The sequence below is a fragment of the Pinus tabuliformis genome, chromosome 7 (assembly GCF_031772625.1).
Source record: "Pinus tabuliformis cultivar Carrire ecotype Pingquan chromosome 7, CPIR1, whole genome shotgun sequence".
In the NCBI taxonomy this organism is placed as follows: domain Eukaryota; kingdom Viridiplantae; phylum Streptophyta; class Pinopsida; order Pinales; family Pinaceae; genus Pinus; species Pinus tabuliformis.
In genome coordinates, this window is record NC_142293.1 from 65,307,691 (window position 1) to 65,379,779 (window position 72,089).

Consider the following 72,089-nt stretch of genomic DNA (forward strand, 5'->3'; position numbering starts at 1 on the left):
GAAGAAAGGGAAAGCCAAGAATAAATTCGAACAACCCAGATAGGACTCCCCTAAACCTCCACCCGAGGAAGGAGCCAAACGTAAACCTAAGTATCCTTGTCTTATCTGTGACGAGGATCACTATACTAAAGACTGCCCCAGGAGGTCCGAAGTTAGTCGATTGTTGAAAGGTGCTCCTGGGACTCCTACTGTGCTTAAAGAACCTTTCCCTTCATAGCAAACTCAAATGGTGGCAGATCCATCACAACCCTCTTCTTCATTTGGCTCTCAAGTATTTATGGCTGGGACGATTCCCGTCCACATCACTACTTGAGCAAAATAATATCCATCGCATGCCGGGAAAGAGCCTGAGGTCTCCTCCAGCGCTCCTCCGTCCAGTTCTGGTCCACTCCACATCGAGAGACCTAGCACTGAGACGACTATCTGACCCCCTCCAAAAGGTGTACTCTGAAAGTATTCTTACAACCCTAATGCTCGTGCTGCCCAGCACTACAACATCGTTGAGGACTTGGCTCAGGCTCTGTCTGCCATGTCCGCCTTAGAAGTGCTCCAGAGCTGCCCCTCCCAGAGGAAGTCCTTGCTATCGGCCATCGGTGGCATAGACCCGACTGACTCGGATCTGATTTCTTTTGACCTCGAGGGCCATACGCCGAGACTGCCTCACCAAATCGCTTTCCTCATACAGGTCATTATCAACACTAAAATGATTCATTGTATAGTCATTGATGAAGGTGCTTCAACTTGCATCATGTATGTTGCCTGTTGGAAAGCTATTGGTTCTCCGATGCTGAGCCAGTCTCCTACCACATTGGAAGCCTTTGACGGAAGAGAGTCTCGTCCTTATGGTATCCTCCAATGATTGCCCATCTCTTTGGAAGGGAAGACGGTCAAAGTGGAGGTCAAAGTTGTTGATGCTAATCTTACCTAAAACCTCCTCCTCGGACGTAGCTGGACATATGCCATGCAAGCCGTGGCTTCCTCTCTTTTCCGTGTCATTCGTTTCCCTCATCAGGGGAAGATTGTCACCGTGGACCAGCTTTCCTTCTTTGCCTCCTCTTCCGAAGAAAATGTGTCTTTCATGGAGCATACCTCCAAATATTGTGAGAGTGTGGGAGCCGGACTCTTTAAAGATCCCGCCCTGATGGGTGTCTTTTCCCTCCCACCTCCTAATCTCGCCCCTATTAATATGATTTTCGTGCACTTTGATCTGTGGGTCCTCCCTCCCGCTAATCAGATAGAATCTTGGGGCGATATGATGCCGTTGAGTCCTACCGAGCTCAACTACGTTGAAATCGTTGCTACACCGGCTCCCCCTCCCGAACTTGCTCCTCGGAGCAGCATTCCCGACTCGTACGTTCATTCCCCTTGGCTTGGAGATGATGCTACTTTGGATCCATTAAAGGAAATATTTCCTTCCGATGAAGCCATTATAGAGACCATGTCTCTTGAGGAACCTCCTTGGTCTGATCATCACCATCGTCCTCGTTCCTCCCTGCCCATCAGGAAATGATCACCTGTCTCGAACGGTTTGCTTCTTGTATCCGATTTCAGTCCCTTCAAACACCTATTCAAGTTTATCAAGTTTCCTCTGAAGGCAATATGGGAAACATCACGCAGACCCAACCCATCGACATCTCTGCGAAACCAGGGATTGTTGAGCATATTCACATTGGAGTCACTTGTACTCCAGAGGAAATTCAGCTCTACACCGATCTTTTCCGCGAATTTCGGGATGTCTGTTTGTACCATCCTATGACCTCCTTTTTCCTCCTAAAACATATCATTTGCCTACTTCTTTCCATCATATATCTCTTAGAACCCTTGGAAATTGATTAGTTAATAGTCCTATAGTTATTAAAATGCATTGAAATTGATTTAGGAGTTTTATGTTAAAGAATTAGGGATTTTTGGTAAAATGGCTACAGGAAGTTCCAACATCCTGTAATTGGTTCATTGTTTGACATGTGGCATGACAGCTGGGCTAGAACGAAGGGTAGGGATGAAAAGTAGAATGTCCAAGCATGGACGAATACCTATCCTACAACAGAATCGACCTTCCTACATGCGCAGTCAACAGTGGTCAAAGTATAGCATGTTGGCGACAAAGGCAGCAACAGCAAAGCATTCTAAATTGATTTAGTTTTGTTCCTTTTTTAAATCAGTTTAGGATAGAAACATTTTAAAAATCTCGACATGATAAAAGCGGCAACAGCCATATCATGAATGTACATTCGTTTTCGAAATGTAAGGGTTGTAAAAACATATGTAAATACAGTCCTGTGTAATCAATGTTTTGGTAATCGTTGTATCATTTGAAACGGAGTTTGAACTTAATATCAAGAACACAGTTACAGCTACGATCTTTGTCTTGTTGCGTTGATTTGATAATCGGTTGAACACAGTCCAGTATACCTCTGGAACGCGGACGGGCCCTGCGTTAAACTGGTATACTGTTATTTCCTTTTCATTTGCAACTTAGGGTATTACATGACATGCACAGTAATTAGAATTGGTTGTTGATTTCAATCGAATGCGTATGGTTTATGTTTATGAGATCGCTTGAACAGTTCATCACTGGGATCGTGAATCGTATCTTGTAAGGGATTCGATCCTCTGTTGTCCTCTAAAGCAATGTTATGAACTCTGCTTTCATTTCAAAGTATGTTTACAATTTCCAGATGTCTTTAGCTTGCATGAATATTAGTGAATGTTGAGTATTTGTTAAACAGGGGTTTCGTGTATGGTGTCTCTATAAGGAGATTGAGATCTTGGTTTGAAGTGATACACGGTGTTTTAATTTGATAAATGAATTGAGTGACAGTGTGGTAATTAGGTAGATTAACTGAGTGACCTAAGTGTTTGGGTGATAGGTAACATACCTCCGTCTTCCGTAAAGAAGTCCTGTGACCTACCATCATAACCACTTAGCTAATAATCCTTTATGTCTATATACTTTAGACGCATGCCTCTAAGTCTACGCATCCTGGTCGATAATAAATATAGCCTAGTCTAGCACCCTAGATAGGACACTACATTTTGGCGCCGTTGCTGGGGAGGCGTACTTAAAGGATTTAAAAAAAAAAATTCAATAAACAAAAACAAACAAAAACATAGTTAGAAATCATGTTCATTTATGCCTAGATTTAGAGACAGTCAGGGTAGATTCGTAAAAACCCCCACCATCTAAAAACTAACCCATCATCATCAGGAGTAGACTCTTTAGGGAATACAACACCAGCTGAGGAAGTCATCCAAGCATTAGAAGAAAAACAAAAGTCAGGACAGAGACTTACTCTCATTGAAAGGAAAACTTTATTCACACATAAATCGCAGAAGAAGCACTTTCCTAGATCTTCCACACAAGGAGAAAGTAGCACAGTGACCGAACAATCTTTCTTTAATCTCCTCTATCAAACAAGTGACACTGACACAGAGAGACCTATTAGAATGGCTGAGGAAGGAGCTGGATCAGTACCACATCAAGGACAGGGAGATGAAGAGGAGTCAACTTTTAAGTTTCCTATACATGAACCACAAGAAGATGATGAGATCAAAATGAAAAACATACCCCCATCCGTGCTACCAAACTTCTATGGTATGGCTTCGGAAGATCCAGACTCATTCTTGTTCGAGTTTGACATTGTATGTCGAACATATGGCTATACAGATGATGCCCATAGGCTTAGACTATTCCCAGCGACATTAAAGGCATCAGCCTTAAGATGGTTCATGAGGCTTGGTGAGCATGCTATAGTTAATTGGGATGGCATGAGGAGAATATTTCTAAGGAAATATCAGCCTTATTGCAGATCCAAATATTCTAAAGATGATATCTTTAGAATGAGCCAGCAAGAGGATGAAACCTTAGAGGAATACTTAGAACGGTTTGTCTACAACTTACAAAAATCCAAACACCGAATTATGCCTCTTGATCTGATCCGCACAATATTCTTGAAAGGTATCCGAGAGGAATACATGGATGATCTTAACTTGATGGGCAAAGGTGACATTTCTGCCTTACCCTTTGAAGAAATCGCTCAGTTGTGCGAAAAGTATTCAAGGAGTAAAGCTAAAATGGGAAAGAGAACCCTGTCATCCAAAGTCACAAAATCTGCCTCCGGAAGTGTCACAAGGGCTGAAATAGGGAATATTTTAGAAGAGTTTAAAACAGATCTGTTAAGCACCCTAGGGAACCAAATTGACACTTTAAAAGCTAAGAAGAAACAAGAAGATGAAGATCAGATAATGGCTATCTTCTGCCTAAAATGCCGGAAGAAACATGCATTAAAAGACTGCCCACTAGAAAACATCCAAGTTTGTGCTTTCTGTACTGAACATCATGATATGTTTAACTGTCCTAAAGTTAAGGTTTTGCAGAACTGTAATATGGCAGCCAATGCAGAGATGGAAAACGTGTATTACATGGGCACAAAGAGACCATGGCAACCAAGGCCAGCACCTCAAGGTATGTTTCCAAATCAAAATTTGCAATTTCCTATAAATGATCAGATGTATGCACAGAACTCATGGAATGTACCCATGCCATGGCAGCACCAAAACCAACCACAACAACAATGGAGACCGTCTCAACAGTACTCTCAATCTTATCATACATATCCTCAATCATACCCACCATATTCACAACCATATCAACAATACCATCAGCCGTATTCATCACATTCTCAACCATACCAGCAGTATCCTCAGCAAGTTGTTTATCAGCCTCAACCTACTCAACAAGCACTGCCTGCTCCTCCACCAATAAATCCACCACAACTGCAATTTCCAGCTAACTCACAACCTCCCAGACCCACTCAAATTCCTGCTCAAACTGTCCCAAATCCAAATAATAGAGCAGAGAGGCCAGCCTACAATGTAGAAGAGGGAACCTCATATTCCACACTACCCTTGCAAAATATCAACTTGAGGTCTGGTAGGATACTCCACAAAGATTCTCCAATAACATATAAGCAAGAAGAAAACACAGAAAATGAAAATGAAGTGACAAATCAAAGAAAACCAAACAATGATACCAAAGACAAACAGATGCAACCACTGCATCCACCTTTTCCAGACCAATTGGTCCAAATAAAACCTCCACTGTCTATACCACAGTTTGATGTCTTAGATGAACTCAAGAATGTCTACATAAAAATTCCACTGCTGCAAGCTATAAAAGACATTCCCATCTATACTAAAGCCATCAAAGACATATGCCTCAAGAAGCCTGCTAGAAAAAGGATTGATCCTCAAACCATTCATGTTATAGGACATTTAGCAGGCCTTATGACCAATACCATCTCCATGGAAAAGTATGTTGATCCTGGCATTCCCAAAGTGACCACCATCATTAACAACATACAAATTCCAAACACTTTGATAGATCTTGGGGCCGCAATCAATGTCATGACTCTTGAAACCATGAGAACACTCCAGCTCATAAATTTGCAACATACAACGATTGTTCTAGAACTAGCTGATAGGTCTAAAGTGATTCCTGAAGGGATTTTGGAGGACATAATTGTCTCACTGGACTCTTGGGAGTATCCAGTGGATTTCTTAGTTCTTCAACCAAAATCCAATTTAGGAGGGCACCCTATCATCCTTGGTAGACCATGGTTAGCGACTGCTGATGCATTCATAGGATGTCGATCGGGCAACATGATCATTTCAAGAGGGACCGAAAGAAAACAACTCACCCTTTATCCATCGGCACAATCACCAGCAGTAACACACAATTTGTGGCTTGATGATAAATTCAATGATAAAGAAGAAGTACAATCTATTTTTAGCATTGACCAAATCTATGATTTCCAAGAACAAGACAATAATGATTTGGTAGAATTATTCCTTTCTCAACCTGATATGTCCGAAAATTTGAGAAATGACCAATATCATGCTGCAGATGTACTTTTCGCCCAAAATTTTAAGGAAACATGCACCATTCAATCTTTGCAAACCACATTTCACGACATTTTTCTAGTTCAATCCATCACCAACACACAGAGTCAGATCATAGAGATTAGTCCAGGGAAAACTCTGAACATAGGCAATCACCTAGACTCATCTCAGCAAGAGAAATTGATTCGACTATTGAGAAAATACCAGAAAGCCTTTGCTTGGGACTACACCAATATGCATGGGATTCACCCCGACACATGCACTCACCATATTTATACGGATAGCACCATTAAACCAGTGAGGCAACCGCAGAGAAGAATGAACCCCATGCTCCAAGATATTGTCAGAGAAGAATTGCAAAAACTTTTGAGAGTTAATTTCATATATCCTATTTCTGACAGTCAGTGGGTATCCCCATTAGTTATAGTGCCCAAGAAAAATGGTAAGTGGTGCATTTGTGTTGATTACAGATAGTTGAACAAAGCAACGCTCAAAGATTATTTCCCACTACCATTTATTGACCAAGTGTTAGACACCCTAGCTGGGAAATCATCATTTTCTTTTCTTGATGGTTTCAGTGGCTACAACCAGATTAGGATAGCCTCAGAAGACCAGGACAAAACCACATTCACCTGTCCTTGGGGCACTTATGCTTACAATGTTTTGCCATTTGGACTTTGCAACGCTCCAGCTACATTTCAGAGAGCTGTGTTAGCTATTTTCGCTGATTTAATTCATGATTGTGTTGAATTTTACATGGATGATTTTTCAGTATATGGCAATTCATTTGAACATGCATTAGAAAACCTTGAGAGAGTTTTGAAAAGATGTATTGAAGCTAATCTGTCCCTCAGCAATGAAAAGTGCTTCATGATGTTAAACGAAGGGATAGTATTAGGCCACTATATTTCTTTTCAAGGCATCAAAGTTGACCCAGCAAAGATCCAGATCATTGTTGATTTGCCAATTCCACAGAATCAAAGAGAGGTAAGAAGTTTCCTTGGGTATGCAAGCTATTACAGAAGGTTTATTGAACATTTTAGTAAAATAACTTTACCTTTGTTTAAACTTCTAACCAAAGATGTACTTTTCAACTGGAATGAGAACTGCCAACAAGCATTCGAACTACTCAAAAAGAAGTTATCAACCGCACCAGTCTTGAGAGGGCCTAATTGGAGCCTACCATTTCATATCTTTACAGATGCATCTGACACTGCAGTGGGTGCCTCATTAGGCCAAAAAGAGGAATCTTGTAATTATGCCATTTATTTCATTAGCAAAAATCTAACACCTGCAGAGTTAAACTACACAGTCACAGAAAAGGAAACATTTTTCATCATATATGCTGTGAATAAATTCCGACATTATATAACTGGTTATGAGGTCTTTGTACATACTGATCATTCTGCCATTAGACATTTAATGAATAAGCCAATAACTAGTGGCAGAGTTACCAGATGGTTATTATTGTTACAGGAATTTAACATCACAATGTTAGATAGACCAGGCAAAGAGAACCAAGTGGCAGATTTTCTTTCTAGACTGCAAAATTGAGGTGAGGTTGTTCCGGTTGAAGATTCTTTTCCAGATGAAAATTTATTTGCAATTTCCATAGTAAATCCTTGGTATGCTGATTTGGCCAATTATTTGTCTACAGGAAGGACACCTCCACACTTTACTGCAAAGGAAAGAAGAGACTAGTCAAACAAAGTGCTAGATATTCATGGCTTAATGGCGATTTATTTTACACTGGTTATGATATGATCATTAGAAGATGTGTAAGAAATGATGAGGTAATTGATATTTTAAAATCTTGCCATGCTGAACCATGTGGTGAGCATTTTGCAGCTAAGCGGACAGCATTCAAAGTTCTTACTCTTGGATACTACTGGCCATCCATTTTCAAGGATGCCAAGAAGTATGTAAAGAGTTGTGACAACCACCAAAGAATGGGCAGGCCAACAGCTACAGATGAGATGCCCCTTCAGCCCCAAGTTCACCTAGAGCCATTTGAAAAATGGGCTCTAGACATCATAGGACCCATTAACCCAACCTCCAATGGTAAGAAGTACATCTTAGTATGTACTGATTACGTCACAAAGTGGGCTGAAGCAAAAGCACTGGTTAGAGCCACCGAACACACAGTGGTAAATTTCCTTTTTGAAGAGATTTTTGTAAGGTATGGAGTACCAAGGGAAATAGTGACTGATCAAGGTACTCAATTCACCTCAAAGCTAGTGAAGGACATCACAGACAAATATAAAATCAAGCATAGGAAGAGTACCCCTTACCATCCACAGGCCAATGGGCAGGTGGAATCCACAAACAAAACTTTGGAAGGGATCATTACTAAAACTGTGGCAATGAACAGGAAGAATTGGGAAGAGAAGCTCAAAGATGCACTCTGGGCTTACAGAATTATGTGGAAGGATACTACAGGATTTACACCATATCACTTGGTGTACGGCAAAGAGGTAATGCTTCCTATTGAGTTTCAAATACATACTTTTAAACTGGCTATAGATTTGCAAATTGACTTGGACCAAGCACAACAAGAGAGAATTCAGTAGTTAAACCAGCTGGATGAAATGAGGCAGCAAGCAGAGGAAACCACAATCCTCATGCAAAAACAAAGGAAGCAGTGGCATGATGCACATATCAAGAAGAAGCAGTTCAAGGAAGGTGACTGGGCTTTACTTTTTGATTCTAAATTCAGAGATCATAAAGCCAAGTTTACCACCCATTGGATGGGCCCATACCAAATTATTGAGGCTTATGACAATGGTTCAGTCAAGCTCAAAACTATTGATGGAGAAGGTCATTCCTTCACTGTCAATGGTCATCGCCTGAAACTATACACTAAGCCCATCAGCAAGCAAGATTTTCTCCATACAGTATCTCAACAAAGAGAGGTTGAGATATTGCAGCCCTCAGCTGCAGTATCCCTGCCTTAGTTCATTTCCTTTCAATTTAGAAATTCAAAAAGAAAAAAAAAAAAAAAACACAAAACAAAAACTAAAAAAAAATAAAAAATAAAAAAATTAATAACAATGGGTTAGATGTGAAAACCAGCCTCTGGCACACTCTAACCCCGAATTCCTACTTGAAAACCAATTCGTTGGCGGGTAAGAATTCTCTTTCTTTTGTTCACTGTTTCATGTATCAACTGAATCATGACTTGAGGACAAGTCAACTCTTTCGTCGGGGAGAGAAGCATCAGCATTTTGTTCTCTTATCTCTCCATTGTAAATTCTTAAAGATTTCTTATCTCATCTCCTCACTGTACATCTTCAAAGCAGTTTGTTCCAGCATTCCAGATTTCAATAAATAAGTTGTTTTGTCATTGTTTTATCTCAGAGGGACCTGGTTATAAACATTATGCAGGGGGACCTGTTCTGTCCAGAAGACCATGCTACCAACACCAGCAGTAATGGGACCTGTTTAAGACACATAGAAGGGACCTGTTAAGAGATTGATACTTCAGGGCTACTTCAACAAAGTTTCATCAAGTTTCTACAAGGATTCACAGGTTGCTGGGCACCAAGACTCCATCAAATACCCAAGCTCAATGAACCTGTATACATATAAGGAGCTGCATGAACATCTTCAAGATTTCAGAGGGACCTGTTGCATTCGAATCTATTCAGGGGACCTGTGATGAACAACAAGGAATAGTCAGCAATGCCAATGCCAATGCCAATCCTACTCAGCATGTCAATGCAACAATAACCAAAAAAAGTGTAATATGTTCCTTATTCTTAACATTAAATTTCATAGATTAATTTTTAATGTTAATTTTAATGACTGTGACTGTTATGATCAATTTCAAGGGTGCTACATTTTCCATCATCCCTTATCTCACTGTTAATTCTTATCATCTGTCATACCCCAACCTATTTCATACTTCTAAATCCATTACCCCTTTTCATATCAACCTTGTTATGCCAACCGCACCCTACAGTCATACCAACATCTTCCATTTGGCCGAGTACCAATAGAAACAGGACACGTGGTGGATTGTGTTTTTTAAAAAAAAGGGAAGGAAACAAATGTTAAAGCGGGCCTATTCATTGTATTCCACACGGCCGAATTATGATTCCACCACCCGACGTGGTCAAATGATTCAGAGGACTCCCTGAAATCATACCCCAGTATTGCATATATGCTTCCAGCGCTCCTATGATGACATCTATACAAGCGGTAGAGCCATTCCTCTGTTCGAAAGGATGAATATGCTATGAAGTAAGTATAGTGGTTATTTCACGCCAGCATTTGACTCCCGTGACTTCCACAGTAAGGATTGAAAGCAGTGAGCGCCACAAAGAGGGAAATATAACCATTCGGTTTCGACTCCCACCAAAGTCACAAGACAGTCGACCGACCGAGCATCATACTGGATATTAAGGGAGCGACACACCAGGTAACAAATTGAAATTTCTTTGTTGAAATTGCTAGAGCATGACCCTCTGCCAAAATGACCAATAGGGTCGAGCCGAGCATGTTTGACAGTTCTCAATATCATGAAGATTGCATTTCGATTCTTAGAGAGATAAGTGGTTGCCATTTTTATAGAAATTTCATGGAAGTAATGAAGAGGTTACCAAGCAATTCGCCTTCACATTCAATGGAGAGAAAGCCCTGATAGGTAACTTCTCATTTAGGGTTTCAGAGGACACCATAGCCTAGTCAATAGGGATTAGCCCAGAAGGGGAGAAGTACTTTAAAACAAAGCAATTTAAAGAGAAGTCGTGGACTCAATTTATGTCTAGATCCAGAGTCTCATCAGTTAACTAGAAGAAAGGTGTTCCAAGGAGTTGGTTGATGCATCCCTGGGATGAGATGGTCTATATTCTCCAAAAAATTCGTAACCTGCGAAGGCCGTTATAGTATTGTCTATCTATACCATATTAAGTTACTGCTACACTTGAAAAGACAATGCGTTATCAGCCTACAATATTTTCTATTACAAAGCTTAACCAAGATGTCGAAGACCATACAAAAGCAGAAGGGAAATGAGGACAAGAGCCTATATCACTTTGGCTTAATTAAAATTCTTATTGAGCATGAATTGCAGAGAAGAGGGAAACCGTGGAAGGAGTTCTTAGCTGCTAATCAAATTAAAGATGAGGAGGACAAAGAAGAACTGCAGGAGAACTCAGGTTTCATGAAGGATATCGATGAAGAGATCCCAGTATCCAAAGCCAGCAAGGTACCTCCACCTATGAGCAGCATAAGGACTAGGAAAATGAGAAAAGAAGATGCTCAGAAGGCAGAGCAAGATAAAATTTTCACCACTTATTCAAGAAGAACAAGGAGAGCACCAAAAGCCCAGTTACAAGAAGACCAGCTTGAATCCAATGCACCTATACCAATGGATATTGAAAGTAGTGACCACTCACCACCAGGACCAGGAGCTGATATAGAGGTTGAAAGCCATAACAGGCAGGAAAAAGGTTCACCACCTCCCATTAAGAAACAGAAGAAACTGGAGAAATAAATTGAGAAATTGAAGGAAGAACTCATGGAGGCTAATATGTTAGAAAAGGTTATCAAGAAATAAAATGAGATGCTCCGAGCGCAGAGTAAAGAGACCCAGCAGAAGAATGAAAAGTTAAGGGAGCGAATCAGTGAACTTGAGGCTGAGCAAACGGATATTTGTAAATGGGCCACCAAGTGGTACAACCAGAAGAAGACCCTCAAAGAAAAATGCAAAAGATTAAAGCAGGAGCTCCATGGTCAGAAAGATGCCCAGGTGAAAAAGAATGTGGACACATTGCTAAAGGCAGCAGAGATCCAGGCAGGGACAGAGTTCAAGGGAAGCACTTCGGGGTTAGCATGAGGACATGCTAATTCATTAAGTCGGGGAGAGATGTTGGTACCATCCTATGACCTCCTTTTTCCTCCTAAAACATATCATTTGCCTACTTCTTTCCATCATATATCTCTTAGAACCCTTGGAAATTGATTAGTTAATAGTCCTATAGTTATTAAAATGCATTGAAATTGATTTAGGAGTTTTATGTTAAAGAATTAGGGATTTTTGGTAAAATGGCTACAGGAAGTTCCAACATCCTGTAATTGGTTCATTGTTTGACATGTGGCATGACAGCTGGGCTAGAACAAAGGGTAGGGATGAAAAGTAGAATGTCCAAGCATGGACGAATACCTATCCTACAGCAGAATCGACCTTCCTACATGTGTGGTCAACAGTGGTCAAAGTATAGCATGTTGGCGACAAAGGCGGCAACAACAAAGCATTCTAAATTGATTTAGTTTTGTTCCTTTTTGAAATTAGTTTAGGATAGAAACATTTTAAAAATATCGACATGATAAAAGTGGAAACAGCCATATCATGAATGTACATTCGTTTTCGAAATGTAAGGGTTGTAAAAACATATGTAAATACAATCCTGTGTAATCAATGTTTTGGTAATCGTTTTATCGTTTGAAATGGAGTTTGAACTTAATATCAAGAACACAGTTACAGCTACGATCTTTGTCTTGTTGCGTTGATTTGATAATTAGTTGAACACAGTCCAGTATACCTCTGGAACGCGGACGGGCCCTGTGTTAAACTGGTATACTATTATTTCCTTTTCATTTGCAACTTAGGGTATTACATGACATGCACAGTAATTAGAATTGGTTTTTGATTTCAATCGAATGCGTATGGTTTATGTTTATGAGATCGCTTGAACAGTTCATCACTGGGATCATGAATCGTATCCTGTAAGGGATTCGATCCTCTGTTGTCCTCTAAAGCAATGTTATGAACTCTGCTTTCATTTCAAAGTATGTTTACAATTTCCAGATGTCTTTAGCTTGCATGAATATTAGTGAATGCTGAGTATTTGTTAAACAGGGTTTCGTGTATGGTGTCTCTGTAAGGAGATTGAAATCTTGGTTTGAAGTGATACACAGTGTTTTAATTTGATAAATGAATTGAGTGACAGTGTGGTAACTAGGTAGATTAACTGAGTGACCTAAGTGTTTGGGTGATAGGTAGCATACCTCAGTCTTCCGTAAAGAAGTCCTGTGACCTACCATCATAACCACTTAGCTAATAATCCTTTATGTCTATATACTTTAGACGCATGCCTCTAAGTCTACGCATCCTGGTCGATAATAAATATAGCCTAGTCTAGCACCCTAGATAGGACACTACAATGTCTTCGCTTGGTCCTACGAAGAAATGCCCGGCATTGACCCTAACATAGTGGTGCATGAGATACCTACGTATCCAGGTGCTAAGCCTGTTTGTCAACGTCTACGCCCCGTGCACCCCCGAAAGGCTGCAACCATTAAAGCAGAAGTTGAAAAGCTTCTCAAGGCTAGTTTCAGTTACCCCATTCCACTTACGGATTGGGTTTCTAATATTGTCCCTGTGAACAAAAGGTAGGGTACCATTCAAGTCTGTGTTGATTACCGTGACATCAACCGCGCCTGTCTTAAGGATAACTTCCCCACACCCTTCATTGATCAGCTCATTGATGAGTGCGCAAGAAGCGAAATCTATTCGTTTGTGGATGGTTTTTCTGGAGATAACCAGATCAATATTGCGCCCGCTGATCAGCATAATATTTCTTTTATCTGTCCTTGGGGCACTTTTGCTTACAAGAAGCTCCCTTTCGGTTTGAAGAATGTGGTGGTACTTTCCAACGTGCAATGTCCTATGCTTTTCATGACATCTGTCACATTGTACAGCCATATCTGGATGATCTACTAGCTCATTCAGTCAAACGTCAGGACCACCCTTCCCATATTCGTGAAATCTTTCTCTGCTGTCGACACTACCGTATCAGGCTCAATCCTCATAAATGTGTCTTCTGCATTGAATCAGGCCGACTACTTGGGTTTATCGTCTCTCGAGAGGGCATCCGTTTGGATCCCCTCAAAGTCGAAGCTATTCCGAATCTTCCTCCCCCTGCTTCTTTGCAGCAGTTGCAGAGCTTGCAGGGCAAAGCAAATTTCTTAAGACGATTCGTTCCGAACTATGCTGAGGTGGCTAAAGGTTTTACACAGTTATTGAAGCGAGATACACCCTTTCATTGGGATGCTATCGCTCAAGAGTCTTTCGAGCGTCTCAAGGGTCTCCTTGTTTCTGCTCCATTATTGCGACCTCCGAATTACCATCGCGATTATACTTTGTATTTGGCCGCCGTCAACACCACTATCGGCATGGTTCTCGTGCAAGACGATGATGATGACAATGAGCACGTCATATATTACCTCAGCCGCAACCTCTTAGACACGGAAACTCAATACGCTTATGTCGATAATTTGGCATTGGCCGCTGTTTGTGTCGTCCAACGTTTCCGGCATTATATCTTGTTGCGCACCATGACCGTGATTTCTAATTGCAGCCTGGTGACGTACATTTTGTCACGTCAGTTGCTGGGAGGCAAATACTCAAAGTGGATTGCCGTCTTCCAAGAGTTTGACTTGGAATTCACTGCTGCCAAGTCTAAGAAGTCCCTGGTCTTTGCTGAGTTACTTTGCTCTTTGCAATCTCCTTCTGTAACCTCTCACTCAGAGGATCATATCTCGGACGAAACTCTTTTTCTGATCAGCACCCTCGATCCCTGGTACGGGGATATTATTGTATATTTGCAGACATCCTCTTTCCGTCTCGCTATATCCAAGGATGCTTGGCGACGGATCCGTCATCAGTCTCAACCCTACCATATTATCGGGGACACCCTGTACCGTCTCGGCGTTGACTCCGTCCTCTGCCGATGTCTAACCCTCGAGGAAGCTGAGAGAGTCCTGAATGACTGCCACTCTAGCGCTTGTGGTGGTCACATGTCCAGATATGCCACAACTCAAAAAATCCTTCGCGCTGGTTATTTCTAGCCCTCCATTTCCAAGGATTGCATTCTTGTCGTCCGTTCGTGTCATGCATGCCAGATATACCAGCGGAAGATGCGTGTGCCACCAGCTCCGCTGCACCCTGTTGTCACCGTTGGCCCTTTTGCAAAATGGGGCATTGATTATACGACCTGTAAGCCTCGCTCGGTCGGGGGGCATGGGTTTATTATCGTTGCCGTCGATTACTTTATAAAATGGGCCGAGGCGATGCCCACATTAACTGAAGACGGCCACACAGCGGCGCAGTTTTTGTTCAACCATGTTATTACACGGTTCGGGTTCCACGGGCCATCGTCACGGATCACGGGAAGCATTTCTGTAATCACATGATGACTGAACTGACAACCCAACTAGGCTTACGGCATGATAGTTCGACCCCGTACTATCCTCAGTCCAACGGCCAAGTTGAAGCCGTTAACAAAATTTTGGTTACGATGCTTCAACGTACTGTTGACATGCATAAGTCTAATTGGCATCTGATGGTGTTTCCTGCCTTGTGGGCTTACAGAACCTCTGTGAAGGATGCCACTGGTTTCGCTCCATTTCAACTAGTTTATGGACTGGAGGCTACCCTTCCTATAGAATGTGAAATCCCTTCGTTAAAAATAGCCGTCGAGTTGCTTCCCAACACTACTCTAGTAGAGGAACGACTTATTTTCCTAGAATGTTTGGACGAGACCCGTCGCCTAGCCTCTCTAGCTATCGAAGCACAAAAGAAGAGAGTCAAAACTCACTTCGACCATACCATCCATCCTCGTTCCTTTGTTGAGGGAGATCTAGTCCTGCTATACGACCAAGCAAATGACAAGTTGGGGGCAAGCAAACTCAAGCCCATGTGGCGAGGCCCTTATATTGTAAAGAAAGTGTGGCAGAAGGGGGCATATGAGCTAGTTGACTACGAAGGCAATCCTCTTGATAAGCCCCGCAATGGGCTGTACTTGAAAAAGTACTATGCATGATTCCATGCACTTCGATTTATACATGCGTGTGTTTTAGCAAGTGTGTGTGTGTGTGTGTTTTCATGTTTTTGGCTTGGTGTGAAGGCGTGATTGCCCCTTATTGTGCTTTTGCTTCTTGTGCAGATGTCGGGTGCACCTTATGTTGGTTTCGCTGATGGTGCCTGCCGCAGCACTCGCAATTTGTCCTCTGCGGCATGGGTGATCTATGATCCTCACGGTGAGTTGATAGATCTTCAAGGTGTGTGTTTAGGCTATACTACAAACAATGTCGCTGAATATAGTGCTGTTATTGAATTATTAGCCGAGGCGATTAATCTCAATATTCGTACATTGGTTGTTAACCTAGACTCTCAGCTTGTCGTTCATCAACTCAATGGGCGATATTCCGTCAGAGACCGTCACATTTTAAGGTTGTACTTACATGTTAAATTGTTAGAAAGGAATTTTGATTTTATCACATATCAGCATATTCCACGACGATTAAACACATTATCTGATGCATTGGCTAATCATGTATTAGATAGACATTTACGTAATTTATAATCAAAACATCATACAAGCAAGCACATAAAAGCACAATAATAAACCATAGGAATATGTATATATATATATATATATATCGTGTGACACACCAAGGCGCTAAAAAATAAGTGTATATGTCTAGATAAGGCCTGTGTTCTCTGTACATCTGAGACACATGTCTCTCAAAAAACCGCCAGTAGGAAATAAATACCTAGATATCTACTGTGGTGGGTTGTGCTCTCTATAAACCGCAGCCGCTCGTGCCACCTGCCTCAAAAGGTGGTGCATCCTAGGTTCTACTCGCACTGTATGGATCTGAGATGCTATGGGGACCTCCTCTATCCCCTGGTAATCTGGAATCCCTGACAGCAAGCCCTCGAGGTTCCGTATCACGGTCTCCATCGTATCGACTCCCGGAGGAGCCAGGGCCAGAGCTCCAATTCCCTGTGCATCCCTCCGCGCCTCTGGGGCCAAGCCAAGGGGTCTCGTCGGTCCTACATCTGCATACCATAGCATTCGTCGTTAAGACATGTACATAAAAACTCAAAAACATCACAAAAAAAAATCAAAAAATGAGATCAAGTGGCTTACCACCATCGTCCCACTGCTCTCCAGCAGGCAGTGGCATGTCTGGGTCTCCACGGAAGTCTACGCCAGCATATGGCCAATCCTCCACAAAAATAGTCTGCCTATCCAACCACTCTCGGAAGTATACTCCCCATGCCACTGGTCGACCGCCACCTCCTCGTGGCATGACATGGCCCCATCGTGTGGCCCTCGTCTCTCGAGGGCCTCTAGGTGGATCCACGACCATATCCTGCAGCTGCAATGTCGGTACCCGCTCCAGCATGAGCGGGACTAAAATCGACCCGTAGCTGAACTGCTTCGACTCACCATGACGACAGTTGGTCAGCTGTCTTTTCATACCGGTTGTTACTGCCGCTGCCCAGTTGAATATGGTAGGATTCAAGCATTCGAGAGCCAATCGGAGATGGGCCTTCGAGGCCTCGTGAGTGGCCAGGGAGCCTACTGGCCGAGTCACCATGAAGAGTATAGTTCGAAGGACGATGTCCTCCACCGTAGGAATAGCTACTTTCCCGCTCCGCGACTTGCGTGCCTGTGGGCACACCTGGGCCATCAACATGTCCAGAGTATCACCGCCGGGTCGCTGCCCCTCCAAAATAGGAATCTCACCTCGACGTGATAACCCGGTCAAAAAATAGATATCTGTATAGTCAAACTCAATGTCTCGGCCTTAGATCACAAACTTCCCATCAGTGGGATTCTAGGCTCTGATCAAGAATTCAAGAAGGTCAGGTTGTGCTCATAGGCGTGGAGTTAGGAAGAATTTGAGCAACCCGCACGCCCGCATTGCATTTCGGCACCCAGCATCGGCAAATGCCGCTATGTCCTCGTTATCATGAGCTCGCTCCTGCCAAACGAATGCCATTTTACCCTGCATGATCAAAAAAATTCATTAGGGCCCTGTCCATAAAGTTTCATACATTCAATTTGTTAAAAAACTTGTTGCGCGGCGTCAGCGCGACTGTTTTTAAAATAGTCGCGCTGATCATGGCGCCCTTTGATATTTTTTTTGGGTTAGCTCGGAAGTACATCACTCTTTCGCATTGATCCGGGGGTGGTCAGTGTAAGTCTTTTTCAATCAGCACGGACCCGATAAGGAAATCTGCGCAGACCAAGAGCGGAATAAGTTTCAAAAAATCCGCCCAAACCACCACTTCCCACCGTTAAAATGCAGCTAAAACACTTCAAAATGGAGCGTAAAGGAAGATAAACCTACCTGGAACAGATTGCAGGATGGTTGATGCGCGTACAAAGTGGAATTCAGCTCGTCAACCTCACAGCTCCAAGTCGTTCTCCAAAGCTCCAAATGGTAACAATGGTAAAAAATTTTGTTTACCCCCCTATTTATGGTAAAATTTCATAATTAAATATTATTTTTCATAAATGTGGGATTTTTATGATGATTTTTACCATGTGCTTGGTTCCAATATAGTTTTACTATGTTTTTATGCATGTGGTCCATATTATTTCGAACAAGTTTACGCGTGCGGTGTTCCTTGTGCAGATTCTCATGCCGGTGGAATTACGACGGTTCTATACACACTTGGTCTCGAAACGTCGTCTTTAAGCTCTTTTTCGACATGAAATAAGAAAATATAGTTGAGCCTCCCTCTCGACTCGTTAAAGTAAGCAAGAGGCGGTCGCTTTTAAGCTCTTTTTTCGACCGTTTAAACTTAAAAAGATTGCCGAGTTTTTGTCATTTCGAACTCGTTATTGGCTACAAAACGACGTGCTTCTGACCGCTTTTCTACTTTTTCGGGTCGAAGTCACTATTTACGAAAAGTACTCCTCAATCATACTGGTCGGGCGGTTCTTTCGAGCATCGTTTTATACTTTTTCGGGCTCGGGAGACACAACTTTACGAAAAAGGACCCCCCTGGAGTTCACTTTTCTACTGTCTTTTCAGACTCTCTAAACAGGAAAATACGTCGAGTTCTTCCTTTGTCAGACTCGTTAAAACTTAATGACATCGGATTCTGTCGAAATGACGCTTTCCAAGCATATGCTATCCCCGTCAAGCTTGTCATCAAAAAATAACTGGGGTACTCGCCAGAAATGGTGGGGAAAACGGAACCATAATCATTGTTGTGTCGGCAGTATGTCACTCTTGAACATGGCACTTGTCTGCATTTGTGTCTGGGTGCGAACCTCTCATCTTGTTTTACACTAGCCTCCGTGGGTTTGGGTTATCTCGTTTGACCTCTCATCTGCTCATTGCCTTGTCGCCATGACCCTTGATCATTTAATGTCAAATACTACCAAGTCCACTGTCATGCCGCCGATGTGTTCAAGAGAAGTTGACCTCTGCAAGGATACTCAACCTCCCTCTGATACCTCACACATTATATCTATCCTTCTCTGTCTCATGTTGATGATGTGGGAAACACTATGGCCCACCTTCGATCAAGGTCACTTCCTGTCGACTTCAGCTCATTATCCAGGAAGCTGATCTAGAGACTCCCTTCAGGTGCCTTAGAGCCTGCATGCCTCAATGGCAAGTTCTTGGTATTCGACGTGAGGTTTTCATCATTGGCCTCCGATCGAATGATTCTGCGGGTGTTCGACACTAGCTCATTGATTCACACACCGTAGATTGTACCTATAGTACCTTGAGGACCATTGTCATTATTGGTGGTCCCTCTCGTGTCTGTTAGCAGTTTTCATCATTGACTGGTACTCAGACGATGTCCTTGCATGTTCGACTTCAATTCCCATATTCACATGCTTGAACTTGTACTTTGTTCGGGTCGAGATGGAGCGCCAGACCCTGGATTTTGTCTCTTGAGATCCAGGTTGCGATTTTGTGGATTATTATCATTACATGACTCATTGATGGATGGCTGCACCCATACTTGAGTCTTCATGGATGGCTGCGACCATACCTTTACTATCATCATGGTCTCTTTAGCTGGGTGGCTGCGTCCATACCACAGACCTCTTTCGTATGTCTTTTGGATGGCTGCGCCCATGTCTAGACTACATGTAATTGATTATCAGAGATATCAGTTGTACTCGCGTGCAGGTTCTTCCTGGTGGTGTTCCAGTTCAGTCTGTTTCATAAAGCATTTCACCCCTCCCACTCTCTCGGGCTTCATGCTTTAGGGGGCATCTGTTACACAGTAAATTGTCACTGTCTTCCTACCAGTCTTCCTACTGTGTCATGAGTCCAATTCATCCATGCTCATGCTCTCTAATGTTGCCAAATGACCCACTTTGCCAAAGTTTTTGCATCATCGCGACTGTTGACAAAATAAGCGCGTCAATGAGCGCTCCAAAACAGACCAAATGCGCTGCCAGTGTGGAAGTACACGTGATTCCCACGCTGGTTGGATTTCATGAGACAACGCGTCTGTTATTTATATCTGATTGCGCTGATATGACCTTATCTGTTATTCAGCAGCGATGTCAGCGCTCAAGTGCAGTTGTGAACCCGCGCTGATCCAGTTTGGGCGCGTTTGTTGTAACAGCCAGCCTTCCACATGACTCCAGGCCTGGTTGTTGGCCTTGTAAATGTCGCCCTCCCTTCTCTGGCATGTATGTTTCGTCATTTGAACCACCTTCCTTGGAGATAAGCTCATCCTCCCACCATTCATGGAGACTCCTTCTCCTATTTAAGCCTCCACCATTGCCATGAGATGCTAGTTTGGAATTCATAGTGCTTGGAGTGTTGCTGCTAGTGTGTGAGCTTGATAGGTAGCTGGTGTGACAAGTGTGGGATTGCTAGAGAGCTTAAGGAAGGTTGTGAAGTGTTTCTTTCTTGTGTAAACTTGTGTGAGAGAGAGCTTTTGTCTTGGGAGATCTACCTTCAAGGGTGAATGCTTGAGAGACTTGCTGGTTGGACCCTCTTGAGAAGGATTTGATGTCGGAACTATGGTTGTATTCTTCTTTGTTCATTAATAATAGACGACTATCATTATGGTTCCACTCTTATTGTCTTTATGATGATATTTGAGTTATATCTTTTCTGACTGATATATAGTTACATCTACTGGATTTTATGCTTGTGTTTGTATCGTTCTTTGCATGTGCAGGTGTCCGTGCACGAGGATTGTGACCAGCCGGAGCAAAGGAACGGGACCTTCAACTCTTCTACAAGTATTAGCATTGGAATCCAGGTAGGCCTTCATCATTGGTCTTTTATTTGTAATTAGGGACCTGCGTGTTAGCGTTGTTTGATTGTTGCTAGACCTTGTTTGGACTAGTAGGGATCGCCTCTGTCCACAGGGGGGATTTACCTCCACAACACCTAGCTTGATTTCTCCTTTCCTTGATATAATTTGCCACTCCTCTCCTACTTGTCCCACTTCAAAGAATATCTGTAGAGTCAAAGTAACAGCAAACTATCAAAACACCTCTATCTAAAAAATCATAAACAATGTGGAATCAGAAACACATTGACCATACAATTGCATTCATAAGCAATAAGATTCACAAATACATGATTATATGGAGGAAAACTCAAAGAACTTTATTAATCGTAATGTAAGAGAGGATTACAACCTAGCTGTCTGATCCAGCATCATCCTCCCAGTTGTAGAAGCCCTCTTCACCTCATGAACAAGCAAATCACCCAACAATGCAATGTCTCTTCTCACCAACAAACCAACACCACTTCCTTACAAAATACAAAATTCGAGCCTCTAGATCTCTCAAATGAGGGATCCATTTATATATGTCTTGCATGGGTGTGATTCAGCTCTGGGTTTTTGATTAGTGTCATTCCATTGATAGTTCTTGGTTCCACTTGGAGATTTCATGATCTCTTACTCATCCTTGGGCGAATTCAGAGAGGCAAGTATCAGAGGAGAAGTTTCTGGAAGATTCCATGATCATCCACTTAGCAAACTGTCTCTGCCATTTGTCTATTCTCTCTCATCGCACCCCACAGAAGACCATTTAAGTATGCATTGCGCTTGGCCAGTTTGGCAGTCAGTATGCATCACACCTTACCCATGGAGCAGTCTGTATGGTCCAGTTTTGGCCAGTTCTGAGTAGTTTTTCAGGTGGAACTTCTGGGAAATGATGTAATCAGTTGACCATGATCCTTTAGGGTATGAAAAAACACTTTTAGGGACTTAAGGAGCCCTTACTTTATGGACATATGAGTTTGGGGTTGCAATGCCCAAATATGTCTATAACAACTGGCTAAACCAACGCCAAAATTCTATCACGATATATTTTATCTTCCTTATTTTCCCTCTCTTGCCTCAAGTCCCCTGTACCTATCAGCCTTTTCTTTTTCAAGATGGCATCAACCCACCCCTAACTTCCTCAACCATCTTAATGTGTGCTCTTTAGTATTATTCCCGATTATATTTTATTAGGATTCATACATTATTAGTTAAACATGAATAAATTCAACTAAAGAAAATATATGTTCAGCCTTCATATGGCCCACAACTAAAAAGTTTTTTTTTTTTTTAGAGCATTAAAAGAAATATTTACATGTTTGTCAAGGGATATTACATATTTTCCCTTCAAGTCTCAAAACAGGTCTCAGGTATGCTTCGTTTATAAATTTTTCATCTTCCCAAGTAGCCTCTTCTGGGCTAAAGTGTTTCCAAACCACTTTAAGCTAGGTGATAACTCGCTTTTGCATCATTACTTCTCTCTAATCGAGTATCCATGGCGGTTCGACCAGAAAATTGTCATCTAGTTTTACCTAAAACTACAAGCATTGAGTTGCTTTTTTAGTTAAAAAAAAATTAATCAATGGTATAACTTATTCAGATCTACATATGGTTCATTTATCCAATACTTATATGTCCTGCCAACGAATAACATGTCTAGGATCATAAACATGTTTCTTTAATAGTAAAACATGAAAAACATTATGCATGTGTATGTGTCTAGGGAAAGCTAGTTGATACGCTACAGTTTCAATTTGGGCCAAAATTTGGAAAGGTCTACAAGACCATGGGGCTAATTTGGCACAACCTCGCCATTGTAAAGTGCTCATTTTAGGTTTCACTCATACGTATACATGGTATCCTATCTGAAATTATCAGTAGATTTGTTTCTTATCTTCATAAGTTTTATTCCTGGCTTGAGCAGCTTTCAAGTTCATCCTTAGTTTTTTTATTGCCTCTTCCATTTCTTTCAACATATCTAACCCTAACATTAGTTTATCTTCAGGACCACTCTATTTAATGGGTGTTCGACATCTGTGTCCATATAAAACTTTGAATAGGCTCATTTTTAAAGAAGCATCGAAGCTATTGTTGTAAGAAAATTCCACCAAGTGTATGTAGTCTTCCCACTTCGATGGTTTTTGCATCACATCCATTCTTATCATGTCTTCGCATGCTTCATTTATGCACTTAGTCTGACCATTTGTTTGAGGGTGGTAAGCGGTGCTAAATTGAATCTGAGTGCCTAACCATTCAACAAGGTTTTCTAAAATGTAGACGTAAATTTAACATCTCCGTTAGAAATGACCGTTCTTGGTATGCCATGCAGTCTAAAAATTTCCTTCATAAATATCTTAGCAAATTGGATTTCTTTATAAGTAGATTGTACAGGAATAAAATGAGTAGCTTTACTGAGTTTATCAACTACCACCATTATAGAATCATTTTGTTTTCTAGAATTAGATAAACCAGTAATGAAATCAAGTGTTATAATTTTCCATTTCCATTCGGGGATGGGTAAGGGTGGAGCAATCCAGCTGGGTGTTGATGTTTTATCTTCACTGGTTGGCATTCTAAACATTTTGTTAAGTACTCAGCGACTTCTCGCTTTATGCCTAGCCAAAAATATTTTTTCTTCAAAGAATTAATCAATTTTTGGTACCCAAGATGAGCAGCTTAAGGACTTCTATGATATTCATTTAAAATTAATTGTTTGATGCTCATCTGGTTGGGAACATACATTCAATTTTTTAAAATCAGCATATTGTCTTTACTTATTGCATATCCCATTTTCCTTTCTTTGCTAAATACGTTCCTTTCCTACTGCCACAGGAATTGATATTCAGGATGCTTTTGAGAATCCTCTTTAATTTGTTCCATAAAGGTGGTTTTTCCTTCACTAAGTAAAATTTCTTAAATAAAATTCAACTTTCTACTTAAACCATCCGCTACTCTATTTTATTTTCCTTTTACATATGTTTAATCTCAAACTCAAACTTGCTCAGGAAAGCAATCCATTGTGCTTGTCGAGCATGAACATTTAAGGTAGGGTGTTTAAAATAATTAGTCAAGCTGATGTGATCTGTCATTAATTTAAATCTTTTTCCAAGTAAATATTGTCGCCACATCTTTAGTGTGTGAATTATGATGGTCAATTCCAAGTCATAAGCGGAATATTTTTTTTCATGCTCTTTCAACTTTCGATATTCGTAGGATACTACTCTCCCTTCATGCATTACAACTCCTCCAATTCCCTCACATGAATCTGTACAATAGTAAACTCTTTATTTGGGTCAACAATTTTCAAAATGGGGGTAGTGGTAAGTAAATGTTTTAAATGGTCAAAACTATTTTGACATTTAGCAGTCCACTTGAAAGGTCTCCCATTCTTCTGTAATGATGTAATGGGGTAAGCCACTGTAGATAACCCTTCAATAAACTGCCGGTGATATCCTACCAGCCTCATAAAAGATATTATATCAGCTACATTCTCTGGCGCCAACCACTCCATTATGGTTTTTATCTTTTACGGATCGACAGTTATTCCATCTTCCGTGATAACATGTCCTAGGTATTGAATTTCTTCTTTGTAGAATTCAAATTTATTGTATTTAGCATACAATTAGTGTTCCCTTAAACTTTACAAAACAATTTGTAGATGCTTCCTATGTTCCTCCATATTATTTAAATATACCATAATGGAATCTATAAATATCAACACAAATTTATCCAAGTATTGATGGAATATATTATTCATAAGACACATAAATGTTGTTGGAGCATTAGTTAGTCCAAAGGGTAAAACCATAAATTCATAATGTCCATACTGAGTCCTAAAATATGTTTGTATATGTCTTCCTCCTTAATTCTTATTTGATGGTACCCTGATCGTAGGTCGATTTTGGAAAATACAATAGACCCCTTTACTTGATCAAATAGGTCATCAATGGGAGGTAAGGGGTATTTATTCTTAACCGTTAATTTTCTTAACTATATTTAATCAATGCATAAGCACAAGGTATCATATTTTTTTCTAACGAACAACACTGGAGCTCCCCGGGGTGAGACACTTGGGCAAATATATTTCTTGTCTAATAAAGCCTGCAACTGCATTTTTAGTTCTGTTAATTCTGGAACACTCATACGGTAAGGTTTTCTAGATACGGGTGCAACCCCTGGGACGAAATCAATGGCGAAATACATGTCACGTTTAGGGGGCCTCCTAGGAATATCTTCTGGAAAACATCAAAAAAGTCTTGTACAATAGGAAAATTTCCTAAGGTGGTGGTTTTTTCTTTAGATTTTTTATACCCCACCTGAAGTGCATAAATTTATCATCCCTTCCACATACATTTTTCTAGATGAGAAGCTGTAATTGGTCTCTGTTTTAGAGGCTTTTTCACCCCTTGCACCATTTGTCTCCTACCATCATCATCCAAATAACTAATTGTTTTTTCCTTGCAATTTATGAGGGACCAATTCTTTTCTAACCAGTCCACGCCAATTAAAATATCATATGATCCTAAGAGAAAAATATTGAAATTGGTTGTTACTAGTTGATATGATAACGTTTTAGGATCATTGTCTACTTTGGCTATTACCCTTCTTTTAACCCCCGTGGCTAATTGTACCAACCATGAATTCTTAAATTTCATAGACTGTAAATGACATAGTTACAATATTCTAGGATTCATATAACTCGAGCTAGCACCAGGCTCTATTAAAATGGTCATAGATTGGTTAAATATTTTACCTTCAAACTCCACCATGGTTAGTTGATATTCTACCTAGTGATCCTCCAACGTCGCATTGATTTTAGAAAAGCTCCTTGGTATGTCTCCTACTGTGGAAGCTTCTTGAATTTGTGTTATCTTCTCTATCCCCTTATGGTAAGGACAATTTTTTACATAATGTGGTCCCCCACATACCCAATGGAGGTTAGGTTGCTTGCTCCAACTTCGACTTATTAGGTTGTTCTGTGGATTTTAGTTCATTGGGCATTTTTTTACTTCTGTTGGGTTCTTCCTAAGTTTCGATTTTGTTGATTTTTATAATGGCCCTTAAAATTCATGGATTTCCCCCCTTTAGCATTCTTTAAATTCTTATGCCATTTATTTTCCACCCATTTCTTTCTTCCCTCTCCCTTCTGCTTTGTTTGCTGGTAGCATGTTCAGGATTTTTTCATGGCTTCATCCATAGTTTGATGATTATAGAACTCTAAACGTTCCTTCATAAATATAGGTAAGCTGCTGATAAATCACTAGACCTTCGTCTTTTCCTCCCGTATATATGGAAGATATCTCATTAAAGATGTAAACTTGGTTATGAACTCATCCATTATCAGTTGTCCAAATCTAAGATCATGAAACTCCTTTTCCTTTTCATTATAGAATCGCTCGGTTAAGTATTTGTATTTAAAATGATTTTGGAAATCTTCCCAAGTGACCTCCTGGGTGAAAATTACAAAATTGGAACCCGATTGCAACAATTGGTATTATTTCTCCTAATCGTTAATTAACTTAACAATTTTTATGCTATGATAAATATTGAAATAAACACAATGCAACCTTCATAAATAAAATATTGCGGGAAAATAGTGCTTTGGAAACTGACAAATGCTAGCACACACACATAAAATATGAGACAATTAGTTTTGGACAAAAGTCCCCAAAAGAACCCAATGCATGAAAAATTTTGAAACAACTAAGGGTTTTATTATTGTCCAGTGGTGAGAAATTCTGAGTACAACTGGATGCTGACACTTGGAAATCCTACAAAGAAAAATACAGGTAAAAATATAGTGAGGAATTTCCTCACCCCATAGGCAATCACCGACACAACTTGCCTTCAAAAACTCAGCCCTCTAACCCTCTGTGTCAGCCTTTGCGCATCCTACTTGATGTCAAGCCTTTGGCTGGTCTCTGATGAAGTCGTTCTTCCCTCTGTTGGTTGGAAATATGCTTCTTCAACACTCTGGGACTTCGTCCCGGCCTCTGGAAGTGAATACTTCTTTCCCTCTCAGCAAATCGAACTTAACTCTAGAAGCTACTATGCTGCCCCTACCTCAGCTTCTCTGTGGCTCTTCTGCCTCTCTACAAATGTACTCATTGGATCTGGAATACTTCCTCTAGCCTCACTGCCTCTTTCCCTCACTCATTGTTTCGATCTCTTGCTCTCTCCAGCAACTGACTACTACTACTCTGGAAATCGATCTGCCATGAAGTCGAACTGCTCAAGTGTCCCAAGTGATTTCTCCATCACCACATCGATATCCTCTTATAATCTTCTGTTGGAGCACCAACAGCCAAGATTAAAACTTAATCAATGGCTAAGATCATCTTTGGATCAATCCGTGTGAGTTTTTAGATGATTCTTGCATTCACTTAATTAATACTAATTAATTAACCATATTCACTAAGTTTAGACATAGGAAATATTTAAAAAATTGGTTAATAATCTAATTAAGTCATTTCTAGGAAAAATTTCCAGAAATGATATCTAGGTTTTGGATATCTCATGTATTATAGCCTATCCACCAAATTTCATGACTATAACGCATACAATGCTACAAAAATTAACACCTCCTCTTAGCGAGGAATCTGTCCTAGTACTGCACATCCTACCACAACACCCTATCTCTGCACCATCTATTGTCATGTTGTTCATGTTTAGCTACTACTTCCCACCAACCACTATGCAACTCTGATATATGTTGCATCTGTGTTGCTACTAACCCTGTTGTACTGCTTCCAACACTGCATATTTACTGCAACTCTCTCTCATCTGTTGTTGCTGCAACTACAACATCTGCAACTGAAAAGCATCCAAAATATTGAATCAAATATGATAAGTATGATGCATCTGTCTCCCAAGTCTCTAACTGCTACTAGCATCTACACTATGACTGAAGGATTTGTGTTGATGCTGACTCTGCACTGTGCCAACTTCACTACTACCAACTCTCCACTGTGCTCCCCAACATCTAACTACTACTAGTCTGCAACTGTCACTAGTTCTCTGATTGCATCAACTACAACTGATCCATCATGCTACTGAATACTGTGGGCCCTAGTATCCAAGTAATGATCCATGAAGTGGACTCCTCAAGGATCCTACACAACTATAGCACTTTGGGGATACAACGCCAAGTCACCCCACCTCACTCCTGGAGGTATATCGATAAACATAGTGAAGTATTCCTCCAACTTGGAGGAAAGCCTTTCAATCTCTATAAAATATATATGGTTCTCCTCCTTGTCCTTATTATTGAGAGGACACTGGGTACTATAGTGACCAAGCTCACCACATCTGAAGCATTTGACCTTTGACATGTCCTTCTTATTCCTTTTCTCCCCTTGTCCCTAACTAGAACCTATGATGTAAGGGTCACATTCTCCTCCTCCTTCATAGTCTTCAATCTGCTACTAATTCCACTGATGGAGTTCTTCAATAGATCTCATTTCAACTCTTCCTGCTGTAAATCAGACCACATTCTATCCCAATCTGGTAACCTATATCTGCATAATATTCTTTGGACAAAGACTTCCCACTCCTCTAAGACATTGTTGAGTGCCAATCGCACTAGCTCCGTGGGTTGAGGTGTTGCTCCAACAAATGACAACTAGTCTTGGACCTCCTGAATCCTAGTAAGGAAGGGCTCTATGCCTTCCCATTTATGCGTCTAGATGAGTCTCAACTTCTCCTCTAGGTACATCTTCCGCTAGTCGGAAGTACCCTAGTATAACATGGAGAGAGAATCCCACATCTATTTGGCAGTATCTTTGTTATCTATATGTGAGACAACATAATCCCTGGTTCCATCTAGGATCAACCGCTTCGCCCATGTCATCTCTTTCTTCTATGCTTTCTGATGATCTGCATCGTGAGGAACCACCACTACTGCATCAATATAGGCTTCCAGTCCATATTCATCTAGAAGGAAGGACATCCTTGCCTTCTAGATGACGTAGTTGGAAGCTCCATCCAACCTGTCTTGATCACGAAGCCCTGTTGTGGCCATCTCAACGATCTATCGAAAACTTCCTCTTTCCTTCTGCTCGATTGCTAATTTTCTACTCGCACTCCCTTCTAGAGTGAGAATATTTTCTCACAAATTCTATCGATCTGCAAGGAAAATCAAACTTCTTGAGACTAGAAGTTCCCTCAGGAAAATTTTCCCTCTGTGCTCTTTTCTCTTCCACCTTGACTCTGGCTCTACTTTAGCGAATTGTTGCAAATTCCTATGCATCCAGCTAAATATATTCTCAATGAAATGACTGACTAGCTCCCTCTTCCTTTGGAATCACTCAATCTGGAAGGATTGAATTTCTCTACCTCTCTCTTATAAAAATCGATCTTCCTCAAGCAACTCAGCTTCTGGGCAAAAGACTGTGCTGCCCTTGGGAATTTTCCTATGAGCTCTCTAGTTGATCAATTGCACTCTGATACCATGTGAAAATTCAAAAACCGGAACCCTATTGCAACAACTGGTATTATTTCTCCTAATTGTTAATTAATTTAACAATTTATCTGCTGCGGAAAATATTGAAATAAGCACACTGAAACTTTCACAAATAAAATACTGCAAAAAAATAATGTGTTGGAAATTGAGAAATGGTAGCACACACACATAAAATACGATAAAATTATTTTTCGGACAAAAGTCCTTAGGAAAATCTAATGCGGGAGAACTGGTGCAACAATTGAGGGTTTTATTATTATGCAACAGTGAGAAATTCTGAGTACAATTGGACACTAAAATCTAGCAACCCTACAGAGAAAAATAATGGAAAAAATCTTGTGAGGAATTTCCTCACCCCACAGGCAATCCCCAGAACAACTTTCCTTCAGAAACTCGGCACTCTAACCCTCTGCATCAACCTTTGTGCTGCTCTACGCAGCCTACTTGATGTCAAACCTCTGATTGGTCTCTGATGAATTCATTCTTCCCTCTGCTAGCTAGAAATATGCTTTTCTGACACTCTGGGACTCCTACTGGGCCTCTAAAACTAAAGACGTCTTTCCCTCTCAGTAAATCGAACTTGCCTCTAAAAGTTGTTGTGATACCCCTGTGTCAGCTTCTCTATGGCTCTTCCGCCTCTATGCAAATGCACTCACTAGACATGGAATACATCCTCTAGCTTCAATGTCTCTGCCCGTCTCTAACTTCTTTGATCTCTAGCTCTCTCAAGCAACTGACTTCTACTACTCTGGAAATTGATCTACCAAGAAATCAAACTACTCAAGTGTCCCAAGTGATTTCTCCATCACCACATCGATCGCCTCTTATAATCCTCTGATTGAGCACCAATGACCAATATTAAAACTTAATAAATAGCTAGGATCACCTTTGGATCGATCCATGTGAGTTTCTAGATGATTTTCACCTTCACTTAATTAATGCTGTTTAATTAACCATATTCCCTAAGTTTAGACTTAGGAAATATTTAAAAAATGGTTAATAATCTAATTAAGTCATTTCTAGGCAGAATTTTGAGAAATGATTTCTGGGTTTTTGAGATCTCATGTATTCTAGCCTCTCCACCGAATTTCATGACTAGAGCACATCTTATGCTACAAAAACTAACATCTTATTCCTCTATTTTTTTGTACTATCTTCACTTCTTCCCACCATAAGGTGGCTTTACCTTGTATCTAGTAAATTTCCACTTGGGCTTTCAGATTATGATCATATTCGTATATTTGAAAGTAATTATTCATATTAATAAGCCAAGATTCTGCAACCTCCTCCTGCTCATCATCCAACGTCGGGGGTTTAATTTTCTTAAATTCCCCTTGTAGTTCAACATTTTGTATCTTAGCTCCTCTATGACCTGAAACATCATCAGACTCCTCTTAGTTGTTTTATTTATCACCTTCATATTCTTGATTCTCTTCTTATTGTCTGTGAGTTCACGTTCTATCTTCATGATTAGGACTAGGAATAAGATGTTTTTGGTTTTTTCAATCGGACAAGCTCTTCACAATTTGTTCTTGCTCCAACATCAGTCTCTCATTGTCATCCCACAGTCTCTCCATTTCACCTTTCATCTATTGGACTGTCTCGAACAATGCAACATTGGTGTTTAGAGATTCCTCTCCTAACTTCACCCACATCTCTTGGTTAGTTCTTGTAGTTGATATTGGTCCAGTTCCAAATGTTGGCACTAGTTGTGGTTGACTAACCCTTCTCATCATGAACCTTTCTTGATCTCTATTGACACAAACAGATTTTGTTATCCACTAATGTATCCATAGAGGCCACAGTGTTGCAACATGGCTCTGATACTACCTATAATATCTCCATAATTAATTACTATAATCATAACATTTTTTTTGTTTGTTTTGTTTATATTAAAAATCACAGCAATGCTTGATTGCAATATTCCTTCTTTTCTCGACGTATCATTCCTAAATGAATTATTTTGTACTTGATGATGTTTATTATGTTGAATGGGTTCCAATTCACAGAGATTCAAATTCATGTGAACATCTGATTGTTAAGATCTAACGTACACTTCAATTTAAATTGTTACATAATGGTGGTACGCGCTCTAAGTGGGATATGGGTCAAAGATTAAATTTTAAAATGATGTGATTACATCAACTCTATAACCTAATGGTCTAAGGAAAAAGGATGATTTCTCGATTGTTCCCTCCTTGGTCCTTGGGACAACGCGTGGACCTTGAGTAGTTGTTGATTCCTAAGGGTTCAATTGAACAGTGGATACTTCACTAAGAGATTAAGGAAATTGTTCGGTGTTGTGCCACGGAGATCATTCTCTTTTTTTCACTTTCCTTGTTTCGGCTGAGCCTGTCTCTGTGTGTAAACCCTAGGAGGGTTTTTTTTCCAATTCTTTGTTCTCTTTTCTTGTAGCAGGTTCATTGTCCACAAATGGATTTTTTGAGTGCATATCGCCTAATGAGTTACATTTCCTTCTCTTTATACTTCTCTCGCTTGGTAGTGTTATAGTGCTCTTATTCTAACGTTGTTGTGTCCTATTTTTCAGGGTTTAGATAGTTTTTCTTTAGTGGCCATTGAACATGGAGGATGGATGTGGTTACAACTTTAGCAGGTATTAAATTTGTTTTTGTGGGTGTGCCTAGAATTTCCAAACTCTGTCATGGCCTAATGTCTCCTTTTCGAACAATTTCAAGCTCATAGAGTGGGTTTTCCTTAAACACCCAGGTAATGCATTTACTTCCATAATTAGGATCTCCCTTTAAGTTTCGATAGTATCCTTCTGATTGTGGTTAATTTACTGATTATTGTTTTTTTCTTTATAACATGCAGGTAAAAAGGAAGCCTATCAACAAGGTCTTTAAGTCGATTATCCTTCTATCAGCTCTTCTAGGTTCTTTTTTTGTTCTAAACTCTTTCCTTTTTTTTCCTGTTGGCTTCCAGGGTCACTAATTTCGAATACGTCTTGGCTCTGCTTGATGGGGACATCTTATACCTTATTTATCTATCTTTGAGGTTACACATATTTTTCAAATTACTCAATGGTTTTTCACGGCTCTTCAAGGTTATGGGTTTTGAGTTACTTTGTATAACAAGGGTTAATTCCCTTCTTATTTTAACTTATAGATTTCCTCAACGCAGATGGGTTTTTGTTGTTGTATCATCTACATTTTCTTTTTCACTGAACTTTGTGGTGACCGTTGTAAATTTCAAACCCTAGTTGTAAGGAATGTTATTGGAATTAAATTTATAATCTTTTCTAAGACAAAATTTGTGTAGTCATGGTGTGCATAAATCTGAACATAAATTTTGTTTGTAACAATGATAAATATATATATTTTTTTCATATTGTTTTTTCTTGTCTTACTTGTTGACGGGTTACTTATAAATAAACTATATGGTCTTATGAGGAAACCAGAGACTGTACTCGAGCTTCTATTAAGTTAGCTCGGTTGGGGAACTAACCCAGGCACTCTATAGTTCTTATTATACTGGAATCTTAAGACACACAATTTTGTTTTCAAGAAATCTACAGAAACAGAATAGGTACGAGTCCAATTTTTCTTTTACATGATATAGATTTTATTTTACTCCTCTGTTTGAGAGACAAAAGGTTTGGCCTACCTTCTACAGTCATAAGAAGATATTCTTGCAACCTTGAGCACTATTTCTTGGTTTTTTTTTTTTTTTTTTCCCGAACTAAACTAGAATCATAACTCCTCAAGTTTCTATTTGGATTTGTTACACATGTCTCCATATTATAAGGTTTGATTAATATTATTCTTCTTACCCAACTATTACCTTGAGTTGCACCCAAATATAGCTTGGTATTCTTTCTTAATTCTTGTTGGACTCCAATTATGCACAAGATTCCCACATCCTTTCTTTTGATTCAGTAATCCCAGTAATGAAAGTAACAAGTTATCTAAATGACAGGGAAAAATATGTTAATTCATAAATTTAAATCGAAATGTTTAGCATGAAATCGAAACACAACAATTCTTAGCTTATTTATTATGGTTAGCCTGCACAAGTTTTTCAAGAATTTAATATACCACCCTTCCAATAAGATCAATCTTTATTGCATCCTCCCCCGAGCTAGCCTCACATTTAGATTGATTAAGTACTGGCAGTCAGTTCCTCAGAGACCATCTGGTCCTAGCGAGACTTGGCCTCTAGCTATAAGCCTTCACAGGATTAATTTAGAATTGCACTTCCTCAGAGACCATATGGTCCCAGTGAGACTTGGCCTCTAGCCATAACCCTTCACAGGTTTAATTCAGATTTCCACTGGCTAAAGCAGCTCGAGAATTCTATCACAATATATTTTTATCTTCCTTCTTTTCTTTCTCTTGCCTTAGATCCTCTATACCTTATCAACATTTTATTTTCCAAGAGGGTTCCTTGGGCTGGTAACTACCCACCCCTAATTGCCTCAACGATTTTAATGTGTGCTCTTTAGTATTATTCTCGATTGTACTTTATTAGGTTGCATACATTATTAGTTAAACATGGATAAATTGAACTAAAAAGAATATATGTTCGACCTTCATATGGCCCACAGCTAAAAAATATTTTGACTTTTGACAACAGTAAAAGAAATATTTACATGTTTACTGGGGATATTACAAAAGGTTCTCTTGAGTGACTAACCATAAAATTTCCTGCATGCATACACGCGTGGCATATATAGAACTATGGATTCTTTCAACAGTTGTAGAGTGAAACTTGAAAAAGTGTTGATAGAAAATGAGCTACCTACAACACTAGAGTGAGAGGGTGGTTATTCTATAACCACTTCCTCCAAATCCAACCATCCATCAAACACCAACAAGTAGGGGTCGTACATGTAAAATCACATCTACCATTGCAGTGATGTTTCTAGATGACGCATGATTAAGTGCTTTCGAAAGAGTTCGGAAATTCTATAATATAAGGTTACACATACTATATATCATAATTTTCATACATCGTCACAATGTCTCTACACTAAAATTCAATGCACCGAATAACTTATGTATAGAAGTTGGAATATATAGCGTGCAATCATAATTATGACATCAACTATATATATATATATATATATATACTTCCTCCAAATCCAAGTAGGGTTCGTACATGTAAAATTGCATCTACCAATGCAATGATGTTTCTAAATAACGCATCATTAAGTGCTTTTAAAAGAGTTCAGAAATTCTATAATATAAGGTTACACATGCTATATATCATAATTTTCATACATCGTCACAATGTCTCTACACCAAAAGTCAATGCACCGAATAACTTATGTATAGAAATTGGAAATATAGCGTGCAATCATAATTATGACATCAACAAAAGTAAGTATATATATATATATATATATAATTAGGTAAATTGGGTGAATGTAAAGGTTAAAAAAAATGGGGCACGTTACATTTACTTACCAAAAATACTAGATTTATTTCTTATATGGAAAATATATATTGAATGAATTAAGAAAAATAAAATTGAAATAAAAATATGTTAGAGATAGGTATTAAGGCAAAGTTGAATTGAAAATGAAAATATGTTACCCAAAAATTTTGTTTTCGGTATGTTGGATAAGACATTTGTTTTGTGATCTGCTTTCATGTATGATGATTAAATTGAAATATCTCCTTTTCCAAGTCTAATAAGTCAATAGTTTGTTTGTTTACCTGATTTTAAATGAGTATATAATATAATAAAAAATGTCCTTCGAAATTTTAAAAGCAAGTGGTTGGTTTATCTATTTATACATATTATATAAATAAAAACCTGGAGTGGAGTGTTTGTTGATTAAATACTTTTTAAATAATATGGGTTGCATGGTTGCAAGTCCCTGCTTTGAGCGAGGTTGGGTTAAATGCTTACAATACTTCTTTTTAGATCTTAGCTTCAGAATATGGTCACCATGGTTTTACCTTTTGATTGCTACTATAGAATTTATTACTTTGTAGTATATATGTTTTAAGAGAATCCTTTGCTGATTGGATGTTTGTGTTTGAGTGCATATGCTATTGTTGTCCTTCAAAGTACCCAAACGTTGAAAGAAACAAACAATAACTCAGTTCTTGTGCAACATATCAACCAAAAAGTAGGACATGAACCATCTTTAACATTCCTTAATCCATTTGCATATTAAATATTCCTTTTTTCCTTCAAAGCACTCAAATGCTGAAAGAAACAAATAATAACTCAGTGCTTGTGCAACATATCAATAAGTAGGACATGAACCGGTCTTTGACATGCCTTAATCCAGTTGCATATTAAATATATGAGTAGTCGTATAAATCTTTGTCATACAATCCAAGAGAGAATGCTATCTTAATTTGTTCAGACACTAATGGTGGTGCTTATGAATTTTATGTTCTTCCAAAGGCACTCATGGTGGTGCTTATGAACTTTATGTTGTTCCAAAGGATAGTCATGGTAGGAGGGATACAATACAAGAGGAAAAAAGGGATTAGGAGGATTTGTTGTCTTTGTGGCTCACAATAGATTTGTTGTTCTTGAAAAGAATCTAAATCAAGTCACTATTAAGAATTTAAAAAATGAGGTGACAAAAAAGTTCAATCTTCCAGTCACAATAGATGCACTTTTCTATGCAGGGACAAGCAACTTGCTTTGTAGATAAAAACATGGTGTATTTTTGTTTGATATACAATAGAGGACGGTTATAAGAGAAATTCAAACCCCTAATGTCACATATGTAGTTTGGTCAAATAAAAAATGATAGATAATATGATGATTTTTCATTGTTTATTATTTTCTCACAATCCTTGTTCATGTCACAAGTCCATTTTGATGCATCTTTATAATGCAAGTCATTGTTTGACTGTGATGATGATGGTTGATGTGAGTAGACTAATGTAAATCGTGGTGATATCTACTATCATATGCTACTGATTCATAAGGATTATATGGATTAGCATTACATTGCTGCTTCTTGAAAGAAGTAAGACAACTCTTTAACAACGTTTTACTATTCTTTTGGTTTATAATTCCTCAAGTCCAAGCTTTCCTGAAGTTGTCACTAATTCTCTTCAATTGTCTTAAAAGACATCACATTTGCTATCAGTATCAAAGGAAAACATGGTTCAGAACAATGTGTTAAATCCATAATAGGGGAAAAAAAGAAAAATATATTCTGCAACGGAAGATGAAATACTTATGGGTATTGTTGAAGTAATGGCTAAACATCAACATGAGCGAGTTTATCAAACCACAAACTTCTTTGCAAAAGCCATACACTCCATAAGGATGAAATAATACTGAATATGTAAAAAACAGATCTGATTCATGTAAATAAACATGAAGAGGAAGGAGCTAATGTCAAGTATGATATTTATACTCCTAAGAGTACGTCATGGTCCAAAAAAATTGGTGAAAAAAACCTGCAGGCCATTTTAAGAAAGCATTTCGGAAATGATTTTCTAGTAGACTATGGCCATATAAATGTTTCTAGGGTAAATGCAATGAATAATCTAGTCATAATAAATAAGGAAAGAAATACATTTGGCCATGATGCAATCAACATAATGGTTCAATTCACCGGGAAAATATTCTTTGGATTTTGTTGCACCAATTTTGGATGAAACAAATGATGTGTGTAATCTACCATTTCCCATTGATTGTAGTAAATCACATGTTTCTAGTAGTTATTGCAATAAGTATGGAGCTTTCTCTACAAATGGCATGGCACTAGAGTCTATACAGTAGTTGTTCTTCCTTTAGAGTATGATTCCAACCTTTCGTCTGGGTCTGAGGACAATGAGAGCTGCTATTATTGGTTACTTCTTGGATCGGAGCATATTGATATGAAATGATCCTATGAATCCTATTTGGAATGGTCAGTGAAATGAGGAGGAGGGAAGCTTTCTTTAGTCTGGTTAAGCCTCTTATTATAACTTATAACAGATTCTGATGAAATATATATTTCTTCGTTGTTTCAAGACCAGGACAAGTCTTTCCAGAAGAAGAGGACTAGTGATTTCATCTTCATTCTTCGATGTTGATAGCCATTCCTCTCATCACAAAGGCCAATTCACCCCCATCCTGGGGTAAATCCCACTACAGATAACAGATTCACATTCAGGAGGGGAACCATAGTAGCTGATAAAAGTAGTTGGTGGAGCCGAAGAATAACTCGGATAAGGGATTGGGGGCAGATCCAGACTCGACCGGAAGATCTCTACGGGGGTCAGTCTCTCACTTCATCTCGAAGGAGCTAACCGAAGGACTTATAAATCTCGAACAAGTAGCCAATGCCATGCCTTGCGATTAACCCCATAAACCAAAGAGATAAATAGATGGAGTGGATAGAATAACTGAGCTACCTCTCCTAACTGCAACAGTTATCACGGGTTGAATTGGCTAAGCCACCCATCTATATATTCTTAATTAGCTCTCCTCATCCATTGTAGACAGATCTTTAATCTAGGATCGATGGCTGGGATCAAGGGTTGGCCTAGAGCCATTGGTTGTGCATAAGCTATTCGGGTAAAAAGATCATATGTTGGTGGTCCAAGTCTCAAATAAGAATCCTAACGCCTCCCTCTTTCAAGTGATGAAAATTGTATCTGACAAGTAGGAATTGAGCTTTGTAAACAAGTTCCAGATACTAGAAGAGAAGATTTTCCACCTATGCAATAAAATTGTACCCAATACTGCAGAAAACCAACATCTTGGTATTAGAATCAATTTTAACTCCTTGAATATGTTATCCTTCTCGACAATTTGGCTAATGCATCAAGGAAACAAACATGTTTCTTGCAATTCGGAACGTCAAATGCAAACCCTTCCAGGTAGAGGTGACAGAGATGTTCCTCTCGCCATCATTAGGGTAATTTTGAGTTCTAAAATGGGCCTCCTAAGGAAATTATAAAATAATAGTGGAAATAATAAAATAAGATTAGATTGCATCATCAAATTTTAGAGGGAAAAAACTAAAAACTATTTTTTCAACTCATATTTTCAACTTATCCCCCTATGGGTTTACACAAATTTCTAGTGGAAACCCTCGTTGGATGCAAAATTCGATTCCTCATCCAAGGAGTACCCATGTTGTATACTTTCGATGGACCCTGCTACACGAAAAATGAGAAATACATGAAAACCGTGATTGCAATCACGGTTTTCGTGTATTTCTCATTTTTCATGTAGCAGGGTCCATCGAAAGTATGCATCATGGGTACTCCTTAGATGAGAATTTAAATTTAACATCCAATGAGTACTCTTGCTCGAAATTTGACTAAAGCCTTAGGGAGATAAGTTAAAAATGCGAGTTGAAAAAGTAGTTTTATTATTTTATTGTTTTTTAATCTTTTTACTTTTTTACTCCAAAAATGGTGAATCATCCCCCATGGTTTACATCATCATCTTTAATCCTATTGTTTCTTATAAATTTTATTTTGGTTGTCCATTTTTCTTACGAGACCCATTTTAGACCTCAAAATTCCCCTAGTGGAAAAATCCATGCACCATGAACTCGGAGCTAACGCCCAATTTTTAAAATTAAATAATAAATAAAATTAAATATGAAAAAATAAATTAGAAATAAAAAGTAAATATTATCACTGAGAAACATATATGATAGACACTTGGGCTTGCATGCCGCTACATGCACCCTCGGGAAATCACAAACTAGATTTGTAAATCACACACTACATCATTAACACAGATTTAGACTTCCAAACCTGCGGTTTGTTAACTAACTTGTCGATAGTAAGTCCTCCACCTCCATGTACAATAGTGAGCTTCGTACAATAGTGATCCCTCTACAGGCCTCTCCCCAGATGATGACGAGATGAATATGGCAGTCGTGTATATTGATCCGTGTACAACAGTGAGTCCTCTACAGGCCTCTGTTATAGCTGGTGTTACTACTCATTCTTATGGGTATGGGTACGATTCAATAGCTGCTACTAGTAATCCCTATGCCTTTGGCCCGGACTCCTCCATTATGGGTCATATTCTCTCAGAAGGCTCCCCGAATAGTAACCCAACTACAATGTGTGAGTTTGGGGAATGGACACTAGAAAACCTCCACTCCCCTCCCCTCTGCTTGGCCTCTTCGATAACGACTGCTTGGATATGCTTTCCTGATAGAAGATCTTCCCATGGCCTTTGCCAGGTGCCGAGCGAGTTTCATGTAGCTAGCTTGATTGGCCTTCCACAACTTGTAATAAATAGGTTCGATTCTTGGGATGTCATGAGTGATGATGTTTCCTTGTAAGTGTCTGGATGTCTGGTTCTCAGTGCAGATGGAAGGTAGGAAGTAATCCTTGGTTGAAAGGGGATTTTCCTTTGTTGTTTTAGGGCTTTTCGCGGTTGAATTTATGTGAGTTTACAACATTAACATAGGTAATGGAGAATTTTGGGTGAACCGCATGATGCTTATCTCCTATCATGAGCTGGTGAATGCGCCTGAGGCGGCATCCCTTTCAAGCGGTAAGAAAGTCTGTCTATTTCTCTGCAGCGGGTGCAACCAGTCGAAAATCAAGAACAAGGGGGAGTCGGTGGCCAAGTGAAAGGAGCGGAAAGAACTTGAGGTTTCTCGAAATAACATAGCATGTAATACCTTTTTAACTAATGCTAGCATTAATTGAAACTTCATACATAGCCATAACATAACTTGAGGTTTCTCGAAATAACATAGCATGTAATACCTTTTTAACTAATGCTACCATTAATTGAAACTTCCAAAATATGAAGAAATATCAAGTGTACAAATCCAACATAATATATGGTTTTAGCCTCACCTAAGGAAGAGGCCAAATAAGACTATGAAATCAATTGCAAAAGGGTTAGCACACGGAAATTAAATCAATTGCAAAATACGGAATTAAAAACTCACATAATCCCAACACCAATTAATACTAACAAGCATCTTTCTGATTAGTATAGTCCCATGCCAAATTACAGGGACTAATAAGATTATCAAATTGCCTTTGTCATATACGTCGCCTAATGAGATTTGCAACCTTGTTAAAGCCGAGTCATACTGGACACAATTTTCATGATATATTGATATTTATAGGACACTGTTTATTTCTTTTATTAAGTAAAATAGTTTTATTTTTAATTATTTCATTTTTATATATTCGTATGTATAATATACTACTTATTTTTTATTAAGTGAAATAACACTATTTTTAATTATTTCATTTAAAAAAATCCTTATTTTCAATTATTTATAATAATATTGATTATTTTAAGGAGTGGTAACAAATAAAATATATAAAAACATTTTAATTTTTTTAATATAAAGTAAATTGGTAAGTAAAATAATTAATATTTTAATATATATATTTCAATATTTAATAATGCTAAGTTGATATTAAAATATTAACATTCATCAACACATCAATATGACCAACATTTATCATTAATATTAATATTATAAACCTAGATTCATCTTAATTGTGGATTTATCAAGAGTTAAGAGGGATTAAATTTCTTGATATGCAATTATTTTTTTAAATGCAAAATTTAAGAAAAAGTTTGTACCAAGCGAGAATTAAGAGGTATCGAGTTTTTTAAATTAAAAATCTTTTTTTAGAGTGCCAAACTTGAATGAATATCTTTATGTTTGAGGATTTGAGCTCTCCTAAGTAATCTAGAACTAAGATGGTATTTTGATGGTTCTATTTAATTTTTATTTTTCTAAGCTTGTGTGTAAATTGTATTAACTAGGAAATAAACTATACATAGACAAGAGCTATTTGAATCTAGTTGACATAACTAGACTAGAAACACAATAGTAAATCTGTTGTCTAAAGTGTCTAAGAAATACCATTAGTCTCAAATTGATACAAAAAAATACTATAGATGGACGCAAAACTATCTCAATATCTATTTCTATAATGAGAGTTAGTATGCATAATTGTACTACTTGTAGAAAAGAAAAGGAAAGATACTATAAACCTATCCATGTTGGAAATTAAATAGAGTGTGTTGACAACATACTTATACTTGTAGAAAACAATAGGAAGATATTATAAATATATCCACGTTGGACATTAAGGAGAGGATAGAGGGTAGAGTGTCAACATCAATGAGTACATACCCCTTGTGATCCTGGATTTTGAAAATTCTAAATCTACAAGTTGTTTAGCAAGAAATGAGACCTTATGATTAACTTCATCCATCTAAAGTTGCACTTTATCTAGTTGGAGTAAAATCTCCTCACAAGCTGCATGTTTCTCCATTAATAATTTTCCCATGATGTTGACTCATGAATGACTCACCCTACAAAACATTGTGCAAGCCATTGCAACTCAACTCTCTTCGAGAAAATTTGATAAAATAAAATAAAGAAACTTTTAAGTAGGTCAGGTCCCCATTGGGAATAAAGAGATGTGGCTCTTAGATTGGTTTAAATGTTCACTACTTTATGAGTATTATGGTTGTCAATATGTGCTGTGATGTCTTGTGCTTATGAAAACAGATTGGCAAAAAAATGAAATATGATGTGTTGGTTTCATTGATAACCTCACTTAGAAGAATGATTCAACTAATGAATGGAAAATGATCATCTCACCCATTTTGTCTGATTATGAATACACACAAGTATTGTATTTTTATATCACTAATACATGACAAATTTCTTCATGGCAAGTCTCATTTCTTTAAAAGCACATGTCCCGAAGCATGATAATTAAGTTATCTTTCTATGATGTAGGTAAATCAATTTTCATTTTCTTATGTGTTGGGATTATATATTAAGGTTGTTGATTTTGTGCTAAGAAGTCTAACCTTATATATTTCAAAGAGATAGAGCAATATTATCATAGGGTGCGTTAAATAAATGTGTTAGGGTATATGGTTTGGGAATTATACAACTTGTGGGCATACAATATCAATCATGGCATATAATTAAACTATGCTTTCTTATAAGAGGTGCATACTAATGTTTTAATGGTGCACAAAGAGTAATGATTATCTATGATAGACAAGGTAAATATTAGATATCATTTTGGGATTCAACTGCATTAAGTAAGTCATTCACGTATGACCATTTCCATGAGAGGTAGTCGTAACTGACTAATTTCTCATGATTTTTGAATATTTCACTTAGCACTCATTGCATCGAGTGATGCTCAGAGGGGTGAAGAAGTGGGATTGAAACTAGTGAAATGAATCACATAGTATCAATCATCCCTTTCGGGGCTTGCACCCGGTAACCAGGACTTCTCGGGAGGTCACCCATCCCAGATTGCCTCTGGCTCAAGCGCGCTTAACTGTGGAGTTTTCCCCACAATCAAGCCCACTTAGCTTGCTACCCCATTTGCAAAACCTTAGCAAGTATTGTGCCTCATGAACCATTCAAGTAGAGATCCCTTCACTCTTTTTGAATTTAAGTATTAGGGGGTTTACACAGTGCATTATATTAGATATCATTTTTGGGATTCAACTGTGTTAAGTAAGTCATTCACGTATGACCATTTCCATGAGAGTTAGTCATAACTGACTAATTTCTCATGATTTTTGAATAGTTCACTTAGCACTCATTGCATCGGGTGATGCTCACAAGGGTGAAGAAGTGGGATTGAAACTAGTGAAATGAATCACATAATGTAAATCATCACTGCCGGGGCTTGTACCCCGTAACTAGGACTTCCCAGGAGGTCACCGATCCCAGATTGCCTCTGGATCAAGTGCTCTTAACTATGGAGTTTTCCCCACAATCAAGCCCACTTATCTTGCTACCCCATTTGCAAAACCTTATCAAGTATTGTGCCTCATCAACCATCAAGGTAATTTGTGTTATAATGTTGGTTTGATGAGGTGCATCCCTAGGCAAGCCTTGGGATGCATGTCTCACATATGTAAAGATGGAAACCTTGGAGGCAAGCCACCAACCCACCTCCTCATTCCTTCTACACTTCGATGGATCTCATCTCTTATGCTCTACCCAATCACTAGCAAGAAATTATAGTTTACAGCTAGGTGGTAATGGTCTTTGGGTTGTTGGTAGTCAATATCAGAGCTCGACAGCCCAGGTATGCACAATTTTCACTTCTCGGAAGAGAAATTTTTCTTGAAAGCTATCTGATTGAATAGTGTATATGTTGTGGTTCTATCTTTATGACTTTTTTGTGGCCCTTTGATTGTATGACCAAGCTTATTATTTTCACTTATTTGGGAGGTAGAGACTGTTACATAGTAATTTGTCACCATTGGTCACCGTCCCTGTTACCCCTTTCCCGCACTTTGGAGGACTCATTCCGGGACCTGTGAGAAGTGACATGGCTTGAAAACACTTGCATTATGTTCCCCTAAGTATGGACTTCATATGCCTTGAAGACATCTCCTGCAGAATATCCTTAAAAAGTCCCCTTTTTCCATTAGCACGGATGTTCAAGCATGTGAATATATGAGTTGAAGTCGAACATGCATGAACATCGTCTGATTACCAGTCAATAATGAAAATTGTTAACAGGCGCGAGAGGTACCACCAATAATGACAATGGCCCTCAAGGTAATATAGGTACAATCTACGGTGTGTGAATCAGTGAGCTGGCGTCGAACACCCGTAGAATCATTCGATCGGAGGCCAATGATGAAAACCTCACGTCGAACACGAAGAACCTGCCATTGAGGCATGCAGGCTCCAAGGCACCGGAAGGGAGTCTCTAGATCAACTTCCTGGATAATGAGCTGAAGTCGACAGGAAGTGACCTTGATTGAAGGTGGGCCATAGTGTTTCCCACATCATCGACACGAGACAGAGAAAGAATGTTATGGTGGATCAGAATTATGTGAGCTATCAGAAGGAGGTTGTTATTCTGCAGAGGTCAACTTCTCTTGAACATATCGGCGGCACAACAGTGGAATTGGCAGTATTTGACATCAATGGATCAAAGGTCATGGTGACAAGGCAATGAGCAGATGAGAGGTCAAACAGGATCACCCAAATCCACAGAGGCAAGTGAAAAACAAGATGAGATGTCCCCACCCAGACACGAAAGCAGACAAGTGCCATGTTCAAGAGCGACATACTGCCGACACAACAATAATTATGGTTCCATTTCCCCCCACCATTTCTGGCGAGTACCCTAGTTATAACAAGCTTGACGGGGATAGCATATGCTTATAAAGCGTCATCTCGACGGACTCCAATGTCATCAAGTTTTAACGAGTCTGACAGAGGAAGAACTCGGCGTCTTTTCATGTTTAGAGAGTTTGAAAAGACAGCAGAAAAGAAAACTCCAAGGGTGTCCTTTTTCGTAAAGTTGTGTCTCTCGAGCCTGAAAAAGTATAAAACAATGCTCAAAAGAACCGCCCGACCATAACGATCGAGGAGTACTTTTCATGAGTAGTGATTTCGACCTGAAAAAGTAAAAAAGTGATCGAAATCACGTCGCTTCGTAACTGTTAACGAGCCTGAAACGACAAAGGTTCAATGATCTTTTCGTTTTTACACAGTTGAAAAAAAGTTTAAAGACGATCGCCTCTTATTTACGTTTAACGAGTCAAGAGGGATGACTTGGCGATCTTTTTGTCTTTAAATGGTCAGAAAAGAGCTGAAAGCAGACCTCCATTTTTATTCTCTTTAACGAGTCAAAAAAGGGAAAAATACTCGGCTATCTTTTCATCTTTTACGAGTCAGAAAAGAGCGTAAAGGCGACTCGTCCTGTAGGAACGAGTGGTATAAAGGGTAGCAACTAGTTCCGGTAATGGTGGAACTACTGAAAACATATAATGGTCAAGAGGCTGGCTAATAAAACCACTCATCGCTGCGGTTCCTCAGGAAAGGATAAACAACCAAGTGAGAGCATATGATCGGCCAAAGAGATGGTGGCGATGGAATGAAACAACCAAGGCTCATCTAACTGAATTTAGCAGATAAAAGGCAATCACGAGATGTAAATCAGGTATGGGTTCATTTTTACATAAGCTTGAACCATGGAGAACTTTGCTTGGATTCGGTTTCATGTTTACACAAGCTTGAAACGAAAAACTATGCTTGTTATCAGTTTGCATGCCCCCAGCATAATAACGCAAATCGAGGTACATGCCCCCCAAGCTTCATTGCATTCAACAAAGTGGATTGAATGAAAGTTCACTCTCGAGATCTAGGAAAGACTTGACTTGTATTTTACGAGATATTAACCAAAAGACTCGATTTGGAAAGGGAGTTGTTTCATTTTTTAATGAGGTTGACGTAGGAAAAGAACTATCCTCATAACCCTTGTTTCATTTTTTAACGAGGTCGCCACAAAATCAAAACTATCCTCGGCCACCTAGTTTCATTTTTTAAGGAGCTTGACACAGGAAAACGAACTATGCTCCAACCAAACTTCATCATAATGAATAGGAAGTCGGGGCTTCCAAGAGTGCCACTCCTGGTGGAAGGATAACATCTCGGAATTCAGGACCCAATTCCCCCAGGACACTATGCACGGCGGCGACATCACTGGATACAGGCACGGGATAAGTGGCCACGTAGTTGATTTGCGGTGGGGCAGATGCAACTGGTGGATGAAAACCAGGAGGGGATGAGAACTGCGCAGGAGGCACCCGGGGATGAACGAACGATAATTGATCTATAGTCACTATCATTCCATCGTGTGGAAAGCAAACCACACGGAAAAGTGAAGAGACCAGGGCCCCCATGGCATATACATAGTCACAGCCAAGGAAAAGACTGAAATCTAAAGCACCTTGGGTAACTGATACGTCTATATAGACAGTTTTGCCTCCCATGGTAATAGGGAACTTTGGAAGGATTCCTAATGGTTTACTAGTTCCTCCGTCAAAAGCCGTCAGATTCGGTGCGACTGGCACAAGCTGTGGGGAACCCAAAGCTTGCCAAGTAGTGGCAGGCATAAGACTGATAGATGCACCCTCATCCAAAACAGTGCCAGGTATCACCTTATTATAGGCGTGTACCATGAACCAGAAAGGCACATGGGATGGGAGGCGGGAGGTAGTCAAACGACTCCATTCGAAGGAAACGACTGAACTACTTGGTGGGGGAATCGTATGATTGCCCCCCTGCTCTAAAGGGACCGAAGCAGGACTCTCGGGAGCAGCTGGGATAGGAGAGTCGTTTTCGGACTCAGGAGAATCTGAGGAGATGAGAAGAACATGGGAATGATGCACTTCCGAAACAGAGTGGTCGACGGGTGGTGAACTCGAGTCGACACTCTTTCCGTTCAATGGTTGGTCTGGAATAGGCTTGGCAGAGCCAGGTTCAGGAAGAGGAGGCTGGACAAGAGAGGAATCTTGGTCGATCTCTTTGTCAGCAGGGGAACATAATGCAAGTGTTTTCAAGCCATGTCACTTCTCACAGGTCCCGGAATGAGTCCTCCAAAGTGCGGGAAAGGGGTAACAGGGACGGTGACCAATGGTGACAAATTACTGTGTAACAGAGACCACCCATCTCGTACGTAATAACTCCCTTTGCTACAATTACACTTGAGGGAATTTTTAACTGATTAATTAACAATCCCAACCCTTTGTCCCTAATCCTATACATGTATGCCCCTGAGTGAGCCCACGATTCCACAATGTCAACCATTCTCTTGTTCTAGGGCCATCAAACTCTCTTCTACATAAAAGCCCCGGTGTGATACCAATTCTCAGAGTAATGTTCCAACGTATCTTACTTATTCACTTTGTTTGAGATTACAGTTGTAAATGCAAGCCAAAATTTTAATATTAAATTAGTTTGGTTGACAATATGTTTTGTTTGCACCAATACTGATACCACAATTGGTCCATTACAAAACAAAAATTATGCAAAATTGAGACTACACCAGTGCATGATAATATTCTTATTTTCTCTTCCTTATTTTCAATTTATTGTGATTGATCTCTTTCCTAAGCCAATCACCATATTCGTACTACCAAATTAGACATCATCGTTATGGCCCCTTCTCTAATTAAGATTTTTTGCTCAATTTTTTTTAGTAAGTTGTTAAAACACCCCTTAGCTCTAACAACCATGCATCTGATTCCTTTCTCTATAAGCAATAACATTGTTTTTTGTGTGTCTGACATATCATAGCTTGAGAATTTTCCAGATTATCTTGAACAAAAGTTAACTACTTGGAAGAGAAATTTTTATTGAAAGCTAGTTCATTGAGTAGAGTATTTGTTGTTGCTTTGTCTATGTGACCCCTCCTTCATTACTTTTTGTTTAGCTCCATTTCACCTCAATGTGATTTATTTCGACTCTCTTCCACTTATAATTTCCATGCTTGCACAAATTTTTATGGGTTCTTAGCATGGTAAATTTTCATGGGTTCTCTTTTTTAGAGATATTTTCAACACAATCTATAGTATAAGAGCCACAAGGACCTCACTCAGGAGAAATACCATAACACGTGCATTCATACTGGGGGATATATATTGAGGAAAAAATAAAATAATATATTGAGCATATAATAGGGGGTAAAGAGTTTTTATATTGGCAAGTATAAAAAATGTATCTCAAAGTTAATGAAAACATGTAAAGAGGTACAAAAAATGTTAATGAAAAAATGGATACTTACAATATCTAGTGAAAGTAGGGGTTTTTTAAATTGGGAAGGTGTATTGGGTTCGTATTGGTAGGGGGTTAAATAATGTGATTTTTAGAGGTAGTTCCCGATATGTAGTCAAATTAAGGGTATTGTTTAGAATGCCATGAATGAATGTGATATGTCAGAGGTTAATTGAGTGAAGCCCCCATGATAAGAGCACATACACACCACCATTTTTGTCTGTATTCAATCATTTTGAAAGGAGGAATGTGCACTTCAAATCCTATTGTGAATCACTGCCACAATGTACTATCAAATCTTACATACATTGAGTCTATATTAAATAAATATCACTACACTAAATCTATACTAAAACATATTAGTTGAAATCAAGTTGAGAAATATTTCAAAAGAATGTCATCCATCTAGATGACTCCAAACCTAAAAAATTATTAAAATACATTAAAAAGACATTGGAATAGTATTAATTGTTGAGATGTTGTACTATTTGCACCTAATATCAATCAATTAGGGTTTTTCTAATTCATGGTTTGGTTGTGAAAAATGACAAGAAATGAACCTCAAAAATCTTGTTGAGAAATAATTGACTAGGAATAAGAAGTCAATCAGATGGTCATACTCAATTCAATGGGAAGACAAGTCAAAGATTGAGTTGATAGGTCTATGGTCAATTTGAGAGTAGTGACCTTAGTTGAAGTTGGTGGGTAGTTGAGCGGCTAATGGAAGTTGATAATTGACTAGAGTAATCAAAATGATTAAAATTGGGCATACACACATTAATGACTTAGACAAGTGGTCAAATGGTGGTTAAAGAGAATAAACTACAACTAGAACGAGTTGGAGAATTATTATGAATCATGCATTAGGGGAATTTTGAGGTCTAAAATAGGACTCCTAAATGGTAAAATATTATGGAGTAGTCATTTTGTGGGGGTGGTATATTTATGTTGGTTTAAGTGGGCTTGACCCAGGTTCAGAGTGTGTTACACACCAACAAAACCCTCAACCACTTGCCCTTTCGGTAACGACCTACAAGAAGATCGTAGTCTCACTCGAAGCGGTTATAGGAGGTTGCAGAACCAGGTTTCTGTAGCCAAAGGGATATGTGAGGTGTGGTGCCCATGTATTTTATTATGTCTTATATCTTCCTACAACTTCATGTATATGAATAACTTTGGGTTGATCTTGGTACTTAACACATAGACATAACAGAAAAAATTATAGCATGTATTCTTTCGCATAATTCAATAAAAAACATGCATAACAATATCAATAACAATGGAGAATGAACACAGAAAGATACACAATTATTCATCAAAACTTCTTCTTTATTAATAAGGATCTTCAATACATGCTCTTCCCTGACCTATGCACCCAACTGCAGGGTGTATACACACTCAGCTATATACTCTTCAAGGCCTCTGCTCACTCAGCTGCGAAGCCTTCCCCCAACAATACAGACTCAAGTCAGATAATACGAACAATATATGCTTAGTTACTCTATTCTTCTATTTCATATTTGACAAAGTATTACATCTCCTTATATAGGTTTTGATACTACAAAACAATGGTCCACATACTATGTATTCGACAAAACAATCACTAAAACCTAATACCCATCGCAAAATAAGGGGCTTTGACCTACCCCAAAGTCCCTGAAACACCGCGCGATGAATATAACTTCATCGGATCCACGCCCTCTGCTCCTTAAAATGTGGAGTATTTGACCTAAAACTTGGACTAAGTTGGGCTGTGTTCAACAGGCCCCCAACACTCACTCGTGACTCGTCCCGAGTCATTCAACTGCGGTTCCCTTGATTTTTGCTACAATTCCATTGTAGACTACATTATACTACTAAATTATCTTTGTTATTTGTTTCTCTTGTTTGCGTACCCCCTCTAGTAATGCCTCTGTGGTTGGTCTAGCAGCCTTCTGCAATATTTCTGCCTCCCATTTCTTCAACTTTTTGAGGCTTTTTTCCATTACCTAAGATAGTTTAAGGGCGTCATCTTACCACAGCTGAGTCCTCTCTTGAAAAATTTGCTCCTTCCTTTGAATATCATCTATCTACTTTTCGAGGTTCTTCCCTTCAATAATATTGGGAATTTTCTGTAAGATTCGTAGGGTCTTTATAGCTGCCAAGATTTCATCGTGTTGCTTCTGCTTCACCTGTACTTCCTCCTTGATCTTCTGGATGTTTCGATCCTCCTGCAGTGAGGTCCAAATCTGCATCGTGTCATCCAATAATTTCCTGTAGTACACTACTGTGTCAGAGATGCCTTTAAATGTTTCCTTTAAGTATGTATCCCTCTACTCCCGCATTGCTGATGGAGTGACTGGCTACAACTTTATTTTCAGCTTTGATATTTTCACTTCATACTCGAATTTTATCTTCACCAGTGTGTTCTTTTATTTCTTGATCGCGAGGGAAAGCTTCATAACCTTTTCTGCTGGTGGTTCCTCCTCGCCGACTTTCTCTATTCCAACCGCTCCAATGGGTGGAGTCATCCATTCTTTAGGCCATTTTTGTACTACGAAGAGAAAATCATCTTCAGTTACTAAGTATGGAAATAGATTACATGTCCTAGTTGGGTCCTTCATTTCCTTGACATAACATTTGTGTAAGTCTGCTTTGAAGTTTGCAATGTGACAATATTGCTTATATAAACTAGGTGACAGCCTTGGATGTTGATTCACCACCATGTTTATATCCATTTCCATCACCACAAATAAAATCCTATTTTCTATTGCGCGCGTTGAATCCTTAGTAAACCAGAGGGAGGCATACCTCGCTACCTCGCAAATATCCACCTCGACAGTTGGAAACTACGATTCTTCTGGTTCTTGCCACATAATTAGCATGATGAGTATTATCATCCAAGCATAGTGGAACATATTCCCATCTTCCTATGCTTCCCTGCAATCTGTCAAAAATTATTTGCACAGATAGGTAGCCTAGTGAAACTGGACCCCTGCGCTGCATTGTGCATCCAAATATACTATAGTTGCAGGCATCTCATTGGCCCTACACTTCCTCATTATCTTACCTGCCAAGATGTGCTTGGCCAAACACACCCCTTGGTCATCAACGGAATTGATGTCATATCCCTGCGACTTCTTCACTAGCCCAAAATTTTCCTTCACCATTTCTGTCATCTCCTTGTCCTTATTTTTCCCATAAATTCTTCTGCGGGGTCTTTTCCCTAATGAGGCAATGCTGTGAATTTTCTAATTAACATATCATTAATCATGATCCTCGTTCCTAGCCAAATGCACCTATCATGTACCTGTGCGAGGAGATTTCATGCACAAATTGTAATGGATGTGCTTCGGCCGAGGTGTGGCACTTTCAACATATTCAAGAGGTCCACTCTATGCAATCATGCAGCCAGCTAGAACGGCTCCAACTTCATGACTCCACTTTATGGGTACTAAACCTTCTTCAAATATCTAATTGGTTCAAATTGAGGGTATTTTCTTTGATCGTTAAAGTCACAGTCTTCCATCTTCAGCCGAGAGATATTCCCCAACACTTCGCCCTCAAATGGTACTTCCTTTGGCAACAATGGAGTGTAGGTGCCAGTCTTAGACTCCTTTGGTTCCTTAAGTGGCTTGGCATTTGGTTTTCTTGGTGACATGTAAGTTGGGAGCACAACGAGAATCTCTTCGTCCTTTTTCTCCATGCGTTGAAATTTGGCCTCCTCTTCACTATCATTGATCTGTTGAGGTGCCTTCTACAACATCGACTTCTTCCCTTTCTATACAGGCTTCTTCACCTTATCTTCTTTGTTCTTCATGCGGACTTACTTTTGTGTTTAATTCCTCAGGGATGTTCGAAGTTCCGCCCTAGAGACCTTAGATGGTCTCTTCTTCTATGGTTGTGGTTCAGTGTGTACCTTCTTTCTCAGTGACCTTTGGCACCTTGGGGACATGGGTACCTTCATTCCTTGTGTCTCCATAATACCCTCTAATCCTTTCTCTGCAAATATTCCAACAAGTTCCTCAAAACTCCTCTTAGACATACAATATATTTCTTCACACTTAGATGAAATTTCTCAACTTCTCTAGATAGAAAAGTGTCAAATGTGGTGCAGAATATGGTTTTTATAACAAATTTTAATTCCAGCCTCATGATTGCATCAAGATTTCTCGTTTAATGCAAGTATGGGGCTAGATACAACCAGTTGTGCTTCATAAATGCTCTTCTTATGCGTCCCTTAACAATAATTTCATTTTAACGTTATATTTTTCCTTCCAACGGTCATATTTTCGACCAACTTCGATGAACCTTCCCTCGTAGCGCAGTCACCTTTTGTTTTTCGTAGTTCCTTCGGATTTCATCATATTCCTGAGTATTGCACAATAATATTCCTTCAGCGAATTCCCTTTATACAGAGTAGTTTATAGTTCCACGCCCACTTTCAACTGCGGGTGGTACTTTCCTTCCATTCAATTTTTAGTGTGAAGCTCCAGGGACAGAGTCATCCTTGTATATCTTTAACCTACTACCATTCACTCGTCCCAGAATCATCTGACCATTCAACTTCACAAGCTGAACCGCACCACCATCATAGATGTGCTTGATGATATATGCTCCTAACCAATGTGTTTTAAATTTTCCTGGGAACTTCATGAATTTGCTGTCATATAATAATACAAGATCTCCTTCCCAGAATGCCTTATTATTGATATGCATGTCATACCAGGCTTTCTCTCGTGCTTTGGAGGGGTCATGCAGGGATGCATCATTCAATTTCCTTAAGTCAACACAAATTTTGATTTCCTCTTTTTCCTTCTTTTCTTGAACTACCATGGGACTTACCGATTCAGACTCTTCGATGGGTTAAATTATCTCAGCTATTAACATCTTGTCTAATTATTCTTTCACCTTCTCCTTGTATTTTGGATTTAGTCTATAAGGTCTCTACTTGACAGGCTTCACATCAAGCTTCAAAGGAATCCTCATGACTCCCAAATCTCCTAATATGCCATTCATATCTGAAAATTTAGTGGGGAACAACTCCTGATATTCATGTAGGAGATCTGTTATCTTGTTGACTGTGTCTTCATCCCAGTAATCTCCTATTGTTGCATAATTCAGTTCAGCCTCTGATCCTATATTGACCTTCTTTGTCTTCAATGGATTCATTATATCAGGCATCTCTATCTCAAGTCCATTTACTTTGCGATGACCTTTTGATTCTTTGTTGTCAATATTGTGACGATCTTCATCCTTTTCCGCAGTGAGATTATAGTATTCCATTACATTACATATCTACGTAGCCCAATCAGGTTGCAAGATAACTGGAACTTTGTTCTCAAAAATATTCTTCTTAACTATATTCAAAGTTGCATCTATATGTGGACAGTCATCTTCAAATCTGAATGTCATTATAAATCCATCAACCATCTATGCCCATCTAGCAGTACCATGTCTAAGGTCAATTTCCAGATACCAATTCTGAGGAATTGTCTCCAGGGTATGGATGAATCCATGCACCCATTATTCTCGCGAAATTCCTCCCCAAGCTTCCATACAGAGTTGTATGTGGTCTCTAGGGTCATTTTGGCCATCATACTTGTCTATGAGCTCTGTTTCTACTTGACCGAATCTTACCCACATCAACCTTCTACATTTTTTCCAATCTCCTATATTCTTCTTATGAGTACCCCACCATCTAGCAGGAGTAGCCCTCGGTGCTTGATCCAAAGCTAACAATCTTTATTATTCAGGTACCTGTCTTTCATAATCTCTAAAGAAAGTATTTACATCACCCAAATCATCATACAAAGGTAAATCACGTATCTCAATTGTCGTACAATGCACTGCTTTAGTGATCCTTGCACGTCGCCTTACAGATACTTCATACAACCTATTTTTCCAGTTTTCCAATTCTTCTTCTGAATCTGAAGTGCAAGAACTATCTTTCTCCCAAGTTAGTTTTCCATCTACAGTAGGGTTAATCCATTCTTCCTCTTTTGTTGTTTTCTGATAAATGTATTCAATTTCATCTATGTTGTACTCTTCTCTGACAGGTTCAGTATATCTCGCTCCCTTCGATGGATATAATTGCACATTAACTCTCATATTATTGCTTTCAAATATCATTTGTCTTTACTTCAGGTTAATTATAGCCATGTTATCAAACACCCAATACAATCCAAGAAATGTGGTTTATGGATTACTGTCATCCACAATCTCGATCACTTCAAAGTCAGTGGTAGTGCGCACTCCATCAATATCTACTGTGATACCTAACAATCTTCCTAAATGGACAATATTTTATTGATTTGCCATATTCAGCTGGATAATGACCATTGCAAATTTGTTTTACCCATAAATTCACAAGTTTGCTTCAATAAGACATTGGCATTCAATCCTAGATCCAAGATAACCTGATCCATGTCATATTCCCCAATATGCACTGTAAGCCTCATGTCCTTTCCATTCTACTTCTTCTATCTAGGTAGGTTATTCACTATGCTCATCTCACTCTATGGTACCTCTTTAGGAGCACAAGAGTCTATCAATTCCTGCAATCCCTCTACGACCTTCTGATATCTCAACAACTTCATGCAAGTTTGTAAAAAAGATTTCAAAATATTCGGATCCACGTCTTGTGTTGTAACCGGTGCTATCTTGCAGTTATCCTTCTGAGTCAGCTGTGCAGTATAGGTTGATGCCCCATCATCCATAAGCTTCACCTTGTCTACATAAAAACTTTTTTTTCCTTAAAGATATCAAATGCAGGAAATTTTTCAGTAGTTTTTCTTACCCATGTAGCTTCAACTTTGTTTTTCCCATTAGATTTATCATTTCCAGTTGCAGCCCCACTTCTTATTACAATGTTGATGTGTGATTAATCCTCCCTTGGCTCAGCGGTCATCATTTGGATATTTGTTGTAGGATGTTGGTTTCTTTTCTCCTACATCTTCGCAATAAGGACAGGGAATTCTTCTATCACATGATCGAAATACTTACAGTAGTTTAAGGTTGTCGTAGGGTTCTCACAGTATCTTGCAAAGTGTCTCGCATGTCCACAGTTATAACATATAATTTGGCCATGTCCCTGACCAGCTCCTCATCCTTGAAATCCTCCTCGACTAGCTTGTTGGCTTGGCTCCTCGTGTGTATGTCCCTCATCTTGCAGTCTATAAGTATCAACAGTGTGCTCCATCATTAAGTCATAACTTTGGCAATTTTTCTCATCATGGCATACTGATGTACAGAAGTTAAAAAACAGTTGCTTCAGGTTCTGCACATATTTTTGCAATAGGTAGCAATATTTAGAGCGATTTTGACCTCTCATTCTACAAATATCACACCACAGACCTGGGTTTACTGAATTAGGAGCTCCACTTTCTAAATAATATCCAAACACAAGGCATTGAATGACCCTCTGCTTTGCACTTTGTACACCATACTTCTAATCTGGTCTCCTTACCTTTCTTGAGATCTTGCAATTCCAAGGTCAAATTGGCATGTTGAATTTGCATCTGTTGTACTCCTGCATGAGTATCTCTAATCGGGGAGGCTTCCAACTTCATCACAATCTTCTGTTGCGTCAAAGGTAACCTAATATGTGGCAGTAGTGCGGTTATGAACCATTTTTTATGTTGTTATGGGGGTATATTAAAGCTTACTTGACCCATCAACACCTTAAATCGATGGTCCAACTCCCACATAGATTCAGTCGTTGTATGTTTGATTTCTTTTAGCTCTATGATGCACTATGATTATGATTTCAGCTTCTTGAATTCTGATACCACTACTTTCTTAATTTCATCCAATGAAGCAGTCGGGTTAGTCAGAGATAATTTCATCTACCAGGTTAGTGCTCTTTCTCAGAGTGAAGTGACGAGTTGCAACTTATTTATGTCATCACTAGTGATATGTCTTGATTTCCATACTGCATCAACTACAAACTAGAACTACTTAGGATCCTCTGATCCAAGTCCTTTGAAAATAGGCAGCTTGATGTCATTGCCCATTTTTCTTCTCGGGGAGCTAAGTGGAGGGGGAGGGGGTGGGAATGTAGGAGAATTATGGGGAGGGGCATGGGGTGTAAGGAGGGTGGATAGATGGGGAATCCCAAAGAAATCCTGTTATTTTCAACTCCTAACTTTGACTCTCCTTCAGGACAAGTGGGGAAATGTCGTGGTGTTGTAGGGTTACTTCTTTATTCTTCACTCTCAGATCCTCCTAGCAAGGGGCTATAGTCAGTCTCAATGAAATTTTTTAGATCTATTATATATCATTGTCCACTTCGTGTAGACCCTGGCTCAGGCTTATTTCCTCTTCATCCAAACATTAATCTAACTGCACTCGCAAAATCCCTTTTTCACACAATAACATCTTAATCCAAAGATTAAAAGATCTTAAGAACTTACCTCATGGTCCTTTGAAAAGTCTTCGTTCAACTTCATTATAGGACATGATCGCATCTATCGTGAATTCAGTGATCAATCCTCCCAAAATGATATCGATCCAGAAATCAACATCCCTTGAGATATTGTTACTAACGTTCTTGAGTCATATAAATTCAAGATTCCACTCCTTAGGTTCGAAGTTCTTCAAACAAGTCTTATGCTCAGTCAACTAAGATACCCACTTGTACAATTCAATGTGGAATGAACGAAAAAATATTTCATATTTCTCTTCGAAGATATACTTCTGCAACCAATCTTCAGCTGATAATCCAGGGTTTTTGTTCTCTTTTTCCATAAATTCTCTTTCTTTGTGTTCAACCCACTCCTGGATTTCTTTCTTCGATGGACGCTAAAACATATCCCTTAAGCAGATCCTGGTCCCGACAATGGAACCATTAGTTGGTTTAAGGGGGTTTGACCCAGGTTTAGAGTGTACTACACACCAAAAAAACCCTCGACCATTGGCCCTTTCAGCAATGACCTACAAGCAAATCACAGACTCACCTAAAGTAGTTATGGGAGGCTGCATAACCAGGTTTATGCAACCGTAGGGATATACACATTGTGGCGCCTGTGTGTTATTTATGTCTTATATCTGCCTACAACTTCGCGCACATGAATAGCTTCACATTGATGAGTAATCTTACAGATTGGTACTTAATGCATGGAAATAATAGAAAACAATATAACATGTATTATTTCACATAATTCAATAAAAAGCATGCATAACGATATCAATAACAATAGAGAATGAACACAGAATTATATAAAAATTTTCACCAAAACTTCTTCTTTATTAATAAGGATCTTCAATACATGCTCTTCCCTGACCTGCGCACCCATCTGTAGGTGGTCTGTGCACTCATCTGTAGACTCTTCAAGGCCTCCGCACATTCAACTATGAAGCTTTTCCTCAAAAATACAGACTCAAGACAGAAAATACGAACAATATATGCTTAGTTACTATATTCTTCTATTTCATCTTTGACAAAGTATTAAATCTCCTTGTATAGGTTTCGATACTACAAAACAATGTTTCACATACTATGGATTCGACAAAACAATGACTAAAATCCAATACCCATTACAAAATAAGGGGCTTTGACCCACCCCAAAGCCCCTAAAACACCGCGCGATGAATAAAACTTTGTCAGCTCCGCGCACTATGCTTCGTAAAACACAAAGTCTTTGACCTAAAACTTGGACCAAGTTGGGTTGCGGCTAACAATTTACAACTCAACTTTTGCACTAGAATCCATCTAGGTATGTTAAGTTACATTAAAACGTTCTCCAAATGTAAAAATAATTAAAAAATATTATTAATGTGGTTGAAAAGAAAAGATCTGATTATAAATAAAAGTGAGATTTAAAAAAAAAAAATTATCCGTAAACAATTATAGCTTTTCCTTTTATCCTTCAACAATTAAGAATAAGAAATAAAATATAAATTCTCAACTTCTTATTTACTTAATTAAATTCTAACTCATTTAATATTTTATATAATTGAAAATCATATAATAATATATAATAATATATATGTAAACTACTATATAAAAATCTAATATAAAAATATATAATAATATATATGTAAACTACTATATGAAAATCTAATATAAAAATATTATTTATAATTATATGCACTATATTTCAATATAATAATATGTAATATATCATATATCATATTATGTATTATTTTATAATACAAAATAATTAATAGTATAAAAATTAATATAATATAATTTTTTAATTACATTAAAACCAATTTTATATAATATAATAAATAGTATATAATATTTTAATTAAATTATACTTATATTACATTATAAAATATAAAAATAAAAAATAAAAAATTGTGTTTTAATGAAGTAATATATTACTTGAAATTTAAATTACATAATTAAATATCATATAATAATTTAAACAAATATCATATAATAATTTAAACAAAGTCTTTCGGTAGAAATTATATAAGAGAAATTTTTGGTCCAGGCTTTTCAAACCAAAAAGTGTGGTTCATCATGAAGACCAGATAAAAAAATAAAATAGAAGACACTTATTGGTTCAAAATTTATCAACCAAAAATTTCTCTTATATGATTTTTACCAAAAAACTTTGCTTAATTCATTATGGATCACAGAAACCTAAATACATAAATCATATAATAAGATAGAAATAAATTATTATATAAAAAATAATATATAAATATTATTTAATGTAATTATATATAATGTATTTAAAAATAATAATGTGCAATATATTTTATTATATATATATTAAATTTATGTTATAATATAAAAAATTAATATAATATAATTTATTGATTACATTAAAACATAAAAAATTAATATAATATAATTTATTGATTGCATTAAAACATATATTATATAATATAGAAGATATTATATAATATTTTAATGGCATTAGATTATATTATAAGATATAAAAATAAAAATGTGTCATTAGAATATAGTGATGTATTATATTTTATTATTTGAATTTTAAATAGAATCATATTAATACTTTATTGTGTTTATAGTAAAGTATTTTTTCAATAAATATATATAGTAAATAATATATAATATAACATTTTAATTAATATTATATTATAAAAGATAAAATAAAAGATTGTATTTTAATGAAGCCGTATATTATATTTTATCATTTGAAATTTGAATTGAAGTGATATGAATATTTTATTTTGTATATATTTAAAACTAATATAATTTTATTTTATTGGTTGTATTTATTAAATATTTAAAATTGATTTATAAGTGTATTTTTATTATGAATATTTTTTAAAAAATATTACCATAATCGATTATAGGTTTTCATTCACCATTTATAGTGTGACAAATAAGTATTTTTAGCTCAACCAATGTCAATTCATTCCTAAGCGATGATGTCATCTTCTAAAATGTAATTGGTTCTCATACATTGATTTTGATAATACATTTTTTATTTTGAGATCCATTTTAAAACTCAAAATTCTTTTAATATGAGATTCTTGGGATCTTAGCCAATGATCTAAAACCACCTATATAGATTCGATATTCTTTGAATTAGGGTTTTCTATGGATATAAATAGAACGTAATGTAAGGTTAATGAGAAGAAGGTGATATATGATGAATCTTCATGATCTGTAGAGATCATGCGATGTATAAATGCATTGGTCTTTGGTTTTGTCTAACTCAACATTCATTGTCAATTAGCTATAATAATCAATTGTGAATATAAGAGTAATGGATTTCAAAGGTTAGCTAGTTTTGCATGTCAAGGGTTTATAGGGTAAAATCTTTATGTGTTTTGTGAATCTTTGTGTTGTGCCATTTGTTTTCTTTATATTCTCTCTTGGTATTTAAGGGTTTATTTTATTTGAGTCCTTAGTCTCTTTAGATGTCTCGTCGACTTTGTATTTAGACTTTTTAGATTTGAGGTGTAAATAAATTTCATAATCCCAAAATCTAGTATAATCATAGCTCATTTTGGATTTAGAGGGATGTCTCTAGTATCAAAGGTTAATAATTTTGAATCTAGGTTTACTCAAGAACACCATATCCTTGATTAGATTAGAGATAAGATTATTTGAATGCGAGTCTTAATATAGAACTTCAATGAAATAAGGATTGCTAACCATACAAGAATTGAGATTGAAAATTTTAATGGCTAGTATTTTGAGCTTTGGAAGATTAAAATTGATGATCTCCTTAAAGATCGAGAACAATTGCATCTCATAGCACCCATGATTGATAATTCAATGGAGGATTGAGAAAAAATCAAAAGAAAAGTAATGAGTACCATTCAACTTTGTTTTGCAGATTCAATGTTGTTGAATGTCTCAGGGGAAGAAACTACCAAGAAACTATGGAATAAGTTGGGAAACTTATCCCAATCAAAATTGCATCTGAATAAGTTGTTTCATTTGAATAAAATGTACCTTTTCAGAATGAAAGGGGATGATTTGGTCATAGAATACTTGCATGATATCTTACTATGAATACTCAGTTATTGAGTGTGGATATCTTTGTTACAAAAGAATAAAAAAGGTAAGAAGATGATTTGGTCATAGAACACTTGCATGAATTCATACTATGAATACTCACCTATTGAGTATGGATATCTCTATTACAAAAGAAGAAATTGTATCAATTGATTGTGTTCTTTTCTAGACTCATGGGATAGTCTAGTTGTGGCTATTTAGAGGAATATAACCAGACTAACTCTTGAAGATGTGGTTGATTTTTTATTATTGGAATAGGTGAGGAAAAGGAACATGGAATGAATGACCAAATATGTGTTATTAGTGAGACTTTTATTGTTATTTAATGGAAAAGGAAAATTCTCTAAAGGGAGATCTAGGTCAAAAGGAATATCTAAGTCTCTTACTAAGTCAACAAGAAGATGTTGGAAATGTGGTAAAGCAAGGTATTGTAAAAGCTATTGTAAGTCAAACAATGTTGAAAAAATCAAGGGATTGTATGAGTTTCAATTAAAGGGAGATCACATAAAAGATGAGATATGTATTTAGCTTTCACAAGTAAAATTCATATCTTAAGACATGGTCGATTAACCTAGGAGCATCATATCATATGACACTGACATGGATTAGTTCTGTGAATATGAGAAATATTATGGAGGGGGTGTGTATCTGCACGATGACTCAGAAACCAATACATTTGTTCGAGGTTGTGTCCAATTTGTGTTGAAACATGGTCGAAGTAGTAAATTATTGAGAGTATTACATATTCTGGGTTTGGCTCAAAAAATGACATCTATGGATCGAATGGGTGATGCAGGAGTGCACATTGTATTCGAGAAGGATTCATGTAATATGGTTCATAGAGATATGGTATTGATGATAGGTATTTGGATTGGGACATCGTACAATATTTTTGGGCATAGAAATATGATTGGATGTAATAATGTAGTAATTCCTGAAACTGATGTGTTAGCCTCTTGTATATTCAATGAGACATGTTGTGCCATCAAAGAGTGGGACACGATAGAGAGAAAGGACTTATACCTATACAAAGATATCTATGATCGAAGTCTTACCTGGTAACCCTCTAGAAGTCAATTTCTGTGAAAATTGTATTTACGGGAAACAATAATCGTGTTAGATTCCCATCTAGTGCTACAAAGGAAAAAGGAATTCTAGATCTAATTCATAGTGATATATTTGGGCCAATATTAGTTAATTTTCTAGGTACATTCATATACAATGTATCCTTCATTGATGAATTCTCCAGTACGACATGGTTACATTTCCTAAAGAGGAAGAAAAATGCTTTCGAGAAATTTCACAAGTTAAATTCATTTGTGGAGAACTAAATATATAGAAAGATAAATGTGTTGAGATTTTCAATAGAGGTCAATTATATGTTAAAGAGCTTGAGAAACTCTACAAAGAATGAATGGGACATTTATGGAGAAGTCAAGGAGCATGATCAATAGTTAAATATTGGCACACAAGATCTAGGAAGAGGTAGTCACACTACATGTTACCTAGTGAATAGGCCTCGATCACCATTATTGGTTGACAAAGTTACATAGAAAGTATGGTTTGGTAAAATTACATCACTCTCACATCTCGAAGTATTTGGCTTTGAGGATTTTTTTCTATATCCCAAAAGAGAAGAGGACAAATTTTGATCACAAGGAAGTCAAGATATTTTTATTGGCTACAAGGATGGAATGGAAGGATATAAGTTTTGGGATCTAGTGACAAGGAAGACAATTTGTAGTCAAGATGTGATCTTCAAGTAAATTATTTATACTTCTAGGACTAAAGAGACACTAGAAAAAGAGAAAGGAAAAATAATGATCCAAGCGGATATCAAAGGCCACTTGAATCTTCCATTGATTTAATGGTTCTCTATATTCTTCGTAGTTTTTTTGTGGTGTTTTGGGTTCCAAACGTTTGGGGTCATTTTGAGGGACTAGATGATGTTTCTTAGAAATTTAAGGGGATAAGGATCGCCATGGAATCCCTTAGTAATAGTTCAATGTCCTAGTCCTCATATAGTTCTTTCCAACAATCTACTATGTATGCAAAATTTGTGCCCCTGATATGTTGATGTACCAACTAACCACCTTAAGTCCCACAAACCTTTTGGCACTTCATTTTCTAGGGTTAGGATTTTGGACCAATAAGGTTCTTTCTTTATGTTGAAATACCATATTTTTAGCCTCTTGTAATATTTTTTTTGAATCCATGTAGTCATCATCTCTCTCTCTCTCTCTCTCTCTCTCTCTCTCTCTCTCTCTCTTTAAGGATAACTACCACCATTTTAGATAGTTTTTTTTCTATAGTATTTTATTCTTTCATTTATTAATAGAAGTTGAGTTTTCACCATATTAATATGATTTTTGTTATTATTCTCTATGTGTGTGTTTAATTTCATTCCTTGTACAACCTCGATCTATCGTATTAGAGCCTTCTTCTCCTTATTTTTTCTTAATACATGTCCCTAAGAAAGTTAGGGTATAGAGAGTTGGGTCTCGAGATAGTTCCACTTGGGAATGATTGATCTCACCAACACAAGTGGCCTCCCATGGTGGAAGAAAAAATATATGATAGATTGAGAGATCCTATCAAGTTTTTTCTCAAGGAAGCAATTGCACAAAAATGTAATGAGGTGATGGAAAATATTTCCCATATCTTTCAATGACTTCCATCAATGTTCAATGCACCTTCAACTAGTGGAAATTGTGGAGGTGTGACACCCTTAAATATACAAGTTAACTTTGATATCCCATTATTTGAAGGTCAAATAGATGATTTTTTTTTTTAATAAATGGTTAAGTTTGTTAGAGGGCTATCACTCTTTCCAAATTATTCTAACAATGAAAATATCACTTTTTTGCTCCTAAAATCCCTTCACAATTTCAAATATTGGTAGGAAGGTTATTGGGATAGACAAAATGAATATGGGTCCATAATATTCAAGGAAATACCCACATGTGAAGCTTTTTTTCCTATCCTTAAGGAGGAATTCTACCCTATAGGGAGATATGATGACTAGTACATGATATGAACAACCTTGTGACATGAGAGAGACCAAATAGTGTTGGAGTACACTAATATTTACATACCTTATGCTCAAAGTTAGCTATCAAATAATTCAAATGGAACTTTCTTATAAGCACCATAGTGCTATACTCAATTACATCCAAACATAGATGGATTTCTTGGACATATCGTCACTCCTAACTATTTACTGATATGTTGTCAAAATTGAGCAAAAATTGAAGTAGAGGAGTAAGGATTTCAAGTATAAAAATCAACTAAAAAAAATAGAAAAGGAAACTCAAACTTACGGAACAAGGACAGAGCTAGGATATCCAACCTCAATACAACCAACCCAATTCACAAACAAAGAACTGTAATGGAAAGTCGAAAAAGAACACTAGAAACTAATGTGAGTTCCACAAAATCCCCTGGAACAACACTAATGAATGCTACTTGAAACAATGATTTTTAGTGGAGCTTAAATAAAATTAAACAATATTTGGCTCTAATTCTAATTTAGAACAAGATAAAGGAAAATGGATCATCAATTTATATCTTAATTCTATCATTTCAACCATAAAGATCTAACTAGAAGAGATAGAGGAGCCTAAAAAAGGGGAGGACCTCTTCCATTTATACATGTGGTTGATAGTGGAAGCCAAAAGAACCTAATATCATCTATGGTAATCAAGATATTGAAGCCACTAATATTTCTACACCCTTAAGCATAAACCATTGGTTAGTTGAGCCATGGATGAGACATCCATGTTAGGCAACAATGCTGCATATTTAATGGAATTTATCCCTTCCAATATTGGGTACTATGTGACGTTCCCAAATCAAAGTTTGTGATGTTATTTTAGGAAAATATTATATGTGGAAATTCCATGCATTTATGAGTCTCATCCTCATAGTATCGTCGTTACTCTAGGAGGCTAGCTATACAGGATACTAGAGGTAATTCCAACTACTGTAATTTGATTGATCTTAGTAAACAATGTTGAAAGGTAATCTCTCAAACTAAAAAAATTGTCCTCTTAATGGTTCAATCAAAAGATGAAAGGAAGGTCACTATAACCACCATAGTTTGAACACGAGGCCTATCTACACAACAAAAGTAGGTGATAATATTGTATAGACATATAAAGATATCTTTGTTCGATCTGTAGGGGTGCCTCTGCACTACTAGATCAAAAACTCAATTAACTTGATGCTCAATTCTTATTTAGCTAATGTTGTATTGTATATATTCTCTCTCTTGGAGAAATTAGGAGATAAGATTTCATATTCATGAGCTCATCTAAAATGGCCACATTCGACTAACCTCCTCACCTTGTGGGAACCTACTTATGTTGGCGTATAATAAAGATGGTACATGGAAACCCTGTATTAATTATAGAGCCTTGAAAAAAATCATTATTAAGAATATATACCTTATCTGCCATATTGAAAACCTTCTTTATGATCTTAAAAGCGACAAGTTCTTTAATAACATTGATCTAAAGTCAGAATACCACTATGTACTAATGACAAAAATGATGGAAGGAAGACAACCTTCAAATCTAAAGGAGGAATTTTGAGTTGTTAGGCATACCCATTCACTTGAATAATTCTCCAACAATGTTCATGAGGATGATGGATGATATCCTACAACAATTAACAAACACTTTTGTGGTTTTATATTTAGATGATGCTCTCATCTTCAATGGGAATTGTGAAGAATATTTATAGCACATTCGACTATGCTTGATCACCTTGTGAAAATGTAAGTTGTATGCCAATCTAGAGAAATGATCATTTGACATGTAGAGAATTCAATATTTGGGATACATTGTGGATGAACATAGGGAGAATGTTGAACCAACCAATATCTAATACACTCAATATTGGCCAACCTTTGCTACTCTTACAGAGCTTTATAGCTTCTTAGCCATTGGTAACTTCTATCAAAGGTTTATGCTGGGGTTCTATCACATCACTTAGGAGTGAAGTAAAGTGACCAAGGGTGGAGAAAAAGGAACATTTTCTTTGTTTGAGTCACAAGAAGAAGCATTTCAATATTTGGGATACATTGTGGATGAACATAGGGTGAATGTTGAACCAACCAAGATCTAGTACACTCAATATTGGCCAACCTTGGCTACTCTTACAGAGCTTTATAGCTTCTTAGCCATTGGTAACTTCTATCAAAGGTTTATGTTGGGGTTCTACCATATCACTTAGGAGTGAAGTAAAGTGACCAACGGTGGAGAAAAAGGAACATTTTCTTTGTTTGAGTCACAAGAAGAAGCATTTGAATATATAAAGCATCACCTTTTCTCTGAACCAATCCTCACCCTATCAGACTTGCAATATCCATTTGAGTTTGAGACTTATGCATATGATTCTGCCATCATTATGGTCCTCACAACAAGGACATGTGATGGCCTATCATAGTGCAATACTCTCTAATAATATTTCAAGATACTCCACCTATTATAAGGAGATGTACTCCAATATGCAGGAATGTCGATAGTGGAATCATTATATTATGGGGAAAGAGACTATCATCTCACTAATCTCAGGAATTTGAAATTCATGCAAACACAAGGAAATTTATAGAATTATCACCATAAAAAATGGTTCACACACTTGCAACAATTCCACTTGAACATCAAATACAAAAAGGATGGCACCAATCATGTTTCAGAATACCACAGTTGGCCCAAACTAACCATAATTCTTAACTCTTATGGGAAGTATACATATATATGGCCACAATTATACGAGGTTGAATCTAAATTTACTTCCAGATACTAGAAGTTGATCACAAGAAAGAAAGTTATAGACTTTGACTTTTAGGATATGGTTTTGTGCTACTTGGGCCACCTTTGTGTTCTTTTAAGTGAGTGTGCCAAACTAATTTGGGAGGAACATTAAAGTCGGGTGGTAGTGAACTTTAGTGTGGAAAATATAGTACTAATACTTCATAAGTATTTCTACTAGCCAAATATTTGACAGGATGTCCACTATTATATCAGATCATGCATTGTTTGTGCCATTGCTAAACCAACCATTAAGAAGAAAATGGTTTACCCTCCTTTATTCACCATAGACATCCTTTTGAATTAGTATCCATGGATTAAATGTTAGGTTTTCCCTAAACCAAGCATGGAAATAATTGTGTGTTTTTGGTTGTCGACTGGTTCTCTATGATGGCCATTTTGGCACCATGCAAGAAGAGTATCACAACTAAAGCCACTGCTAAACTCTTCTTTGAGCATGTTTGGGTTCATTTTTGGGCCACCTCAAACCATTATTTTAGAGAACGGTTGCAGGTCCCTCAATACCTTCAGGTCTAGCCTATGGTCTCAAATAGATACCAAGTTGACCAAATTGACAACCTTTCATCCCTAAATAAATGGACAAACAAAAGTGGTCAAGAAGATGATTGTGCATATCTCACAAACGTAAAACTCAAAGAATTTGTGTACGTGGGATGAAATCCTTACATATGTTCAACATATCTTTAACATAGCCCTCCATATCCCTATTGTCCATTTTCCTTTTCAAGTGTGCTTAGGCTTCCAATCATTGGCTCCAATTCATGTAGCTATGACCATTTCATATTCACTGATTAAGTCATCCCATGATCAAGTTTACGTAGATATACCAGCCAAATTTATTGAGTGGATCTAAAAACTCCAAAAATAGGTTCATGATATCTTAAAAAAATCAATGCCAAGTACAAAAAACAACATGACCATCATAGGCTTCCACATAAGTTCTAGGTTGGTGATAAGATGTGGTTGCATTTAGAGAAAGAGTGCATCAAAGGCTTCCATAGGAAGCTCATACCACTTCAATATGGGATTTACATAATCACAACTTTTATGGGTGAAAATTATTTTGAATTGAGTATTCCCCCTTTCCTTGGCTTGCACCTTGTATTTAATATGGAGCTACCTTGACCATATTTTCTGCCTCTATTAGACACCTTAGAGGTAGTTGAGTGATTGACTCCCAAATAAATTAGTTCTTAACTACATTGAACAAGATATAGTGGATTGAATGATATACACTAAGACAAAGGATACATGCCAGTAGTACATAAAAATATATTGTATTGTTAAAGTAGGCCAACTTCTTCACCAAAGGAAAGCGACTCACCAGGATCCAAATTTAGCACAAGTTTCCCCATCTGATGAGGAAACTTGAAGCAATGGAGAATTTTTCTTCCTCAAGGGTATTGATAGATCTATCTAGATATCAATTGCCACCCACCTCTTCCACTGACTTAGTGGTTCTCAATCTTCTTAGTAATTTCTATGATTTTTTGGGACCCAAATTTCCGAGGCCGTTTTGAGGCCCTAAATGATGTTTTTTAGAAATTTTTGGGGGCCAAGTAGATTTTTTCCTTAGTTGGAAGTTATATTCCTCATATATTTATTTCAAATGAGTTATTGTGCACCCTAAATAGATATTGTACGTAAAAATTGTTCCCTTAAGAAATTGGTTTACCAACTAACTACCTCGAGGCTTACAAACCTTTTGGAATATCATCTTCTATGAGCATATTTTTGGAGCTATATGGTTCTTGACTTATGTTAAAATATCATTATTTCATCTCTTGTAATAGTTTTTGTGAATTCATGTAGCCACCATCTCTCTCTCTCTTCAAGGATAACTACCACCATTCTAGCTAGTTTAAGTTCTATAATACCCTATTATTTCATTTATTAATAAAAGTTGGGTTTTCACCATTTTACTTTTCTTTCTATTATATTTCTCTATGTATGTTTCATTTCTTTCCTTGTACATCTTGGATCAACGAAAGCTCATGTTTGACTTGAAGTAAGAATAAAATGACACAAATGAATCGACTAAGTTAAATGATGAGGTGGAATGAAAACTTTGGTTCTAATGAGGTTTTTTGGAGTAATGAAATAACATAAAATATATTTGAGTCCATTTTTGTGTTATTTTCCGCTAATGATGAACCCAAGTTGGTTGAGGAGGAAAAGCTCTAAGCCAAAATCTATGAAGGAAGAAATTGATTTTTTACACAAGAATGAGACCTAGTGTTTGGTCAAATTACCTTATGGAAGGAATCCTATTGGTTGCAAGTGAGTGCTCAAGAAAACTTTAAATGCAATAGGTTAAGTTGAGAAGTACAAGGCTCGACCGGTGGAAAATATGTTATTCCCAAGTTGAAGATTACCCTATTGCAAAAGTTAACTTCCATTAGAGTGACGATGTCTCTGGCTATATTCGATAGAGAAATAGAGAAAATGAATGCAAAGACAACATTTCTACATGCTTATTTGGAAGAAGAAATATACATGAAACAACTTGAATATTTGTAGTAAAGGGAAAGGAGAAGCTAGTCTAGAAGTTGAGGAAGTCCCCTTATGGTATAATGTAGTCACCCAATATGTGGTACTAGAAGTTCAACGAATACAACTAGGGATTAGAATTTGTGAGAATCCAAGCGGATCACTGTGTATATCTCAAGTTGGAAAGAAAGTGTTTCATATATGTAGTGTTGTATGTTAATGATATGTTGTTGATTAGAAACAACATGGGCACAATCAAGGAGGTGAAGATGAAACTATCCTCCAAATTAGACATGAAGGATATTGGTGTTACAAATTTCATTCTAGGAATGTATATAATGAGAGGTCGTGTATTTAGGAAACTCGGGATAAGTGTTTAGACATGTAGGATTGTAAAGCACGAAGGTACCAATTCCTAATGAGGTAACACTAACTATTGAACAATGCCCACAAATAAAACAAGAAAGATTGGACATGGTCGGTGTTGCATTTGCAAGTGTTGTAGGTAGTTTGATGACCCATATCTAGATCTATTTGACATTTGAAACAATAAACCTTATAAATTGAAAAATATTTTTGGATACGAAATATATGTTTCTACCTTATGAATTTATGCATTATGCAAAAAATGAACTATAAATTAAATTGGATTAAATTAATCAAATAAAACCATAAAAATGAATTATGAAAACTTGTACAACCTTAAAATTGTATCATACATGATTTACAAAATTCAAGTTGAAGTATTTAAAATATGCTTAAAGTCAAATCCAAATGAATAAAATTGTTAAAATATAGAAAACTAAAAAAATTTAAGAGGTCCCCATTATTTTATAAATAATTCATAAAACGATGGAGGATTTTTGTGCAAGCTACAACAAGTTCTTAGTCACCTCAACCTTACATTATTTTCAATGTTCATTTTTCTTGTTTTTGGGTACAGTTTTGGTTTGCTTCAAATGGTGATGTTGGGCTTGAATTTTCTCAAGGTGTGGCTCTATGTTATTTAATTATGTGCATTTTAATATGGAAAAATTTAATGTTTATTTCCTTTTATACTTTAAGAAATTATGAAATACAAAACAATCAAACTCAATGAAATAAGTACATGGAGTCAATGAATGATGATGTTAGTAGAGTCTTATAATATCTTGTCAAGCTCTCCTCAAATATAAGCCCTTAATTTATTCAAGAAATTGTAAAACACGTGGTACAATTTATTGATAACAATTGAATGATAATGGCCCTTTTCCCATCATGAAAAAAATAATACAATCAAATTGAATAAATACTTACCTAAAACCAATCAATGACCATGAAAAAAAGTCCTACAATGTATCTCCTTAAATATTTCTCCTCATTTTGATCAAGAAATCACAAAACATGTGGCGTGGTTTATTGGTAACAATGGATTGGTTGAACCTTCACTCATTTTACATTAGAGGTACCATATGCAAGCTTACTGATATTTAAAAAACAAAATAATATTATGGCCACCTTTAAACCTATTAACATCATTCATATTTCCTAGAGATCTATCAAAAATATCATATACCCTTCTAGTACAAAAGGCATCTACTTGATTTTGTGCTCTTGTGGTAAAACATATGTAGGCGAAATAGGTCACTCCATAAAGATCAAAATTCAAGAGCACTAAGTTGATATCAAGCATAATAATTCCAAGTATTTTGCCTTAACATAACACTCTACGAAAACAAGTCACCACATTTATGTTGAAAATGTTATTTTCCTTGTCAAATTGATCATTATCATCATAGTAAACTAAGACAAGCGATTGAAATTGAGAAACATCCTATTAACCTCAACATAAATGGAGTGAAAGTTATGTAAAAATTGGTTCGCATTAACCTCCAAACATGTTCTTCCTAATTGTTCCTTTCTCCTCTTTGTATTCTTTATCTTTTTTTTAAACAATAATACCATATAAATTAATAATAAAAAATTATACATTTACTCAATATTTATATAATAATAATTAATATTATACTTTATCTCATCCTTGCTATTAGCAATTATATTATTAATATTATATCATTGAAATTATATTATATTCTATCTTATTTTATTATATGTATTAGTTTCGCATACTTATTTCATACCATTATAACCAATAATTTTTTCCATTAGTATGGTAATATTATTATTAATATTACATTATTATTTAAATTTAATTAATACCATAATATTAATTTTAATATCAAATTTTTAAAATCTAAATATCAATAATATGTTTAATCATACTTTGTAATATTAGTTTCACATATTTATTTCATACCATTATAATCAATATTATTTTCATTAAAATCATAATATTATTAGTAATATTACATTATTATTTAGATTTCGTTAATATCATAATATTATTTTAATATTACATTATTAAAATATAAATATCAATAATATGCTTAATCATACTTTATAATATTAATATTTACATTTTAATTCTTTCCTTTTCTTTTATAGAGTTCCTTTAGTCTATTTCCTTGCATCGTATTTTATTATATGTTAATTCTATTAACTTATTATATAAAATAGAATTAGTAATTAGTAGTTTTTTTTTTTTTTTTGTGTTAATTTTAGTTGTTTTTCTCTTATTAGTCCCTGCCATCTGGCATCCGGCAGGGACTATAGTAATCGATCGTTCGGGAGATAGCATTAAATCGAAAGTGTTATTCGGCTGTTTCAGTTGTTAATCCAAAGTTTGGAAATGCTTTGTTAGGCGCTTATGCTAAGTTTCATTCGCAGCTGAACTTGGCCATCTTATTTGGCCTCTTCCCGAGGCGGAAGAGGCCCGACCATAGCTTAAAGCCATAAGCCCGGTGCATTTTCGCGCTAACCGTCACGGGTGTCTGGTTTTAATGCTAGCATTACTTCTGCCCGGGTATGCGGTTTATTAAAGATCGGTGTTCCCTGTTATAATGTTCTACATTGGCAGCTGATGCACCATGGTTCAACAGCGGTTAGCCTTCGTCGCACGCTATGAAATGCCCCGTATGTCTGGCAATGGGTTCGTATGGCCCGGTAAGCCTAGCGTGAGCGTCCGTCCCGGTCTATTCATCTGAAACTCGCCTGTCAAAGCCCTCTGCGATTGCTGATGAAGTTGCGATTGCTGATGAAGTTGCTGAACGGGATGAACGGGAGGCCTGTGCGATTTCTGATGAAGTTGCCCTTACAACAGTCGTCCAGGAAAGGAGCTTCAGCTATGCCAAGAGAGGATTGCTTTGATTCGGCAGGTTCCCTTTTACCTTCCCTTAACAGGAAAGCAAAGCCTTCTGGCTTCCGTTGGACATTCTGTGGCAGGAATACGAGAATCTGGACTAGGCGATCAAGAAGAAACCCTTGTCTATGTGAGCTTTCCAAGACGGCTAGGAAGCGCTTTTAGACTTTCA